This window comes from Papaver somniferum, chromosome 4 (genome assembly GCF_003573695.1).
Source record: "Papaver somniferum cultivar HN1 chromosome 4, ASM357369v1, whole genome shotgun sequence".
Lineage (NCBI taxonomy): Eukaryota > Viridiplantae > Streptophyta > Magnoliopsida > Ranunculales > Papaveraceae > Papaver > Papaver somniferum.
This window is the reverse complement of record NC_039361.1, coordinates 141,396,737-141,468,825: the sequence shown is the minus strand read 5'-3', so window position 1 is coordinate 141,468,825 and position 72,089 is coordinate 141,396,737. Positions and strand designations below refer to the sequence as shown.

The 72,089-nt window shown below is 36.9% G+C and overlaps 3 protein-coding genes across 4 annotated transcripts; 2 read left to right on the top strand and 1 right to left on the bottom strand.

Annotated features, from left to right (window-relative positions):
• Window positions 1-33,868: 33,868 nt before the first annotated feature.
• Window positions 33,869-38,811, top strand: LOC113271397 (E3 ubiquitin-protein ligase ORTHRUS 2-like). Its single transcript, XM_026521250.1, has 9 exons — window positions 33,869-34,564; window positions 34,831-35,363; window positions 35,834-35,959; window positions 36,195-36,294; window positions 36,403-36,464; window positions 36,569-36,671; window positions 37,234-37,378; window positions 37,521-37,738; window positions 37,911-38,811. Exons 1-9 carry the CDS (start codon window positions 34,097-34,099, stop codon window positions 38,544-38,546), a joined length of 2,391 nt encoding a protein of 796 aa, XP_026377035.1. The 5' UTR covers window positions 33,869-34,096; the 3' UTR covers window positions 38,547-38,811.
• On the top strand, window positions 38,810-42,354 carry LOC113271396 (pentatricopeptide repeat-containing protein At4g39952, mitochondrial-like). 2 transcript variants are annotated; one of them, XM_026521249.1, is made up of 2 exons: window positions 38,810-41,611; window positions 41,755-42,354. In XM_026521249.1, exon 1 carries the CDS (start codon window positions 38,811-38,813, stop codon window positions 41,205-41,207), a length of 2,397 nt encoding a protein of 798 aa, XP_026377034.1. In that variant the 5' UTR covers window position 38,810; the 3' UTR covers window positions 41,208-41,611; window positions 41,755-42,354. The 2 variants fall into 2 exon arrangements, with proteins under 2 accessions (XP_026377034.1, XP_026377033.1); XM_026521248.1 differs by having other exon boundaries at window positions 41,745-41,835.
• Window positions 42,355-43,610: 1,256 nt separating this feature from the next.
• On the bottom strand, window positions 43,611-45,541 carry LOC113271395. Its single transcript, XM_026521247.1, has 5 exons — window positions 45,249-45,541; window positions 44,725-45,088; window positions 44,477-44,547; window positions 44,237-44,335; window positions 43,611-44,126 (listed from the first exon to the last, which is right to left on the bottom strand). The coding sequence occupies exons 1-5, from the start codon at window positions 45,477-45,479 to the stop codon at window positions 44,016-44,018; spliced, it is 876 nt and encodes a 291-aa protein (XP_026377032.1). The 5' UTR covers window positions 45,480-45,541; the 3' UTR covers window positions 43,611-44,015.
• Window positions 45,542-72,089: the final 26,548 nt, after the last annotated feature.

The window sequence follows — 72,089 nt, the reverse complement described above, 5'->3', positions numbered from 1 at the left end:
TGAAAATATTAAATCTGATTGTTTATTTTTGATATTAGTTAGTAGTAGTATTTTCACACTCCTCGTGGGAACGACCTGTACTTGCCATTGTTCTGCTAGTTAGACGATGTGCAATTGCAGTAATTTATTGTAGGTTTTTAAGCCTACCAAGTTTTTGGCGTCGCTGCCGGGGAGTGGTTGCAAAATACTCTCTAGTTGATATCATTGTATATAGTTTATTTTTAGTTTTTGTACATAATTTATTTATTTTTTCTTTTAGATTTTCCTTAATTTCTTTTTACGCAGTCTGTTTGATTTTTTTTAGGTACCTTAGTCCGAAGTGCTGCGGGCGAAAAGCAAGTATGTACTGGGCAAGCTTTTGCAAGAGCCACTTGGAAGATCCATCAGAGGTTTGATTAGCTCATTTTGGGTTTGGTTTTGATGATGATAGTGTTATTTGTGAAGTCAATGCCTTGTTAGACTCCGCACCGTTGCTAGACACTAATAAATGGAACCCCAAATTAGAACCTCTAGTTTTGTCCGAGTCTCGACTAGTTCCATCAGTCGAGAAAGATTCGACCTTGAACCTTAAGCCATTAAGTTCTGAATTTTTTCGTCTTGATGATATTAATAATGAAATTTTTTTAGATGATAATGGGTCTATGAGTCGTGATATTATTGCTCCATTGAGCTCTTGTTCCGCGGAAATTATTTCAGCTGATTTAGAGCGTGTTCCGCCAATAAAAACTGTCAAACAATCTGAATTTGTTGCATATGGGAATGATTTACTTATCCCATCGATGCATTATCTGAATTCACTTACAGTTTTCGATTGAGAATGAATTTACATACCGTTTTAGAGGTTTATAGTGTTCACGGGGACATATCTTCAGCTGACCGGATTAGTTGGGATGATCCTCAACTTTTTAGACTCTATATATATAATTGGATGTCTACTTTGGGGTACCAATCTCACCTTGTTTGAGACTACATGCTATTGGCAAGTAGGGAAACAAATACATTTCGCTTCATGGGAGTCAACCCATCAGATTTTTTGCCTCTACTCTATCTCTTATTTTTATTGTTTATATTTGTATTTCCCATCTTAATTTCTACGTTGGATGACTCAATTACATTGAGGACAATGTAATGTTTAAGTGCGGGGGAGTGGGTAATTATCCATATTTTTGCAGGTTTTCACTTTTCTTAGAATTAAAAAAAAAAACAATTGCATAATATTTTTGTTTTGCTCGAGGACTAGCAAAATATAAGTGTGGGGGTGTTGATAAGCATGTATATGCTACATTTTATACCCATATTTATATTAGCTATGATACAATATTTTAGTTACTAATACTATTTTAGTGCTTTCGTACAAAGTACAAGTGAATTCAATCATCCAGCGAATAAACAACAAAATGTGAGACTTTAATGGTGTTTGCGACAAAAATGAAAAATGTGGTTGGCCTGGTACTTCCATATATCAGCAACCACAATGATGAAATGTGGTTGGCCTGGGTATTCCCATGTATCAGCAACCACAATGATCAATTATGCCGGCCTGGTATTTCTATATATCAGCAGCACTTATTATGCTGGCCTGGTATTTCCATGTATCAGCTGCCGGGTTGGCCTGGTATTTCCATGTATCAACAACCACTATTATGAAATGGGGTTGGCCTGGTATTTCCATATATCAGCAACCACAATGATGAAATGAGGTTGGCCTGGTATTTCCATATATCAGCAATTACAATGAAAAAAATGACAAAATGTAGCTGGCCTGGTATCTCCATATATATCAGCAGCATAAAATTGTTTCATAGGCAAGGCACAAATGCAGCAAATGAATTGAAATCAAAGTGGGGTTGGCACATGCAAACTGAAAATGAGAGTATTTTATCTTTCTTACTTTATTATAAATATATTCCACCGGGAAAGATAATTTATTTTTCATGTGAAGAATTAATTGAGGAATATTTACACGTGAGATTATTTTGGAAATAAAGTAACTCTTTCTTCAATTGGGAGATTTTGGAAATAAAGAGAGATTATTATTTCATTGGAAGAACGAGGTGGCAATACTATTTGGGGAAAGATACTGATGACGACATCAACTTGCATGCAAGATATTTTCATAGAATAATTTATTTTGATTCTTTGATTAATGAAATAAAAGAAAGGGAAGGTTATAAGAAGGGGTGTCAACTATTTGAGAGGAGAGCTGCGGCTGCAGAGCCGGAAGGAAGAGAATAGTGTTTGGAGTTTTCCATTCTGTTTTCATTATCAATCATCTTCTTCAATATTTTTATACGGCTTTTAAGAAAGCCATGTCGTGTTAATAGTTTTGTAACTAGGGTTTTTACGGTTGAAGCTACTCGGGTATTAGGCTATTTTCTAAATTGGATTGAATTATGAAGCAATAGACCATTATGATTTGAATTGATTAATTTTTGAATATTGTTTATTTGATTGATTGAAAAATGAGTTGTTGCCGGTTCTAGAAACCTATGCGCGTGATTGATAATCTTACAAATATGTTTGGTCTCATTGTTTGATAGTCCATGCTTCGTTAAAAACTTTGATGGGTTATGCTTAGAATAGTCAAATAATATATGTGAATTAATATTTAGTTTCGTATAATTTTATCGCTGATGCAATTTGATGGTGTATGCGTGGATTTATTCTTTTGATGCACTATGCTTAGGGTATACTAGTGACATTTACAATTGTATGCTTATAATAGGTGATGTCAATAGAACAAAAGATAAACAAATGCTCATAATTATGTTTGATTTTAGTAATTAAATAGAAGTAGTGGTGGATTCCATAAAACCCTTGTTACCAATTCTCATATTCTTGGTTACGTCTTCATTATTGTGTTTTCTTAGTTCCGTAATTTCTGAAAATATTAAATCTGATTGTTTATTTTTGATATTAGTTAGTAGTAGTATTTTCACATTCCTTGTGGGAACGACCTGTACTTGCCATTGTTCTGCTAGTTAGACGTTGTGCACTTGCAGTAATTTATTGTAGGTTTTTAAGCCTACCAATAGTTTCCCTATGGTTACGGCTGAGATATTGTTCACTGAAAATACCAGATAGTGTAACGGGGATTTGGGGTAGTGAAGAAGGTTTATATTTTGGCCTGGAGTGTGCGGGAAGGGTATTCGATCGAGGAAGGTTGTTAGTAATTGATTATGAATTGGTCCATATGGTTGCAAGTGGTTATGCAGTGGATGCAGCCACGGTTTTTGTGAATACTCCTCGAAGCTGTCACGAATATTGTAACCAATACCTTATTGAGATTGCAAAGTTGATGATTATGGCGATACTGAGATGTGATGTATTCAAAATGCCTGAGGGTGTGATGGTGAATTTGGGCAGTGGAGAAGATGTTATTCTGTTGGAACACAGACAGGGATTATTTGAGGCTGCAGAAGTAATGTACTCTGAGTTGCTGAGGGTTAATGAGATCAAGGATGAACATAGAGATTTACTGCACATTCTGGTAACCATGCTTCATTGGGTAATTCTCACAGATACGAAAATATATGTTTATCTCTTGTGGTCAGAATATAAATTGTTTTCTTTTTGTATATGGAGTATGGGAAATGACAGGGGGTATATGTAGATTGTCATTGAATTACAACCTAGAGTACCTAGTTCTATGGTTTGTGGTAATAATCCTTGGGGTTCAGGCTGGAAGGAATCCACTGTAAGAGTGGTGGGAATCAAAGAGGCACCTACTGAAGCTAATTGTGGTGGAAACTGTGTGCATATGTGGTTGGAAGAATTGCTTACAGAAGTTGTGGGTATTCTTTATCAGGTGGAAGATGCAGCTGAGTTGTATTCCTTCATCGTGACCCAAACATTCGTTCTTCTGAAAGTTATGACGGATAATTGTGTAGAAGATTTTATTATAACTTTGCATTTTGAAGAGTGGTCACCTGATGATGGAGTAGTTCTCTATGTTGGATTGATACAGGTTATTCGTAACTATACTACACCACGTCTAGTATAGTTATGCTCAAGATTCTCATATCTCCAGGATTATTATGTTCAAGACTGAATGGGTCATCGCAGTTCTTATCACTACATTACATGGCTTTCGAATTAACCTGCTGCACATCAAAAGCTACATACTTCTTAGAAGGTTTTGGCTGGTGGTATTCATCACAGTAGCTACCTTTCTACAAGCCAGTACAAGTCGCCACTCTCGTACAGCTGGACTAATGGAAGAAATGAATATATCTACCTCACACAATGGCCTGGTGGAAAACTTCTTTGTTAAGATTTTTTCTGCTAATTCTAATAAAGAATGTGCGATGAAGGTGTATTATCCTCTGGTTTTTTACCAGGAGACAATTCAGTCAGCAAGCCTCTGTGGAATTTTTCGAGTATTTGATTTTGTATACACAGGTTTAGGAGTGACTTTGGAAAATATATCTCCATTGGCACAGAACCACTCTTTTGCTACAAAAGGTTACAAGCAGCTGAAGACTAACAAGGAAGGAGTTTTCTTCCCAAGAAAAGAGTTGCAGGTGACAGTTTTTGTGTTAGTGGAAACGGCAGGTTTACAACTACAGCTCCACGTGCAAGTTTGTTGCGTAGAAGTTAACATGAAGATGCACGTTCACACCTCAACTGATAGTGGAGAAAAGCCTCTTATGCTGAAATGTACTCGTACAGTGATTTGCAATCCCATTTTGAAATTGTTATTCGTAGATGCAAGTGGTGTCATTACTAGTATCTACCCACCCTTCAGTTGTGAAGATACAAGGCCTTTTCACTACTGGGAAATGATTCTAGGCTCAAGTTCATTGACTAATTCTGAAGGGGACTTGGATCAAGTTGATTGCTACAGTGGCACGAAGGAATTCAGCTTGTTAGGAGTCTTATTGTCGAAGTTAGGAAATTGTATTCATGTATTTTACTGTGTTGGAGAAGGAGCTGCAACAACTTTGTTTCGGGGTCGAGCTCATTTCATATCCTTGAGGACAAGGATGATTTGAAGGGGTGGGAATTTGTCATGTCCCGGTTATGGGATGTCCACTTGTTAAGGGATGTCGGTATGCTAATTAGTAGCCGTAGTATTAGTAGCGAGCGTGTGAGCGGCATGTGCCAGTTCAATAGTTCCATTTCTCTTATAAACATTGTACTCATGTAATTGAAGGTTATCGAATATAGAATTGTGTTGTTGTGTTCTTCTTTCTCTTTTGGGGTTTTACCCTTCAATCTTACAGTGTAGATCCTGTAGATTGAGCCTGATCACTCATCTGTAGGGTAGATCACTACACTGTCACAAAGACTGAAGAAAATAATACCTAAATTGATATCTGAAAATCAAGGTGCTTTCATCATAGACAAGCAAATCTTAGATATAATTCTGATAGCGGGAGAACTCATCGATGCAAGGCTAAAAAGCGGAAAACCAGGAATACTATGTAAACTTAACATTCAAAAAGCATTTGATAATGTCAGTTGGCATACAATAATTCATGTATTAAGGTCATCTGGATTTGGAGACAAATGGATCAATTTGATGGATTTGTGTATCAACTCAGCTCAAGATTCAGTTATTAAATGGTTCTTCTACAGAAAATTTCAAACCACAAAAGGGGATGAGACAAGGAGATTCGCTCACTCATTTTCTATTCATACTGTTAGCAGAAATTTTTATAAAGCTAATGAATAAAGCAGTTGAACTCAACATGATTACAGGATTCTCCATCAACAATGTTTTGGATGTATCTCATCTACGATATGCTGACGACACATTACTTTTTCTAGATGCAAGAGAGGAAGAAGCAAAAAATTTACTTATTATACTTCAAATATTTGAAGCAATGACAGGGCTGAAGGTGAATTTAACAAAGAGATCAATTCTCAGTGTTGGTGCAGATGATAAAATGCGAGAGATCGCTGATATCCTCAACTGCAACATATAACAACTGCCTCTCAAGTACTTAGGGCTTCCAGTGGGTGCTACAAGCAGAAACTCCTCCATTTGGGATGTAGTTGTGGAAAAATTTCAAAAAAAGTTAGCTCCATGGGAGAGAAGAATTTTCATAAAAGCTGGGAGAGTGTTGCTTATCAAAATAACTTTGTCTAGTCTACCAATATATTTCCTCTCTATCTTTCCAATGCCAGTTAAGATTGAGCAAAAGCTGAACTAAATAATGAGAGATTTTTTGTGGGGGTTTACAGCAGACAAGAGGAAAATTGTTTGGGTTGGATGGGACAAAGCTAGTAAACCTAAGAAATTGGGAGGCTTGGGAATTAGAAGTCTAAAACTCACAAACAAGGCAATTTTAGCAAAATGGACATGGAGATATGCTCATGAGAAGAAACATATGTGGAAGAAAGTGGTGCATAACAAGATGAATGGAGAAGAAAACAATGTTTGGGTCAAGGATTCTCAGTTACCTATGGGAAGAGGAATCTGGAAAGGAATTCAAAAGCAAAAATATATCATTGAAGAGATAACAAAGACAAAGATTGAGAATGGGAAACCCTTAAAGTTCTGGTGGGATAAGTGGATAATGGATATAAATCTCAAAGACAGATTTCCAAAAATTTATAAACTCTCTATTAACAAAAATACGACAATTAGGGATATGGTGTCAAATGGGTCTTGGAATATCCAGCTTAGAAGAAATATGAATAATGCATAGATCTTAGACGTTACAAAGTTATTACAACTGTTGGGGACACCACCAAGTTTTACAGAAGAAGAAGATGCAATCCAGTGCAATGGTTCCAATGGTTTCACAACAAAATTTTGTTATGACTGGCTCATAGAAAGAAGTGACGCACCTTCTTCTCAGGTTCCATTCTTTTGTATCTGGATCAATAATGTGCCTCCCAAAGTGCAATTTTTTCTCTGGACAGCAGCTCAGAATGCCATTCCAACAACAAACAACTTAATAAGAAGAGGTTGCACCATAAACAACTCAACATGTTCTTGTGCTCCCAAGTGGATGAATTTGTCAGCCATCTTCCATTGCACTGTATATTTTCTCATCAAATCTGGAACTACTTCTTAAATGGATACAATGTGAGATGGACACATGGAAGGGATATAAGCTCTCAACTGCAAGCATGGAAGTTCAGAAGGGGAAGAAACAAATGACGGAAAATATGGCCTTTACTGGTGTTTGCTATCTGTTGGGAGACATGGAACGAAAGAAACATGATAACAATGGCTGGAAAATCTCCTAAACCACCTAGAACTGTGATTAATGAAGTTAAATCTAAAATATATAAATGGGGGGCTGCAGAAAATTGGTTTCGATTCACCCCTTTCAGGGACTTAGTAACGCACTGGAAATTCATAATTTACTGCAGATAATACTGGTCATTCATGTAAATTGGTCCTTGTAACAACTTTCCTCTATTAATACAAGTTTAACCTTTCCACTCAAAAATAAATAAATTAATATCTGAATCTCATCCGCCACATTCCTCTTCCTATTTCACGCTAATTCATGATTATTTATAGCTTGTGGATTGTGCTCCGGGTCAAATGACCAATAAGTTTCAAAATTCAATTAAGAAATGTATTGTTAATAATGATAACACTACAAGCGATGACACAAAAGTCACAACTTTCCTCATCTTTCATAGGTATTATCTGAAACAAGCTAACAAGTTTGGGATTTATTCGCTTCTGAAATAACTTACAATAAGATCAACACCTTGGTAACTTGGTATTGAGATATTTATCATAGGTGAAGCGGCTTAAGCTTAAGATTGTAGCTTTGGTAATGAATCTGATCATGTGTGTCTTTTATGGGAATTAGGAGTCTCCATATAATCTTATGGAAATACCTCATCTCATAAAGTTTTTAAATCCTTCTCCTCATTCTCGCGAGTATTATTTTGTTTTTAGTTGTACTTTATGTCGATGTTATTATTATGGACATCAATAGTTTATTTAACCTTTTCTTTTTGTTCCCTATTTCAAGACCAAATGATTAGCAGTACCACATGCTACCATTGATAGATTGTACCAGTTATGAAAATATTTAGGTCACACTGGAGATGATAATCTTCACCTTTTGAAAAGTATGACCAGGTCTGCTCATGTCAAAGATCCTAAACATAATAAGTGTAACTTAAAATATAATGGTTTTTTTTAGCTTATATAGTTCATGCTACCAAACCATGATCACCAATACAAATGGAGGACTTCCTGCAAATTAAAATCTCAATCATGAAACTTTTGTGTCCTAGTTGCGGCGAGAGTTGTCCACCAAAACCTAGGTTTCCTTTGGTGGAACTGTATCAGGTTACGACTTTAAAAAACTTTATTAATTAAGAGATTCATGAAGCCAGGCCAGACTATCTTTTACCTGATAGTTTTTTTTATCTGGATCTTGTTCTTATTGATTGTTGTAGTTTCCCAACATAAATGATGAAAAGGATAAATAGAAATCACAAAATATTTTTCATCTAAGACTTTGTGATTTCACAAGATAAAGATCTAAAACACTTAGGTTTTTATTTGTTTATAAATGTTCTTATGAGGTAGAATCGATTATTAGGCATCTATATAACTTTTAAAGAGAGTTAGTTTTCCTAGTTATTGTGTTTGCTTGATATCTTGTTTTCCCCGAAGATCTCTCATAAACATATAGATTTACATTACCTTGATTGAACATCTTTTTGAAGGAAATCGAATAAGCTTTCTGTTAGAGGCGGAATAGTCAAATGTCTTCACTTAGGGTTGAAGCAGAATCCTAGGACAATAAAGAACGTCAGCTAATCAATTTTTAGGGTCTTGAGAGATCCAAGAGATGTAAGAAGCACGATCGAAGGTGAATTAGATCGCTTCGGTCTCAATCGCTTTCCAGTCTGAAGTTTGATACATTGTAGGCTAGTGTCTTTAGTGGCTTAATACAATGTGGTGTTCAAGTTCTGGAGTAGGTCCCGAGGTTTTTCTGCACATTGTAGTTTTCCTCTTGAACAAATTTTCTGGTGTTTTGTATTATTTCTTTCCCGCGTAATATTTATCTTTAAAATGGAAATATCATGGGTAGTGCATTAAATAACCTAGAAAGTTTTTAAGCCTAAAAAATTGTGTTAAACACATGATTTATTCTTAAAAATTCCTATCTTGAAATACATATTACAAGACTTGCTATTGTTGTAATTTGGTTCACATACAGTTCATGTACGTACTAGGTCATTACTAGGATATTGGTTTGTGAGATCATCCTAGTACACTTATTAACAACTTTACTAAGATATGTTGATCTATATGACTGATTGTAATAAATTTGTCCATACAGGTTTCTGAACGAAAAAGTTGGTGGTGTACTTTGTACGGTCTCTTTTATCTAACTTCCGAACTTGCGATCACCAATACTCGGTGATGTAGAGAGCATTGTTGCAAATGTTATGTGCACAAAAAAAGTATGTATTAATAAGTACTGTCGCTCATCAATATACTAATTATATTATTTTCTTGAATATTACAACCTATCAAACTCTAATAGAAGACTAACTCGAAATAATAAGCTTACTGCAATGTGTGCACAAAATTTCATGTAGGGGACCAAAACCTACATTTTTTTCTATAAACACTGAGAAATTTTAAGAAAGACAGATTGTAAACTGATAATCAAGCAGTGTCGTATACAAAAAACCAAGAAAAAATACAAAAGGAACTAAGAAACTAATTAAATGAATAATATCAACAGAACAAATGATAAGTGCATATTTCACATATATTTAGTGTCAATTACATGCTAGTAATTGCTTATATTCTTGTATATTACGCTTATTTTTTTGTAATTTTTTTTCATTAGGTGAATCGTCCAAAAGAAGTGAATTGGTACTTAATTGTGCAATAAAAGAAGTTAGCTATAAGAAGAGAAGTGTCAAAGACCAAATGTACCTCTTTGAAGTCTATGAGTTTTTGTTATCATCTTGAAGAGGATGAAAAGACGAATCTAACGGCGAAAGAATGGATTTAATCCGACGTCATATGAAGAATCTACAAGCAGTTAAAGTGAGTTGAAGTTGTCGGAGTAGAGAAGCATAAAATTTATAAAGGCACTCGGTATTTTACTCAGGGTAGCCATTGTTTGAAAAATAAAAACCGAGTTAGGATTATCTATCATGGAACCTCATCTTCTTTAACACATTAAGATCCGATTGTTTTGAGTTACGCTGATGGTTATGGATTTATGGGATTGAGGAGATGAACTAAAGTGAAGTTAGGCGTTTAACCGTAATCTATTGAATATCTTGAGGAAAACAAGGACGTTGTGAGCAGTATGGATAGTCTAAGCTCGAGTTTACAAAGCAAAACAAGGAGTTGTAATCATTGGTTGGTTACGATGATAGAGCCTGGCCGAGTAAAATTAACAGGGAAAGAGAGTTATGCCGAGTCTGTAGAGGAGTTGGAGTTTACAAGTAAGAGTACCTAAGGTGGTGTTTTCCAACCGTATTGATTCTCAGGGAAGGAAGTTAGGTTCCAGTATACAGTTCAACTTACGGATGGAAGACTCAGTCGTATATAATCACAGGGAGGCTTACGGTGGGGTTTCCATCTGTAGGAAACTACAGGAAAAGTTACGGTGGTATTTTAAAAAATGTCCGGGAGAAAAATAATTTGCCTTGGAAGAAATATAAAGAATGCACTGTCAGTTCCAGGAAACTGACAGACAAACTAGAGACTTTTAAGATTTGGGACGTGACCTGCTTTTGGAGTTTGCGAGTTTTGGCAATTGTTTTGGACCAGGATTCAGCGCACGGGCGCATCAACATTTGGGCACTATATAATAGACTCTTCTAATATTTTTGGAGATATCTTTTAATCTTTTATCAATCATTTGGAGAGAAAAACTGAAGAGAATACAATCTAGGGTTTTGGAGCGTTCTTCATCACCGTAACTATTCTTTTACTTTAATCATATGTATCTCATGGGTTTCGCTAATCCCACGAGTATCTAAAATTCTGAGTGATTAAGGATGAATTCTAAGTTCTAGACATGATTTGAGTTATTATATAAATTTATTTTGAAGTTCTTCACATGATTATTGATTGTTTATACTAACTAGATATTTATGATTGATTGATAGATTGTTTAGGTGGCCAACTGAATTAATTTTTTGATTCAATCAAATGATAGTATTGAGTTATGAGATAAGTAATAGTCGAATAACTCCTACAAAAGTAGAGAACACAAGACCTTGCAGAGAGATTATGTGTAGCTAAGGGTCTAAATACTAGGATCAATCTATAATTCAAAAAAGATAAAGCATTCGAACAAATTACACCGTCAGTGAGCTACCAATAGGTGGTTTAGACGAATATAATCTGGTATTGGAGAGCTTCTGTACTCAGTGATGTAAGGAATTTAGGTGATAGCACTGAGCTAGTTGTTATTCCATGGTTGGAAATAATTTGTGATTAGTTGTATTAATGGATGAATATAATAACTTGATGACGGTTTAGTAACGAAAAAGGATTCCCTGATCATATTTCTCTATATTGCTTTCAATTACTTTTCATTGTTTTATTATTTATTTAGATTTAAAATCTAAAACATAACCCACATTGTGACATTTTGACAACCAAATCTCACTGTTCTTCGTGGGAACGAAATTGGCTTCTATTATATTATTTATTAATTGAGTGGATTGAAAATTACTAATTTGATTGCACCTACGACATGCATCAACAAACAAATGATTTTTTTTAGTTAAGCACACATTTCAACACTTACGCATGAAGGAATGTATTTTATAAGAAATCTCCATTCCCATATCCCAACGCCAACATACCGCTTAATAAATCACACCAAAACAATAAACTGAAGAGAAAACAATGGACCAACTTTGGATTTTCACCTGCACAAAGAAAGTTGGACTAATCGTGGTTGAAAAGGAAACGGCGACATATGAAAACAAAGGGCCTACATAGTTCATACTTTCACTTTAATGCACAACGTTAACATAAACTGCGGGATAAATGTACCTCGATTTTACTAAATGAATATTCATGTGCTTAAGGGTAAAACCAAAAAATTCAATCTCTTAATGATTGAATTTTTTGGTTTTACCCTTAAGCACATGAATTATGGGAAATTTGTCGCAAAAATTATTTATTGTATTAACCAAGAAAAAAATACAATTAATCACATTAGTCACACTTACAAAAAAAAATCGATGTAAAGTACATGAAATAAGCCGCAAACAAACATGTGATCTTGTAAGAAAACGCAACAACATAAATCCATATTTTCATATGGACCCAAAAAATAAAAAAAAATGGAAAATAAAGGACAATGACCTAACAGTGAACAATGGTCTAACAAATCACAATCCGAAAACAATCAAGAATCTGACAAACCTGAAACTAAAATCATATAAACCCTATTTCGTAAACAACACAAAACTTACCAATTGAGTGAATGAATTCAACAAATTGGAGACACTAATTATTATTTTTTTAGTTTTTCTTTCAAAAACAGTAATGCAACAAGGATGAGAGTCTATTTTTACGAATTCAAGAAAAATAAAGATTGTAATTTGAGGAGATACAGATTTAACTCCTTTGCATAGAAACCGTATTTCAGTTTTTTCTGGATAAAAATTTTGACACTATAGTTAGCCATAAAACATCATAGCCATTTTTATTATTATCTTGACCACTTATTTGATGTTGGAAAAAAGGCAACAACATTTTAAAAAGAAAGGGCAATGAATGAGTACAGACTGTCTTCTACCTATGGAACCAGATGGTGGAGATCTTCTCCCGTTGGACTAAAGTGTCCTAGACATTATTTGTCTTTCCCCAAAAAACCATCTTGACCTCTCCTTGCCTCTCCCAAAAAGAAAATTGTGTTTTAGTTTATTGATAGAACAAATATCCGTATAATTTTGTCGTTCTGAATATATTAAGTGCAGAGGTTAACAAGATCTGATTGAAAATTTCTCATCGACTTTCATTTTCACATCGCGCTTCCTAAAATTCTCATATTTTAGTTCTGATGTTTTTTTATGTTATAATGCAAAAACATTTCAAACACATTTTTTACCAGATAAAAATATCTCTTTGATTGGTTAATATATGAACTACCAATTCCTCATTACTGTAAAAAAATATCCTTTCAATCGGCTACAATTCCTTACTTCAATAAAAATAACAGATCTCATGATATCATATTCAATATTTGGTAATTCGTCGAAGAAAAAAAAAACATTGAAATCAAGATATTGTAACTTGTACTAGTGAACAAGAAAAAATTCATTAAAATCTGGTACTTCCTTGATTATATATATAAGGATGATGCCGGTATTTATTTTCGGGACAATAACCGGGTAGGTGAACAGGTTGAGATTTCATACGTTATTCAAAATTTCCAAAGGTAAAAAGCTCACTGTGCAGGATATGGTGTCAGAACTATGAGCCAGGAATTTGCAGCTTGTAATGGCTTTGAATTAAATAGAAGTGTAGCAAGTGACTGTTAATTTTTTACTGTTAAAGATGATAGACATTGGAGGTATGAAACAAGGATAAATTTTCGGTTGCACTGCATATTCGTCTTTAAAAACATAAGCTTTTAATTCATTCACGTATAAAAAGCCTTGAAACCTAAGGTTCCACTGATCTCGTTTTTTGTTTGGACTTTATGATATAGTGGTGCTCCCACTTTGGATTATCTATACAAGGTAGGTTTTATCCACAAAGTTAATTGTTTGTTGTGTAGTGTTCATGAGGAAACTAATGTTAATTTGTTTTTACACTTCAAAGCAACTTTTGAGGCTTGGTTCTATTTCATGATTAATTTTGCAATCAGATGGGATTTTGCAAGTGATGTTAGAAGAACTTTGTGGGAACTGGGAATGGAACAACAAGAAGAGTAAGAAGAGTAAGAAGAGATCCAAATATTTATGGGGGTATTTTCCGTTTGCCATTTGGTGGAGTATGTGGAGGAAAAAAAACCGACTTTACAATAACGTTATTAGAAGCAATAAGCTGAGCATATTATTGTGCAAATCAAGTCATTGTTATTCGATTGGACTATGCACATATATATCAATTATCAAGGGAAAATCCTCTCTTTCTCACTCTTTTCTCCCTTAATCCCAGAAAAGAAAAGAAAAAAACTACCAATTTCATCGTTGAATCCCTTGATTTACCCAAATTTAATTTCATCGTCGGGAAAATCAAGGTTATTTCTCTTAGTTTATGTAAAAACCTAATAAAAAAACCCGTTGTTTCAACAATATTAGGGATTTTCATAGATATGATGGTGTCTTAATGCCATCCGGATTTCTTATATGATAGCTACATTGGCGATTTTCGGTGGTGCCTCTGCATTGTTATCAAGTACGTTATGAAAGACGATGATAATACCGATATTGATCGTGATGATGTCAACTTGGGCTTATTACTTCTCTACTATGGAAGCATATAACATATATGATGTTGATGATCAAGAATCATAAGATCAAGATTCTAAAGATCAGGAATCAAAATGGTTTAAAATCCTAACCACTAAAAAGATATCAATTTCGTTGATGGAACGAAGAATAATACAATTTCCTTTTTTTTAAGTTTTGAAATCTGCAATATTAGTACTACATTCTTTCCACTTGTTTCTGATGTAATTGATCATGTAACCAAAATTTCATATCAATGAATTTATCAGGCATTGGCTTTTTCCGTCAAAAAATAAAATAAAAAAAGAATCTGGACCGCGCATACTAATATTATTTTTCTTTTGGATACAAGATATTTATAACCGGATGTTGTAACGCATCCATGTAATTTTCTTTGGTTTCTATATCATAGCTTCATTGAAACTGAACCTTTTTAGCAAATTTTGCTCCGTCAATTTATGTTTTTGTAGTTGTTGTTCATTAGTTCGTTCCTTGGATGATTATTACCGAACCAGGCTTTGACAAAGAACCACATCTATTAATCACATGTTTATTATTACATCCTCACATGTTTGTAATTAAATTTAGTAGCACCAGATATTGGGTGGAGTTAGGACCATGTTTGTAAATTTATTTATTTATTTTAACAAAATTTTAACCTGGCTAAATTGGGGCATATGCCACTTAATTGGGGCCTATAGCTACATGACAAAATAGGGTCACTAACAAGTAATTTCTAGAAACCCCTTAACCACCGTTTATGTTAATACCTAATATACTCTTATTAAATTAGTGATGATTAATTAATTTAGTATTAGTTAAATTAATTAGTGTTTGAGTTTGATTATAGTGTTAGGATTAGAGTAGAAATTCATTTCCTCTTTTAAGGTTTGGAGGGAAAGAAGAAGTAGAGGGAAAAAAGAAAAAAACTAGGGTTTGTGATTTTGTTAGCAAAAATGAAATTTTATAGTGATGATAAAGACTCTAGTAGTGATGATGAAGTGGGTGCATCAGATTATCATGATTTCTATCCTACCGAATTGGATAATTTGTTGAATGAAGAAGATAATGTCAACCAAATAATGCTTGAGGATATTATTCAAGCACAAAAACAATGTCGTCGGGAAGAAGAAGGTGATAATGCTCTTAATAAACAGGTATGAGTTGTAACGATCTACAAACATGTTTATTTTCAAAACTTTAACCCAGAATCGGTTTATTCGATAACACGATATAAACCGATTCTGGGTAAAACCACCAAATTGGGTACGACAATCGGTATTTGTTCATAACCACATAAACCGATTGTAGTATGATTTTTGCCATGATGGGTACGTGACGAAATCGGTTTTTGTTGATGATGTGCATAATCCGATTTCTTCACTTGAATAATCACGTAGAATACACGAAGTTGATAATCGGTTTATTTTCGTGTATATGTAATCCGATTTTGGAGAAAAAAAGTTTCAGGAGAAATGTGAACAAAAATCGGATTACATGATACGAGACGTGGACCGATTGTGAACTTTGAAATATTTCGACAATTCGTTAATCGGTCTTTATAGTTGCACATATAAACGGATTCCTAATAATCGGTTTAATCGAATGTAAAGTATAAACCGATTTTGAATCATCAACTTGTTGATATTTGTTATAGATTGTTGTGGCGTTTGGAGAAGATCAACCCAAACCCGTATCTCTGCTGGGTCGTGATACCTCTGCTCACTATTTCACCGATTTGGAATGGGAAGATAAAAACGATGCAAAGCAATGGTTTATAGACAAGGGAAGAGAGATCAAATGCGCGTTAGTTTTAGGTCGTCATTCAAGTGAAGATCGTTTGGAACTTGTTTGTGAGAGAGGTGGAAAGCAAGAAAGCCATTGGGCAAAGTACCGAATGTATGTGAAAAAGACGACAAGGGAATACATTACTAAATCAAAGAAGTATGGTTGCGCGTTTAAGATTATCGTTAATAGACCCAAGAGACCCGATTGTAGTAAGGTATACAAGCTCTCTAAAGTGCTGAATGGTTGTCATAATCATGATGATCCGAAATCTCTTGTTGGACACGTGGCCGTTTGTGGGTTGAAACCACATCAATTGGAAACGGTGAGGTCGATGAAAGCGTGTAAACCAAGTGACATCCTTAGGAAGATTAAGGAGGATGATAAGAATAACTTGTCCACTTTGAGGCAAATTTACACGATAAGAGCAGCCTTTATGAGGAGGGAATGGGATGGTGGAGCGGTTATGGAAAAATCTAAGTGGTTAGCCGATCAACACGGATACACAATGAGGAAGCAAGTATTGGAAGGCAAAGTGACTCGTATTTTCTTGGCGCATCCGGAGATGATCAAGTTGGCACAATGCTTCTATCAAGTTTTGTTAATAGATTGTACATACAAGACCAACAAGTACAACATGTCGTTGTTAAACATTGCTTGTCATACTTCCGACAAGCAAACTTTCACGGTAGCATGGGAGTTTATGGATCGAGAGAATGATGTGAGTTTTACTTGGATGCTAGAGACCTTGAAGGACATATATCGTGCCGATCAAACTCATAGGATCATAGTAACGGATAAGGACCAAGCACTGATGAATGCCATTGAAGTGGTTTTTCCGGATGCTAAGCTTTTTCTTCGCACATGGAACATACAATGCAATATTAGAAGTAATTGTAGAGGTCATATCCAAAAGCAAAGCCACAAAAAGGTACCGCTCCTGAAAAGGCCGAAGATGAGCGTCTTCAAAAACTAACTCCGAAACAAAGAGAGGAGGACACGAAGAAAAGGAAATCGGAGTATGAAGCGAATGGGTTACTATGGAAGGCTTTTCAACATCATTGGGATTTAATGGTACACTCAATGTCCGTGTCCTAGTTCGAATCCTACTTAGATGGGTTTCATGAGGTCACCAAGGAGTGGCTAAAAAAATACGATTCCAACATGAGGCGATGAGAGGAATTGATCGTGCCAGATCAATTTGAAGGTCTACATTTGTTAGAATGAGTATTTTCCTTATGTTAAAAACTTGATCTATCAGATGCTTATATTTTGTCGCTTTCTTATATTGTATTTTGCAAACTTGAACCAAGCTTAATGAATGAAAGTGATTTGTCTTTTTGGGTACGTTGGACTCATGAAATTTGTTACATAATCGGTCTTCTAATACGTTTATTAAGTCCGATTGTGTATTTAGTTTGCTGCAGCTTTTCTAGATTCGGATAATACTGCAACTTTTATAAACCGATTCTGACTTCTAAAGGGAATCGGTTTACTAAGGAACTATTATAAACCGATTCTGAACAAAACTTGTCTGAGATTATTTCAGAATCGGTCCTTATGTACGACAATATAATCCGATTTTGGGAAGAAAAAGTTACTGAAAAACATAACTAAATAATCGGATTACATATGGTCTAACATAATCCGATTGTGGACCATTTCCACTTTTCATTAACTCTTAACATTGAAACTAGCACAATTCTATTTCTTAGTATGAGCTTCAACTATCAATGCCGCTTCGAAATGATAAAACTGCTCTCCTCTCCAAGATTTATATGCATCTTGTGCAGCGAACCTGTCCCCTCTGTACCTATCAAAAAACTCATTGTACTTGATGCATATTTTCCTAATATGATTCGTCCTTGAACGAATGTGGGATGGTTCATAATTATAACGTGGTTTCTTGCATGTCTGTTTAACAAAAGGACTCCAACCAACTTCAATCCAAAATATAGTATGATCTTTAGGATCTTCAGGAAGATCCTTGAGAATGTAACAGTTTCTAATCCATTTGGTCTCTTCATCAATATCCTTCATTATTTCCCTTAGTTGGAATTGCTCTTGACTTCGTTTCTTTGCCTTGAGTTTCTCTTCATATTTTTTGCAGCCGATGACGATGATATGGTTTCTTTTGTAGTTATTTGTTTGCTTAACACTTCATCCATTACATTAACATATTTGTTTGTAGTTGTTTGTTCACTTCTTTTGCGTGTCTCTTCTTCCATTGCCGCAATTGAAAAAAATGAAAAAATTAACAATGGAGAAATATTTCTTTGGATTAGGTAGTGTATGAAAGAGAATAGGCTATCCTCTTTATATACACAAAGTACCAACGCCTATAATTTCAAATTCAAAAAATAGCCGTTAACAGTCACAATAGGACTATACGTATGCACTAATAATCTGATTCTTGATTTGTCTACAAATCCGAAAATCCACCCAGAATCGGTTTATACATGCATTAACTTAAACCGATCGATGTTGATGTTCATCCAGAATCGGGTTATGTTGGTACATAATAAAAATCGATTGCTACCACAATCAGACTAGTATAATGCACACATAAACCGATTCTGGGTGGATTTTCGGAAAATTTGATGAGTGAATTACAAATATTTAGAGGTAAATCATTATAGAGTACCTCTTAGAAGGAATGGATTAAAGGGATTTAACTCAATCACTTGAATTATTTGTTTTGAAATTTTTTTCCAAAACCCAAAATGAAATTAGATTTCAATTGTTGTTTTGGATTGATTAGGATTTAGTTTTGATGGAAATTGAAAATGAGTTTTGATTAATGATTTTTGTATTTGTTAATAAAGTGATTATGATTTTGTATTTGAATTTGTGTTAGAATAGTTAATTTTTCTTTAAGGGTTAATTTAGTATTTTACCATCTTTTAGACACCCCATATGCTTCTCTTTAGGTTGGTTGACGATACAGGAGTATCGTAGCAGAAGTTGAGCCATAATAAGGCAAGAACAGAGACGTGAAAATTATCTTCACGGAGCTGTATCAACGGCTAGATAGTTTGATGTGCATATTATATGCACAGAACTTAAGTAGTGTGAAGATTATATTTACACAAGCAAATAACATAAGCAGAGAGACAGCTAAAGCTGCCAGATGAGGCTAATCATTATCCTAGGTTTAATTGAGCCATATTACGGCTAGAGAGTATCTAGAAGATACTAGAATAAGTGTAAGTTTGTTAACTTAGCCTAAAAGTTTGAGGTTTCCTACTTTATATAGGATTCCTAGTTTAGATGAGTTCTAAAACTCATAGCTTTGGAGGTTTCCAATTTTAAAAAGGATTCCTAGTTTAGATGAGTTCTAAAAACTCATAGCTTTATTTACCTTTTCCAGCAAGTTTACACTCCTATAAAAGGAGGATATTGATAGGCTAGAGAGGTAGAGAAAAACGAGAGAGAGTACGACCATTATTATGGTTTATAATAGAGTTTTTCTTTCAAAGCAGTGGAAGAAGAAGAAGTTAGCAACAACAATCGTGTTATTTACTTTATGTTATTATTTTTTCCTTTGTGTTCTCTTAATCACTTCTACAAAGCAGTACTGACTCTAGGTACCCTTGATCGAATACGTATCAAGTGGTATCAGAGCCACGTTCTGACTTCTAGGGTTAGTTTTGGTGCATGGTCTTGACACGTGAACAATATACGCGATCAGGGGAAGCAACTGTTGTTCTACCAGACACAAGAAAACCTAAAGGAAGTATTAAAACCAATATGTGAAGTGTAGATGATAAGAATACTAAACTAACAGATGAGAACAAGTATGCTAAACTTGAATGTAAGGTACAAGATTTAGCAGATACCCTTGCTGCGTTTATAAAAACAAGTGTTGTCAAGTCAAAACCTAAACGTAGAAAAGAAAGTACAAAGGGAGAAAAAGGAGGATTAAAGGAAGATGATGAAGAAAGCTCATCTGAAGAAGAAGAAGATAATGATATAATAAATAAAAATCCATATGGAGGATTGAAAATTGAATTCAAGCTCGAGATATCTGACTATGATGGAGTCATGGATCTAAAAAACTTGATGGATTGCTAGATAAGTTGAAAACATACTTCACAGTACACCAACTTGTCGAGTCACAAAAAATCAGTTTTGCAAGTCTGAAGTTGTCAAACCATGCCTCAACATGGTGGAAAGCTTATAAGAAGAGGTACATTACATAAAACATGACTTGCTAACAATTTAAGACTATTATGAGGAAACACTTTTACCCTGTGGGCTATCTGGATGAAAGATGGTATAAGTGGCAGCATCTTCGACAACGATATCAACAAAGGGTTAAAGACTACACTACAGAATTCTACAACCAAGCTCTGACTTTAGATGTAGATATGACCAGTGATGAGACTTTTCGAAAGTACAATGGTGGACTGCTTGACTATATACGAAGGGAGTTGAAACTTTTCAATGTACAAGACATTGAAAATGCTATAAATAAAGTTGTGGCCATTGAACAAAAGGTTAAAGGTTCTGCAGGATCAGACAACAATAAACTTTAAAAATGCGAGGGTACCCAAATATACCTCAATCTAAAACTTTTCCTACCTATAAGTCCTTTCTCCGAAAGCAATTATCTATGGACTGAGTCGAGACAATACAAATAACCGGTTCACACTTCGTGTGATCGTCTATAGATACGAGATCGAGACAATCCAACAATGAAGTATGTTTACTTTATACAAAGGTTCGGACTGAACCAAACACAATAGGATTGCTTATCAAGTAAATAGGAATTAACGTTTGTGTAATTTACTTTAATTATAATAAAACAATTATAATGCGGAAAATAAAAGTAAATGACACATCAAGATTTTGTTGATGAAGAAAACTGCAAATGCAGAAAAACCCCGGGACCTAGTCCAGAATTGAATACTCTCAAGATTAAGCCGCTACACAAAATTACACTAACTTCGTATAGTTGGGACCAAGTAACTAACCCTATAGTTCACCTAGTTCTGCCTGTATTCCCACGCCTTCCACTTATAAACAAGTCACGTACTTGGATAAATCCCTTTGGTTCGTATTCCAAACAGTAAAGGAACAAGAAATCTGTTTGGTATCAACTCTATTCAACCAAGTGATATGAGTCGGACAAAGGCTCTTCCGTTTATCTCAACATAAACTCCTTCGTCAGGTCTAGATCTATCTTATGTTCAATCACCCAAAGTTAATCGATTAAGATTAAGCTAACAACATCTTTAATCCGAAGAACCGTGTTGATGCCGATCTACTCAATTAATCAATCCAATCTACCACAAGGATAAACCGATTATTAATTGGATCCTATTTTACCGAAACAAGTATTGTGCACACCAAAGATTGTAAAACCCAAGTCAGATCTTCAATATCTTCTTTGTATTCAAATCTTCAATAAAAACCTGCACACAATCACTTGAATCTCTTGTGATCAATCACGCACAGAACAGAGTCTGTTAACAATGGATTATCACAAGATCGTCTTTAGAACTAACAACAGTCTAAATATCCCTGTCGAAACTCTGAACTAGTTTGAGTGAATCTTATATCAGAAGAGAAGATTATCAAGAATAAAGAAATTAGGTGCAATCAGATTTCAACCACCGTTAGTCAATCAAATCAATCGAAAACAAAGATAAACCGCAATTATCTAGTTTCCCACCAACGGGTCGCGCTAGAGCTTCTCAATCCCAAAGAAGACTTTAAACTGAGCGGACGTAAGAGATTTCACCTAATTAGATTACTCTCCTCTCCGATAGGCGACTACACCAGTAACAACAACAAAAGAGTAAATCTGTTTTTACGAAGGATTAGTTTGCTAGAAAGGAAAACTTTGTGTATTTATAGACAAGGAAGTTTGGACACTAAGGAATTTCCAAAACCGAAAATATTCTCAAGATATTCATTAAAGCACAAATTCGGTTTTCATAATTCCTGGAAATACTCTGTCCAAAAATAACGATCGAAATCTCTCGAAAAATCTAATTAGTAAATGCACATTACTAATTCTGTAATTTCCCTACAAAATGAAATTAATAACCTTAATTAAAAGATTCTTAACTTACTTATGTTTCGATCCTGGGATTCTCTTCCCTTATCCGTTAAGGAATATCTTTGAACAATTATAAAAAGAAACATTCACAGCACGTGTTCAAAGTTTGTCGACATCTTTACTTTGTAAGTTCTCTTTCACACTTACAACCTTGAAACCGATGTGCCACACTTACAAACAAGTTTAGAATTGGTCCATCTGACTTTCAAGAACTATGTGATTGATCAAACCAATCATTCAATCACAATCATGGGTTTAACGGTTCTACCAAAACAAGTTTCTGTTCTACCTCCATGTGAGTACTACGCATAGTCACACTAGCTTCCCAAAGTTTCGGTTGACTAGGTACTAGGATCGGTTCCCCACATATATATGGTATCTAACTTATATGGGTTGCACATGTCCATAGGATCGGTTCCCCTTTCTGCTATAAACCTTGTTGCACCCCATACAAGGATTGGTTCCCTTTCCCTTACTAGGATTTTTTCCCTTTCCCTTACAAGGATCGGTTCCCTTTCCCTTACTAGGATCGGTTCCCTTTCCCCAAGGTTAGACATAATCCGATAATACCACAGGTGATTACTTAAGATTGGTTTTACTAATAAAAGCTATACCAATACATAAGTCGGAACTTTGTGAATAGTTCTACCAAGAACACAACAAGTTGTGAGCGGTTATACTCTATCACACATATTGGTTGTTCATAAAGATATGCGATTAATAACAAAACCAATAACTCCTGACAGTTTCCTTTTTGGTTCACAAAAATTTTTATGAACTTACTTCCTTAGAACACATGTAAACATTGTTCCCTAGGATAAAATCCTCACCTCATACCCATACATAATCACAATAGCATTCAAATGATTATGGCGATGTTTTATCTACAAATGTTAATGGTTAAGCAATAAACCTCGTATTGTATTCCTTAATACTATGTCTATCTAGAGTTCATATATGCTTCGCAGTTATGTTTTCAATATGCACGACTTGAAAGATATGTTAGGGAATGAAACCGTTCAAGTCAAATATCACTAACCTCAAGTGGAAGGATGATTATTGTCGTTGTAGCTCCTTGCTTCTTCACATCTTCAAGACTTCGCAATACTTGTAATGTCTCATATCCTAATATTTTCAAGCTAACCTATACGAAGTTTAACTCTAGTACATAATCAAGTGACTCTTAACATGAGTTTTGATTCACTAAAATATGACAATCAAACTTGACATACCAACGCTTGGTGGGTTCAACCGAGCAATGCTCTAACAATCTCCCCCTTTGTCAATTTGAGTGACAAAATTCTTACATCATATTGATAAAAAAATTACAAGAATTCATTACACTCCGCTTGATTCCCTATTCAACAGCACAGTAAAACTGCTTACATTCAATCCTTGAAAATTCCGCTGTTGACATTATAATAACAAAAAAATACTCCCTATAAGGAAGATAGGTAGATATTCAATCCGTACGTCTTTGTTATACCAATCTATATGACATGTTACTCCCCCTTAGTCTGTGCTTTCACTCTTTCGTTAGATAAAACATTCAAGTACCAATGTTCTTTTCCTTAGCGATGCCAATCAATATAAAATCAATACCAGCACTACCTGTTTACTCCATATATTTCTCCCCCTTTTTGTCAAAAAAATGACAAAGAAACGAAAAAATAAAGGACAACACGAAAAGAATCTTACAAATCTCAGAATAGACTTTTAAACCTGTAGAGTTAGGCACGAGGGTTCCACACATCATGTTCTGATAACCAATATCAAAACCGAAACTACAAGTAGTCTTATTTTGATATGTTACCAAGGAAACAATTGTCCGAAACAATTTTTCCCATTTAGTTTAGCAAACCAAAAACAACTAATCACATTAGTCCCTTTGCTAAACCGATTGTTCAAAAACAACCGCTTAATTTGATAAGACCAAAATAAAGATAAACTCCATTTTTCTCATCAGGTTCTAATTATCCATAAACTTATACCTTTCAATTTTAAGCAAGCCAAACACTAGGTTAGTTAACTAGCATTTCCTTGTTTAGGCAATCGATTAGACTTGAATAATCGAAACCTCACTTTGGTAAGATAAACTAAGATCAGAATTAACTTAGTTTCTTATCTGGAATCGAATTGGACTAAACAACTCATCCCGTACACAAATTATTTCGTTAAGCCATAAATAATTCATATAAACCAAAATAAATCAACTTGCATAATTATTCACCTCAACCGGAAGCAATTGAAACAACATAGGCATTAAAAGCACCGCAATTGCACCGTAATTTTGTAAGCCTAAACAATTGATACCGTACAAAAGCAAGATAACAATAGTTTTTCTTAACCGGAACCAATTGAATCACACACACATCAATTGTACCAAAATTTTGTAAGCCCAAGCGATTGATACCACACAATAAAGAAAGATAACAATAGTTTTTCTTAACAGGAACCAATTGAAACACACGTCCACACACACATCATGGAATAAATATCAATTGAACCTAAATTTTGTTAAGCAAAAGCAACAAATATATATAATATAAACTTAGGTTTTTCTTAAACAGAAAAACAATTAACTAACAAGATTGTTACCTCAAATTTCGCATCCGCTTCTCCAATATGATAGCATCTTCGTCCAGGGAGAATTGATATCGAAATATCACCACGTTGTCATTCTTATGCATAAACAAAAGAATAACAACACACCTCAACCTTTACCAGAGAAAGGTTTAAAACCGGTTTTAAAAATTGCAAGCAAAAGTTGAAAACCGTCGAAACACATATGCTTTTATGCTAAACCAAAACCGATTCAACATATTGTGACTTTTCCACATACTGTTTCTATTAGAACCCCTCATGATCCTTTGATAAAGCCTACCTACTAGGGCTAGAACTTAATCCGAGAAACTTAAGTTGGAAGGTTTATTAAAAACATCCGAAAATTCCAAATAACTCCAATTTGGAGAAACATGTTTAAACATGAACATTTTTCAGACTGCCATGGATTCGCAGCAACCCATATATTATCACACAGTTTTTCTGATAAACTACTACACAAGGTACATGTGCTCCTGTTTTATTGTGCCTTTCCCATCAAAGATATGAGCACGAAAAGATAACAAAGCACAACATATGATACAACTAAGTTGCATCGGAGTAAGGTTTCTCCAGCGTATAGTGAATATCAGAGACAAAGTTCATGTTTCTTTTAGGGAATTTCTGCCCAAAATATTTTCTCCTAAGACGATGATCTTTTCTAACTCTAGAGATATCATCATGTGGAGAAATTGTACTAATGTGATTATCAGAGATATCTAGATCTCTCTTAATTCTTTCAGTGAGATTTTCATAAGATTTTTTTATTCTAAGGACTTCCTTATTATTCACATCAGTGTGATCATCTGAAACAACTATCAGAAATTCCTGATTGTTTCTTTTTGCAAAGATTCGCTCTTTCCCTTCCTTCTGAACTCGTTCCTCACCAAAACCAGAACCATTTCGATATGGGTGCGGAGGAACCTTTTTCCAGAAGCGATTATCAACTCTTTCCTCTGAATCCTTTGAGTTGATCTTATTGGGATATAGTATAATTTGTCTTTCTACTGAGGAATAATCTTTCCGTTTTTTAAGACAAGAAACTTCTTTCAAAAATTTTACCACCGTACGTTGAAGAAGTATAAGTTTCCTGTCAAGTGACTGAAAATTGTATTCCTTATAATCATCACGGAATCGGTTCAAAGTTTTCTTTGGACAAGATTTCGTTTGATCATCAGTAGATCTAGAAGTTGGTTTCTCATCCTCTTCTAACTTGATGTAGTTAGGCAAACTACCATCATCTTGATCTGTTTCAGATGTGATTAACCTGGTTTTGTCACAATCTGTAAAAGTCGAGCAAGGAATTTTAGTTTCCTCATCAGAAGAAATCACAACAACATCATTAGTCAGAATCATAGGACGTGTATCTTTATCTATAAGAGATTTACCAAGAGCTTCTGGTTTGACAGCGAGATCCATTTTCTCTTTGGTTAGACAATTCAGTTGAATGTCTTTTTCTCTGATCTCCTGCTTAAGAAGATTCGACTATGTCTTTAAAATAAATACTTTAGAAGACAGAGATTGTATAGGCTTTAGGAGTTTTACCAACTCTTTATCAGCATCTTCTTTTTCCTCAGAAAAAGACATAGATGTTTTCGTTACTCCTGGATCATGAGACAACGAAGTATTAACATCTTCAACTTTTGAGCATACAAACTCTTGCATATTGTTAACTGAATCGGACATAGATTCAATTCTTATATGTTGGATCGCACCAAACGCAGATTGTTAGATCTTTTCGTGTTTGCCTGCTCTGATACCAATTGAAAATGCGAGGGTACCCAAATATACCTCAAGCTAAAACTTTTCCTACCTATAAGTCCTTTCTCCGAAAATGATTGTCTATGGACTGAGTCGAGACAATACAACTAATCGGTTCACACTCCGTGTGATCTTCTATGGATACGAGATCCAGACAATACAACAACAAAATATGTTTACTTGATACAAAGGTTCAGACTTAACCAAACACAATAGGATTGCTTATCAAGTAAATCGGAATTAACGTTTGTGTAATTTACTTTAATTATAATAAAACAGTTATAATGCGGAAAATAAAAGTAAATGACACAACAATATTCTGTTGACGAGGAAAACTGCAAATGCAGAAAACCCTCGGGACCTAGTCCAGAATTGAATACTCTCAGGATGAAGCCGCTACACAAAATTACACTAACTTCGTATAGTTGAGACCAAGTAACTAACCCTATAGTTCACCTAGTTCCGTCTGTATTCCCACGCCTCCAACTTAAAAATAAGTCACGTACTTGGATTAATCCCTTTGTTCGTATTCCAAACAGCAAAGGAACAAGAAATCTGTTTGGTATCAACTCTATTCAACCAAGTGATACGAGTCGGACAAAGGTTCTTCCATTTATCTTAACATAAACTCCTTCGTCAGGTCTAGATCTATCTTATGTTCAATCACCCCAAGGTAATCGATTAAGATTACGCCAACAACACCTTTAATCCGAAGAACCCTGTTGATGCCGATCTACTCAATTAATCAATCCAATCTACCACAAGGATAAACCGATTATTAATTGGATCATTTTTTTACCGAAACAAGTATTGTGCACACCAAACATTGTAAAACCCAAGTCATATATTCAATATCTTCTTTGTCTTCAAATCTTCTTAAATCTTCAATAAAAACCTGCACACAATCACTTGAATATCTTGTGATCCATCACGCACATAACGGAGTCTGTTAACAATGGATTATCACAAGATCGTCTTTAGAACTAATAACAGTCTAAAGATCCATGTAGAAACTCTGAACTAGTTTGAGTGAATCTTATATCATAAGAGAAGATTCTCAAGAATAAACAAACTAGGTGTAATCAGATTTCAACTATCGTTAGTCAATCAAATCAATCGAAAACAAAGATAAACCGCAATTATCTAGTTTCCCACCAACGGGTCGCGCTAGAGCTTCTCAATCCCAAAGAATACTTTAAACTGAGCGGCCGTAAGAGATTTCACCTAATTAGATTACTCTCCTCTCCGATAGGCGGCTACACCAGTAACAACAACAAAAGAGTAAATATGTTGTTACGAAGGATTAGTTTGCTAGAAAGGAAAACTTCGTGTATTTATAGACAAGGAAGTTTGGACACCAAGGAATTTCCAAAACCGAAAATATTCTCAAGATATTCATTAAAGAACAAATTCGGTTTCCATAATTCCTGAAAATACTCTGTCCAAAAATAACGACTGAAATCTTTCGGAAAATCTAATTAGTAAATGCACATTACTAATTCTGTAATTTCCCTACAAAATGAAATTAATAACCTTAATTAAAAGATTTTTAACTTATTTATGTTTCGATCCTGGGATTCTCTTCCCTTATCCGTTAAGGAATATCTTTGAACAATTATAAAAACAAACATTCACAACACGTGTTCAAAGTTTGTCGACATCTTTACTTTGTAAGTTCTCTTTCACACTTACAACCTTGAAACCGATTTGCCACACTTACAAACAAGTTTAGAATTGGTTCATCTATCTTTCAAGAACTATGTGATTGATCAAACCAATAATTCAATCACAATCATGGGTTTAACGGTTCTACCAAAACAAGTTTCGGTTCTACCTCCATGTGAGTACTACGCATAGTCACACTAGCTTCCCAAAGATTCGGTTGACTAGGTACTAGGATTGGTTCCCCACATATATGGTATCTAACTTATATGTGTTGCACATGTCCATGGGATCGTTTCCCCTTTCTGCTATAAACCTTGTTGCACCCTCGTATAAGGATCAATTCCCCTTGATGTACTGCACCCCTTACAAGGATCGGTTCCCTTTCCCTTACTAGGATCGGTTCCTTTCCCCAAGGTCAGACGTAATCCGATCATACCACATGTGATTACTTAAGATTGGTTCTACTAATAAAAGTTATACCAATACATAAGTCAGGACTTTGTGAATTGTTCTACCAAGAACACAACAAGTTGTGAGCGGTTATATTCTATCACACATATTGGTTGTTTATAAGATATGCAACGAATAACAAAACCAATAACTCCTGGAAATTTCCTTTTCGGTTCACAAACAAGTTTATGAACTTACTTCCTTAGAACACATGTTAACATTGTTCCCTAGGATGAAATCCTTACCTCATACCCATACATAATCACAATTGCATTCAAATGATTATGGCGATGTCTTATCTACAAAGTTTAATGGTCAAGCAATAAATCTCGTATTGTATTCCTTAATACTATGTATATTTAGAGTTCATATATGCTTCACAGTTATGTTTTCAATATGCACGACTTGAAAGATACGTTAGGGAATGAAACAGTTCAAGTCAAATATCACTAACCTCAAGTGGAAGGATCATTGTTGTCGTTGTAACTCCTTGCTTCTTCACATCTTCAAGACTTCGCAATACTTGTAATGTCTCATATCCTAATACTTTCAAGCTAACCTATACGAAGTTTAACTCTAGTACATAATCAAGCGACTCTTAACATGAGTTTTGATTCACTAAAATATGACAACTAAAATTGACGTACCAACGCTTGGTGGGTTCAACCAAGCAATGCTCTAACAGACTTGTTATGAGAGGGGAAGATATGACTCAAAGAAGGGTTGAGACGAATAAGAACAAGTCTTTATTAGCTGAACATGAAGAAAAGGTGTGTGAGCATTGCAGGGAGAAAGGTCACATAAAAGACACTTGTTGGACTCTTTATCCTCATCTCAAACCAAAGAAATTGCATGAGGCTGAAGGACAAAGAAGTTTTAAGAAGAACATTATGATTAAAGAAGTTGTGGATACTGAAACAATATATGAAATAGATCAGCCAGACCCAAAGCTTTTGTTGATGACCAAGCTAACAGACACAGAACAACTGAATCTACATGAAGAATTATTCCATGTTAAGATTCAAGTAAAACAAAGCATCGTCGAGGCTATCATCGATTCTGGCAGCCAAAAGAACTTAATTTCAGAAAAGCAGGTGGAACAAATGGGATTATCAACAACTCCACATCCAAAACCTTACCCATTGGGATGGATACAGAAGGATACTGAACTTCAGGTATCAATGCAGTGTCGATTCAAATTTGCTATCACTGACAAGTTGATTGATGAGATTGTCTGTGATGCTGTGCCGTGGGATGTAACACAAGTTATTTTTGGAAATCAATATTTATGGGAACGTGACGCTGTTCTCTATCATAGACAGCATGTATACTTGTTCAAGAAAAATGGAAAAGATTTTCGGATTCAGGCTAGTGAAACCCATTTACCATGAAACTGGTTACCACTAACCAAGTCAAGAGATTGATCAACGCTTGTGGGAAGTTCTCTATATTAACCAGGCCCGTGATCAAATAGGAAAAGAAAGTGGTATTACATAGTGCACTTTCCACCAGGCAACAAAGTGAATCAAGTTCTCTAAAGAATAAGTGTGTGGATCTGTTCCAAGAAGAAGTCATTATACCACCCAAGAGAGGTGTTGAGCATGGAGATGCAATATTCTACACCAAACTTGATCTCGAATCTGGTTATAACCAAGTGCGAATTAAAGAAGAAGACACTAAAGCTCAAAGATTTATTGAGGAGATAAGTAAAGTATATGTATTAGTAGAAGACTTGTGGATAGAACGAGAATAAGTTCTTGAAGAAAATTGTACTATTGAAACAAAGGTGATGCCTACCAAAAGAGGAGACTGTGTAATATTTCGTGTGGGACGTACAAGACAAGTGCCAAGTAAAGCAAGGTGGTTCAACAAGGAACATGGGGAGGTTGAGTTTCCCCATATTCATTCAAAGCTTACACCGGAGTTCCAGCTTCCTAAAATGGGGAGCCATGATATAGGAGTATCATAGCAGAAGTTGAGCCATATTAAGGCTATAAGAGAGACGTGAAGATTATCTTCACAGAGTTGTATCAACGTCTAGATAGTTGGATGTGCGGATTATATGCACATAACTTAAGTAGTGTGAAGATTATATTCACACAAGAAAATAACATAAGCAGAGGGACAGCTAAAGCTGCCAGATGAGGCTAATCATTAGCCTATGTTTAATTAAGCCATATTACGTCTAGAGAGTATCTAGAAGATACTAGAAGAGGTGTAAGTTTGTTAACTTAGCCTAGAAGTTAGAGGTTTCCTACTTTAGATAGGATTCCTAGTTTAGATGAGTTCTAAAACTCATAGCTTTGGAGGTTTCCAACTTTAAAAAGGATTCCTAGTTTAGATGAGTTCTAAAAACTCATAACTTTATTTTCCTTTTCCAGCAAGTTTACACTCCTATAAAAGGAGGAGATTGATAGGTTATATAGGTAGAGAAAAACGAGAGAGAAGGCCATTATTATGGTTTGTAATAGAGTTTTTCTTTCAAAGCAGTAGAAGAAGAAGAAGTTAGCAACAAAAATCGTGTTATTTACTTTCTGTTATTTTTTCTTCTTCTTTGTGTTCTCTTAATCACTTCTACAAATCAGTACTGACTCTAGGTATCAGTTGAAGTAATTCGTACCTTGATCGATTACGTATCAGTTGAAGTAATTCGTAGGCCACAATTAAATGGCATAGGCCCCAATTTATCCAGGAATTTTAACCCTTTCCTTCAGAGGAAAAAAAACAAAAAAAAACTATCAGGGGTTAGTCCTCGAGTGATTTGTGGGGAGTTGAGTGTATTTTGAATCTTGGAGATTTTGAGAGAGTGTGGGGAGTTTGAGAGAGTTTGGTGTTTTTGAGTTCAGGGAGTTTGGGGGAGTGTAGGTAGTTTGAGAGAGTTTACTAGAGGGGGTTTGGGAGAGTTTGGAGGAGTTTGATAGAGTTCATTCCTAACTCATTCTCTTTTAAGAAACAACGAATCCTCATTTGCAAATAAAAATGATCTTTAATCAAAAGAAAAAAAATCAATAAAAATGATCATATCTCTGTATCAATAGTATGTTATTGTTGTGCAACGAGATATATTTTTTATTTTCATTTTAACGGTCCCCATACAATTCTAACTCCCTTTGTTCACACAAATAAAAATGCAGTAGTATAAAGTAAGAAAACATACCTATAAAAAATCAATCCTTACTGAAGGAATGCTTTGGAGGATCTACTTTCAAGTCCAGAAACCTATCAAACCATTATCAAAAACAAACCAAATTATAAAAACACAAAACAACAAAACCCAGAATCTATAATGATTCAAATCAATACATAAAAAAGTACTAAAATAGGGAGTAAGCTATACATTCTATCCATTACTACACCATTGCAGACAAGTCCGGCGCAGTTTCATTGTGTTTTTAAAAAGAAAAGCACATCCTAACTTAATTCACTTTTTCGAGAACAATGGATGGTTTTCATGCACCCTAATAGTTAATTTTAGATAAACTTTTATCAGTTCTACATTCTATCCTTTCAGTAGCTACCTAAAGCTGGATGTTATCAAGTTGATCATCCTAAAACAGACCATTTTCTAATGGTAACGTTAAAACAAGTCCTAATGTAATTCTGTTTCGAGTTTTAATTCAAACCATACTGATCCAGTAAAGTGGAGTACTATAAATCCTAACAATGAGAAAATAAATAACAAAGACCCCACATACTCATGCAGTCTATTAGTTTCAGGAAGTAAACCGTTACATCTTGACGTTAGCATCTGTTAAACAAGAAGCTGAAATCTGATGTCATGAGCTGCCTAGCTTTTCAATAGTCAGATATAACTATATATGATTAGTAACCTCAGCCAACAAGGCTCACTGTTTTTTTTTTCACAGTAGCTATATATGATAGTCACCAATTACCAGCAGATATGACCTACTTATAAGAAGATAAAGTTTAGCTATAAGAGATAATGCATATGATGAGACTGCTCAGATAATACTGTTTAGGGGGTGTAATCTTGCTATACAGTGCAAATTCTGGCCATTGACTGGTTAGATAAATACTGCATATTCTCAAGCTGCCTTTAACACTCATTAGTTACAAAAATTGTTGTTCGGCGATAAAAATCGTCAGAAAACTCAAAGCACAATGACATTGCTAATCTAGACAATAGCCTAAAGAGGTAGTTCAGAGTTGGGAGATAATTAGTTCAGAGTTGGATAAGCATAAAAGGCATGTGAGATGTGACCTCTAGTTCTGTAGTTCTTAAACCATAACTCTGGTAATCTACTAGCCTGCTACAAAAGGTTAGACCATAAATAAACAAGTAATCTGCTAGCCTGAAATCAGTACTGACTTGATTACTAACACAAATAGAGATGAATATCGGAAAAAAAAAGAAGAGGTAAACAGAACATTATGAAACCCTAAACAGAGGAAAATCTGAAGAAAATAAAAACGAAAGAAAATAATCAAAACAGGGTTTTTACTTTTAAATCTGATATCAAAACAATCAAAATAGTAACAATCAAACAAAACAATCGGAGATTAGAGAAGAAAAAATAGATGAAAAAAGCATACCTGACGCTGAAGAGTTTCCTCCTCCTATATTTTTCTCTAACCAAACTCCCTCCCAAATCTTTATTCTTATGAGAGATTTGTGCACAGGCAAAAATGCACTATTAAATCTCCAGAACTCCCCAAAACAATCAACTCCCTAACATTCTAGGGTTTTACCACTAACAAGGAGTTCAAGAGTTTTTTTCAAACTCCCCCACGACTAACAGGTGTTTTGTAGGGAGTTTGGGAGACTCTTCTAAACTCTCTCACGACTAACGGGGATTTTGAAAGACTCCTTACAACTCCCCCACGACTAACGGGTAAAACACAACTACACTCAACTCCCCACAAATCACACGAGGACTAACCCTTGTATATGATGTAATTTACTCATCATGAAATATCTTTGGTTTCTATATCACTTTACTGATGCTAAACTTTTTAAATAAATTTTACTCGGTCATTTTTCTTGTTTTGTTTGTCTGTTCGTTCGTCGGATGATTATTACTGAACCAGGCTTTGACGAACAACCATATCTACTGATCCCATGTTTATTTTTGCATCCAAAGATAAAAACAAAATTTCTACTCAAAATGCCTCAAAACAAAAAAATAACATTCAATTTTTCTCAAAATCCAAAAAAGAAAACATGTACTTCCCGAAAAAAGAAGAGGGAAATTTTCAAAGCCAAATCTCAAAAGTTTGATTTTAATAAATTCCCCCGCCTCTTCTTCTCCCCAAAACAAATACCCTCTCTCTCTCTTTCTCTCTCAGAACCCCTCTTTACTCTCTCTTAAAAAACCCTCTTTAGTCTTTCCCTCTCCCCCAATCTCTGCTTATCCTTCACCCCAAATGGCGCACAATAGCCAACTCCCCTGTGACGGAGATGGTATTTGTATGAAATGTAAACAGAAACCTTCAGGTGAAGAAGAAACCCTTGCTTGCAAAACTTGCATAACACCATGGCATGTTAACTGCTTAACATCTCCACCTCAAACCCTGACTTCTACTCTTCAATGGGAATGCCCAGATTGCGATGCCGAAAACCACAAGCTCCCATTTTCATCCCCGGCGGCTCCACCTGTTGAAAGCGGTAACCTAATTGCTGCGATTCGTGAGATCGAATCTAATCAATTGCTAACTGATCAGGAAAAGGCGAAGAAACGGCAAGAGCTTTTGAGTAGAGGAGGTAAATCTGGTTCAGATCTCGATGGCGCCGATAAGAACAATAAGAAAAAGGACGGGGATAATGATGTTCTTGATCTTTTCGATGACTTTAATTGTTCCTTCTGTATGCAGTTACCGGAGAGGCCTGTCACTGTAAGTCCTCTCGATCTTATCGATTTGGTCTTAATTTGTCGTAGTAGTGGTTCTGATTTGAGATTTTTATTGTTGTTGTTGCATCTATTGTGCTTTGTTATTTGATAAGTATGGACATTTGTTGAACGGATGCGGTGTAGTTCAGAATGGGAACTAGATTTGATTGATAAAATGAATTATGTTGCATTCTTATGATGTTTTTCTCGGGTTTAATTAGGTGATTTTATTGTTTTAGTGACTGTTTAAGGGTGTTTTTCTTGTTTCAGACACCATGTGGGCACAATTTTTGCTTAAAATGCTTTCAAAAATGGATTGGTCAAGGAAAGCGCACTTGTGCAAAGTGTCGCAATCCTATTCCTCCCAAGATGGCAAGTGAACCTCGTATCAATTCTGCTGTTGTTATAGCCATTCGAATGGCGAGGATGTCAAGATCATCTAATGTAGTTGGTCCACTGAAAGTTCAGCATTTTGTGCACAACCAGAACAAACCTGATAAGGCATACACGACTGAACGAGCAAAGAAAACTGGAAAGGCTAATGCCTGCAGCGGGAAGATATTTGTTACGACTGCACCAGATCATTTTGGGCCTATACTTGCTGAGAATGATCCAGATAGAAAGCAGGGTGTGTTAGTTGGGGAATCTTGGGAGGATAGAATGGAATGTAGACAGTGGGGTGCCCACCTTCCTCATGTTGCAGGGATCGCTGGACAATCAGGGCACGGTGCTCAGTCAGTGGCACTTTCAGGAGGCTACAAAGACGACGAAGATCATGGAGAGTGGTTCCTCTACACTGGAAGGTTCTGTATTTGAACTCACTCGTAGTATCTAGACTGTTGACATTACCAGTTGTCTTGGCTAAGTGTTTGAGCTCAGCCCACCAATTTTGTTTGCTTCATATACTTCCTTCTAAAATCTAGTGACTTAGGTAGGTTCTAGTTTCGTATTTTCATTTATCACAATCGGTTAAGGTTTCTACCTAGGTATGAATCTCAAGCATCCATGTCGACTCCTCTGATTATCATTTTTTTGCTATAAGAACTTTTTGTCTTTCTTATGAACACTGTTAGCTGGTTTTGACGGTTCATGTACTGGCTTTATGAAGATTTGGTGTAAGTGGAGCAAGCAATTTTCAAGCTTCTTCTTAGCCATGAAAATAGATTCTTTTTCTTCCTCTTTTTTGTTATACATTCAGATGACCAGGTTCTGATTTTATGCCATGTGATTTTGATGCATTCTTTCTTTTCTTTGTTGATGTTCGTGGTGACAGTGGGGGTAGAGATTTAAGTGGAAATAAACGAACAAATAAGGACCAGTCCTTTGACCAGAAGTTTGAGAAAATGAATGAGGCACTTCGACTTAGTTGCAAGAAAGGTTATCCAGTTCGAGTGGTGAGGTAAGCGATGGTAGACATTCTTTGTTTTTAATAGTTATTATCTGTTGCGTGAATCATCTTCAACTACTTGAAAGTCCCCATTTGCGTGTTTTTTTCCTGTTATTAAAAATCACTAGCTGCCATTCAGGATTGCTCCTAGTTGTCAAAATAGTTATGTTGATGTCTTATCAATTTGCTGAGGCAACTGTTGTTTATGCTACATTTGCTTAACCTTTGTTTACTTTATGACTTGTAGATCCCACAAAGAGAAGCGTTCTTCCTATGCTCCTGAAACTGGGGTTCGGTATGATGGAGTTTACAGGATAGAGAAGTGTTGGCGCAAAACTGGAATCCAGGTTTGTTAGCTACTTTCTGTTGGTTACTAAACATTCCAAAATCCATGTATGTCAATTGAGTTGTGTGTCTTGGTTTGTAAGGTCTTCTGATGATGTTTTCTGTCTCAGGGTTTTAAGGTTTGTAGATACTTATTTGTGCGATGTGATAACGAACCTGCACCATGGACAAGGTATGAGCTTTCACATTTTAACCAGTTCTGTGATTCCATTTTTCTAATAAAACCTCCTCTCAAAAAGATCATTCTTTTACTTGTCTGCTACAATTTTATTGCAGCGATGAGCATGGTGACCGCCCTAGACCTTTACCTGTCATTAAAGAATTAAAGCAGGCAACTGACATCACAGAAAGAAAGGAACAACCATCTTGGGATTATGATGTGAGCAAATTCTTATCTTCCTTTTATTCTTTTTGTCTTGTAGATGGTAACTGACTTTCATTAACAATAGGATAGGATCTTCATTGATAAAGGCCCTGTTCTTGTTATGCTACATCAAGTCCAATAGTTCTTATGGGGATACCAGGACCTGCATTTCAAGTCGTTATCTGTAGTGTGGTGATAATTGAGAGTTTGGTTACTTTTCTGTGTTTTAGCATTTTGGTGTTCTAAATTCTGCTCAGATAGTGAACATACTAGTTTGTAGTAGGCTTTCTTGCCTTCCACCCACTTTTTTCCCCGACGCCGCCGTGGCTTCTTCTTGTTTCAAGATAGAACTTTAACCAACCCTGTTTCTTTCTATTAATGTTTTTTTGTGGATCAAAAGGAAAATAATAAATGATATTTGTGGTACTCAGGACATTGGGTACAATACATTAGTCAAGAGGACAGTTGTTTTGACTCTTTTATTATGTATTTTATGTTCTTTTTACCATCTGAGCTCTTAGATTCTTTTGGCTATGTTGAACTGTACATTACTTAACTTAGTTTTCATGTTTGTCAGGAGGAAGAAGGTTGCTGGAAGTGGAAAAGAAGTCCTCCATTAAGCAGAAAACCTATGGACAGTGAAAATCCAGAGGATAGAAAGAGGGCAAGGAGAGCCATAAAGCAAGCAAAAAACTTGACTGTAAGAGAGAAACTCCTCAAAGGTGTGTAGTCCTATGTCTTTCTTTCAAGTTCCATCATATGCTTTCTGATTCAGGGTGGTGCCCAGGAGAAACATCAGATATTCGAACCGAAATAATTGTGTAAAAACTTCAGTTCAATATGTTTCTTTGGCTAATGATGCAGAGTTCAGCTGTTTGATTTGTCGGAAGGTGATGACTCTTCCGCTTACAACCCCTTGTGCTCACAACTTTTGCAAGCCGTGTTTGGAAGGTGCCTTTTCTGGCCAGGAATTCGTGAAGCAAAGAACTTGTCAGGGGAGACGGACGCTCCGAGCACAAAAAACTGTCATGAAGTGTCCCTCTTGTCCGAATGACATCTCTGATTTTGTTCAAAACCCTCAGGTACAGTGCATATCTCGATTGTGGTTTCCATAAGATATAGGGTAAATCCTGACACTATCTGCATACTGCAAGCTCAATTTTTGGTGCTGGGCCCTGTAAAACTCTTTTTCATGTATACTTTGTGAATACAAATGTGTTTACTTGTCTGCTGAACCTTTTTTTACATTGTCAGGTTAATAGAGAGTTGATGGATGTGATTGAATCTCTTCAGTCTAAGCCAGATGAGAATATTGATGAGACGGAGGAGAATCCAGAGATAAGTGAAGAGAGTGCCTCAGAAGAGATGGCTGAGGATGTGCTAGAAGACGCTGAAACCGTAAGCGAAGATTCTGAAGTAGCAGAAGATGAAAAAGAAATTGAGGAAAGTGCAGTTGATATCAAGCTTGAGCAAAGCAAGAAACGAACCAAAGTAAATGATTCTGGTGACAAACCTGATGGGGTAAATGAGAATGCAAAAGGTGTAAAAAAAGCTGCAACTACTAAAAGTGAAACAGAAACCTTTCACACTCCGGTTGTTAAGAAGCATGAGCAAAAGAAACAAAACAAAGTTACTGATACAGGTGATAAAAATGATGAGGTGAATGACAATGCAAAAGATGGTACAATGAATTTAGGAACTCGTACACGTGGAACGAAAAGCTTGCAGACTCCTACAAGTGAGACTAACGCAAAGCGGGCATCCAAGAGAAGGAAAACCATGGATCATGTCTGTACAGAAAGCGGAGTGAGAACCAGGAGCATGAGGTCAAAGGAGCCAGTGAGTAATGGAAATGAAGGCGGAGTTAAAACCAGGAGCATGAGATCTTAATAGTTGCTATGTGATAGAACATCAAGCTTTTCTTTTGAAAAATAATTCACCATCAAGCTCTTTTTGTGTTCAACTAGATGGCTTGCATCCTTTGTTTTTTTTGGCTATGATCCGTCTGGAAAAACCTTTTGCATTGTTTTGTGAATCTGCTCAATTCGATTCTGCCAATTAGTTGCATTTTGTTATATGGAATATAAGTTGTAATAATCTATGAAAAACAGTTCTTGTTATTAAGTTCTCTGACTTGTTTATGTCACTTAAAATATGTTAATATCACTGGGTATCGGTCTCACACTCACAGCTATGAATCGCCTTCACAAGAGGCTCTCACTCTCAATTCCACCACTGTATTTCCATTCATCAGCACCACCACCACCACCACCACCTTCTCATCAAACCAACCACCTTACCAATCTCATTGATCACTTCTTATCAAGCTTTAGTATAGATATCAAAACACTTGTTAAGTATCATTCATTTATAATCACAAGTGGTAATCCCAATAACATCTTCATAACCTCAAAACTAATCTCTCTTTACTCATCTTTAAACAAACCAAATGTATCAAGTCAAGTTTTCAATTCTTTTAACGGATATAAAGACACATTCTTATGGAACTCAATTATTAAGTCTCATTTCTCCAATGGAGATTACATAAACACACTTGAGCATTTTTCAAAAATGCATTCTTCATCAATTCTTCCTAACCCTTTTACAATCCCAATGATAGTTACGGCTTCTGCCGAGCTTTCAGATATTGAGTTTGGTCGAATTATTCACTGTTATGGTTTGAAGTTTGGGCTTTTAAGAGGTTATGTTGCAAATGGATCTTCTTTTGTTTACATGTATTGCAAGTGTAATGAGTTGAGGGATGCGGACAACATGTTTGATGAAATGACTGTCAGGGATGTTGTTTCTTGGACAGCTCTTATTAATGGGTATGTTCACAATGATAAATTTGAGAAAGGGTTGGAGTGTTTTAGAGAAATGCATAAAGTTGGCGTAGGAGACGGTGAGAAGCCAAACGTCAGGACTATTGATGGTGGGCTGAAAGCTTGTGGGAATTTGGGTTATGTGTTAAGTGGTAGATGTTTACATGGCTATATGGTTAAAACAGGAAATGGGTATTCTCAATTTGTGAAGTCGTCCTTGTTGTCAATGTATTCCAAGTGTGGAACTACTGAAGATGCAACTATTTCTTTCCTTGAATTGGATGATAAAGATCTTATTTCAATGACAACAATTATTGGTGTTTATGCAAGAAAAGGTCGCATACGTGAATGCTTAGATTTATTTTGGGCAATGCAGAAATCAGAAATTGATCCTGATGAAATCATTATTAGTTGCATTCTTTCAGGTCTTGGGAACTCTAAGAAGGTTAGTGAAGGCAAGGCTTTTCATGGCATGATCATTAGGAGAGGTTTTAAGTTAAGTAAAATGGTTATTAGTTCTCTCATTTCTATGTACAGCAAGTTTGGCTGTTTAAATATAGCAGAAAATCTCTTTGATAGACTGTTTGAACGGGATGTAGACTCTTGGAACCATATGATATCAGGGTACAGTAAGTTAGGGTTGGAAACAAAGTGCTTTGAGCTTTTCAGGGAAATGCAACAATTAAGAGTGGAAGCTAATAAGGACAGTCTAGTTTTAGTTCTGTCGTCATGTTCTGGATCGCCATTGATAGGACGCTCTGTTCACTGCTATGCAATTAAAAATGGGGAAGATGCAAACATTTCAGTTGCAAATTCAATTGTGGGAATGTATGGGAGATGTAAAAATCTAACAGCCGCGAATAGACTGTTCCATAGGGTGCAGAAAGACGTCGTCACGTGGAACACATTGATTACTGCTTATACTCATGGTGGACATTCAAATGAGGCTATATCGCTGTTCGAACAGATGATTTCAGCTGACGTCAAACCTAATTCAGTGACGTTGAAAACCGTTCTGTCAGCTTGCTCTCATCAAGCAGCATTAGAGCATGGCAAAAGAGTCCATAGTTACATCAAAGAAATGGGTTTGGAGTTTGATTTATCTCTTGTTACTTCTCTAGTTGATATGTATGTTAAATGCGGGGAACTTCAGTTATCAAGAAAAATATTTGATTCCATGCCTAAAAGAGATGTTATTTCATGGAATGTGATGATCTCAGGGTATGGAATAAATGGAGATGCAAATGCTGCAGTGGAGCTGTTCCAACAGATGGAAGATTCGGGTGTTAGACCTAATGGACTGAGCTTCCTCGCAGTCCTGTTGGCATGTACTCATGCAGGTCTTGTCGAAGCAGGAAAGGATATATTCAGTAGGATGGAACTTTATGCAATTCAGCCAACTCTGAAACACTATGCTTGTATGGTTGATCTTCTTGGCCGAGCAGGGTATCTACAAGAGGCTGAAAATTTAGTTCTGTCAATGCCAATTGTTCCTGATGGGGGTGTATGGGGATCTCTTCTTGCTTGTTGTAGAACTCATAACGATGTTGAGATGGCCGAACGGGTAGCGAAGCGGGCTATAGAATTAGATCCCAAGAACGACGGATATTATATTTTGATGGCTAATATGTTAAATTCCATGGGAATGTGGGAAAAAGCAGAGAAAGTGAGAGAAGATATGAATAAGAAAGGAGTTAGAAAGAAAGCTGGTTGGAGTGCTAGGGAATAGTGGTGAAAATTCAGGCAAGAAGAGCCATAAAGCAACCGCAGAACTTGACTGTAAGAAAGAAGCGTTTCGAAGGTTTGCAGTCCTAAATATGCTTTTCTAACAAGGGCTGTTGTACAGGACAAACAGATACTCTAAATGATATAAATTTGTAAAAATTACGTCATGCCAACGTCGTTATTGAGGCAGAGTTCAGCTGTCTGATCTGTCGGAAAGTGATGCTCTCCCGCTTACAACTCCTTTATGCCCACAACTGCTGAGAGCCATGTTTGGAAGGTGCCTTTTCTGGTCATATTATTTTTGCAAGAGAGTTTGTCAGTGGTAACGGCCTCTCCTAGCACAGTAAACTGTCATGAAGTGACCCCTCTACGACGTCTGACACCTCTGATTTTGTTCAGAACTCATAGGTATGATGCGTCTCTCTATGTTAGTTCCTTGAGAGAATAGCATATAGCCCTTATACTGATTTCCTTAGTAAGTATCATTGTTTGCAAGAAGCAAAATCCGGCTGACCAGTGGATTCAATGTTTGACTCTCCAGCTGTTACTAGATTGTTGTTTCAGGCTGGAAGATTTGAAGCGTTTTAAGTAAGGTCGTCCACCATCCTATAGCAGTGCAACATAGCCCAGCCATCAACATCTCTCTCACCCTGCCGCTACTACTCATGGTTAACTACGGGAAGGTCTCTTAGCAACACCCATACATCAAAAAGTGGACCTGGCAGTTCATCTGGATGTTTAGATACAATGAAGCTGGACTTGGCCATTAATGGCCTAACTTGTGCTGGGTTGGTGGTTGTGCTTGTGCTAATTGCCATAATTGCCTCCTACTCCGTTTGGAGCCTTAGCCATCTGACCTGTTTGGTGGTTAAACTTCAAGTGATTTGTGGTATTCTGCTGCATCATCTTAAAGTGCTCTGCCTCAAGATGTCGTTTGCGTCATCTGGTATATATGTTCATTTGAGATGGTTGCTGTAACCTTAACTTTAAAATCATAATCCCTGCAACATTATGTGGTAAAATATACACGAACTTACTATTCCTTATCTTTGATAATAGCAGTGTACTGTAATGAGGATGACTGTTATTACAGTTGATACAAACAGATTGGTCAGTGTGTGCAACACACGTGAGTCTGTAAGAGAGTCATGAATATCATGTGATGTACCTGTTCAATCAAAATTTTGATTTAAATCGTCTTTAATACAATGTAGACATTCAGTTCTATTGAATGTTAACAATATAAGCATATATATAAGCTATTACAAGTAGGCATTCACACAGGAAGTCAAAATTATTCCCCAATCAATACTTCATAGTTCATGCATACCTTGATGAAATAGGGATTCATAAAATCAACCAACTTTGCACAAGATAAAAATACTTCGAAAGTATACAAACCAAAAAAAAAGAAAGAAAAGAAATCCAGCTAGAACTTTTAAACTCTGTATAAGAAAGGTGGAAACACAATAGCCACCAGAGCCAAAATAGTCTCTTCAATAACTTGCCTGACTCGTCTGAAGCTCAACCAGGGGTTCATATGTTTACGCCAAAAGACTTGTTAACAGTCAAGGGACTAGTTTAAGAACAACTTTTGCCAACAAGACAGAGTTCATGCTCTAACGAAAGTTCTTCTTAAGGCTTTCTTTTGAAGACTCAAGAAGGTAGACATTTTTAGACTCGAACTTCACATATTCTACTTCTTGTATGGCATCCAGACTAACATTAACCGTCACTGATTTAGCAAGAACACTTTTAGGGAAGTTCTGGATCTTTGTGTGCATGTCGGGGGAAAAAAAAGAAGAGTTTGCCTCTGTGCTTTAAAGTGATCAAACACTTATCTTCAAACCCCAAATATACCAATCGAGCTGCTTCATCTAACGTCAAGCACCGAATATTGTAAAGATTCATTTTCACCTTTGCCAGCATATCCTTCAACATTTCAGGAGTGGAAACCACAGTAGCTGACACCCCTTTTTGCCATCCCTCCAACAATGCTGCATGGACACGGATGCAGGACATGGTTATGCAGAGGTGTGCTCGTGCAAAGGCCCATGTGCTTTAAAATGTACTTTTGAAATTTGCGTGTCCTGTGTCTGACATTGTTTGTCGCAGTAACGTAGCAGAATTGTATAAATTTGGATCACAGATCCAATAAATTCATAAAAACAGCAAAACTAGGACAAAGATAAGAATATTGTAAATCATCAAATAATGATGATATTGTAGAATGTCTATCTCGATCCCACTAGGACAAAGATAAGAAAATCAACTACTAAGTTTTACTAGTAGAGAGGTAAACAGAGTCAGTTAGATCAGGTAGTGATCCCTTCCACCAAAGATCCAAAAATTAAAAACAATTGGAGACTTGCCTTTTCATAAATAAAAAAATTGGAGGACAATTATATGCTTTATAGCCGTGACTATATTCACTGGCACTGCAGGTATATGCAACCAAGGATTCTTTAGTGAGTTTTATGTGACTAACGACCAATAAAACATCAAGGAGAGATTACATGACAGCACAACATAGGATGGAGTCTTAACTTTTTCTTATCTCTGACAAGGCAAAAGCTGCAAGCACCCATCTTACGCAGAAAGAAGTATCGAAGATAGACAAATGCATTCCAACGGGTCTTCTATTCTGAGGTTTTATTTAGACCAAAAATATACATCGTTGGCTCAGGAATGCCAGAGAACAGTATATATATATGACTAGTGGACCTAGTTCGGTACAATTTTTTCAGCACCGCTGCTTAAGATAACGGTGCCAGTGCCCTACAGTTCTACATATATACTTACTAGTTATTGTCTAGTCAATGTCTTGCATCAAATCTGCTTGTCCAAGTTTCTCAAGCAAATCCTTCTTTTCCTTCTCCGGGAGGGCGTTAAATATGAACACAGATTTATCACCAATATCATCCTTGAATGAAATACAAAACAAGATTGGTTATGAAAAGTATGAATTGGGATAACAGTGAAACAAACTTAAAGAAATGCAAGCAATGCCAAATAACAATTGAAATCAAATACCTTGATGGGTTGGGTGAACTTTCTTGCTGCAAAAATGCTGAATAGAACCATCCAGATACCCAGTAGGCTGAGTTTCAATCCATCATCCATTAAACCTGTCTGTATTTTGCGGAAAGGTTAGCATAATATTTTTCCGAAGTTTTGTACAAACTACACTATGGATGATACAACTATGAACTGTATAACAACAGAAGATTCAATTGTTCAAAGTATAACAATAGCTTGTTCTGGAAGAGTTACCAGGTGCCCAAGAAGTACCGACGGAATAATAAATGTCAGAATGCCTGCTTCTAACTTTCCATAACAAAGCCCTGTTTCCATGACATGAATACATGATAATAAAGAGAAATAAGAACCACTTGAAAACATTCTAGTACTGGTACTATGAAGTGAACTTGACCCAATAAGTCGAATATGTAGGAATATATGATTGAACCAACCATACATCTTGACGCACTTCCGTTCAACAATCATGGTTAACGTCTTACCTTCCTTGAAGACGAGTCCTGTCAAAGCAGCAAAGAGAGGCCCTATAAACCAAACAGCTATGGAGTGATCAGCAACATATTGTGGCAAGCTCTCACCAACAGGTTGTGCAAGCCTTAAAGAGGCTGCTACTGAACCAAGAACTCCAATAGCCCATAACGCTTGAAGAGTACGTTTAATCTCAGTGACGTAAATATGAATCAAGAACAACGACAACCCTAACCCTCCAGCTCCAAGTGCATAGAATACATCAAGATTTTGTTTCAATGCATTGGTTAAGAAAAAATCATCAGGTAAAAATGCAGTTGAACCACCAATTACAAATGTTGCAGCAGCTGTCACTAACCCTGACCTATATAATATCACCTGCAGTATCCATATATAAACAACAACATTCAATATAAAATCTATCAGGAATCACAACCAAAGCTATAGTTTTTGAAGAGAATTTATGTAGAAATCGAAATACTAAATTCACATACAATAAGAAAAAATTGCATAAATTAGTCGAGTCGAATAAACGAACCTCGCGAACATCCGTAGAATCGACAGACCATGGCCCGTAAATCCCTTTATAGACAGTTGAATCCAACGAGTTTTGAGCTTGGCATCTAATCCTTGATGTCTTGGAGGATTGAAATGAAACCCTAGAAAGAAATGTAGTAGAATGAGTGTTTGATGTGATACTACTACTACTGATAATAAGTGGGAGTGAATTAGATTTTAAGGACATGGGAAGCAGAAGTGAAATTGCCATTCAGTTATCAGCAACAATATTATGTCTGAAGATTTTCTTCTAATCACTCCCTCCCTGTTCTGTTCTTGTTGGTTGGGGATTTCCAATCCTGGAAAAGGGCGGGACCCGATAAGAACTAACTTGACACGTGGACTCACATGTCACTCTACTTTTGTTCACTTGCTTTTTTCTGTAGGTGAACAAAGATACGAATATCAGATACAATTGAAATCCTCGTGTGGCGTGTCGTGACTACATATCGGAGTTTTGATTGTCCACTATTGCAAAAGTCTGGTGGTTTTTTAGCCTGAATGAAACCTCAACTTCCATTATGGGCTGTCTTAGTTTATTATTTCTTAGTAGACTGGATTCACACAACTAATCCATTCGTTTTTTTTTTCTTCTTTTTTTTAGAAATTACGGTTTAGTCCAGAAAATCCAGGACCGGTTAATGTGTAGTCCACCTCCAGAACAAAATTATCCGTTGGTCCAAAAAAGAATTTTTATTCTCTAGTCCAGCCACGTGCAGTTGAAACAAAACGTAATTTCTAATATACCAAACATACCCTTTTGCAACTGTATATCACGAACAAATCAAATTCAAACTCAGTTTCTTTCCTCTTTTTTTCATCTCAGATCCAGTCACTCGCTTCTCTGCTGCCGCGTTTTGTGTTTCTCGCTTCTGGCACTGTCTTTCAATTAGGTTCATCTCAGCTTCGAATTAGGTTCATCTCAGCTTCGAACAAGGTATTTACTTTTTAATCTTCTTCCTCTGTTGCTGTTCTTGAAATCTTGATGAACAATTAGGTTTATTCTGATCCGATTTCTATCAGAATAATTGTCTATGATATACATTGTTATCTTTCTATTATGATTTCAGTTTTATGTTGATTTACATTGTTCAATTCATTTTCCGTTCGATATTTTACGTATTTTTTGTGATTTTTGTGTGTTTCAATTAGGTATCTCAGATTCGAATTAGGTTTATCTCAGATTCGAACAAGGTATGTTACTGTAATCACCTTTTTCTCTGCTGCTGTTTTGTTTAGTTTCTTTGTAATCTGATTTTTGTATTTTTTGATATAGGTTTGTTTCATTAGACATACTGTGTAGTAATTTTGTTTCCTCTTTTGGTATAGCTGCAGTTCATTAGCATGCTTTTTGTTGATATGATCATGAGATCTCAAGATATATGGAACATATTTATTCATAGGCACGGTACATATTGATATGTAGTAAAGTGTATGTTATTTATCCTACATTTTTACATACCAATACATACTGCATATAACATGCTCTCAGTGTATGTTATTTATCCTACAGTAGATGCTAATACATATCAAAATGTATAACGTATATCCATTCAGAGACTCGGTACATGTCAATACGTAATGCATAAAACATGTCAATACATATCGAAATGATACAACACATATCCATACAGAGACTCTTTTTTAAACTCAGTACATATCAATACGCACATCAATATGTATATTACCAATAGTTAATTTTTGGATCATTTCTTACAGGGTTAACATGTCTGACGTTGCTCCCGATTCAGATTTGCAATGTTTATATGCGTGGCATATCGACTGTTACTAACGATACAGAAGATATAAGACTGCCGGGAATGATACTATGTGTGTCGTGGATAAACCACACTTTTCTGCGACTGACTTGGGTCGTCCAATGTTCTTCAGCTTCGTCTTCTTCCTCCTCCTGCTGCAACTTTCTCTGCAGCGTGATTTCTTCGTAACAGAGCCTCCTAAAAACTACGTAAAGGCCCCCAAAAAACCCCCGAATCTCCTGCTCGACCTCCCTATTTATATAAACAGGGCCAACAATATCTTCGTGAAATCTCTGGTTTCTCTTTTTATTTTCTAACTCAGAAAGCTACGGTATTTTCCTTGTTTATCTCTTCTATTACGTGGATTCTGTAGTAGTCAAACACTTTCCAAATCTTGCAGAATAAATCTAACGACAATCTCTCCTTTATCTTGCACGTTACTTTCTTCTAAACCACCATAAAATCCGAGACTATCCCTCGTTCCCTGTTTAACTGAAATCGCCAAATATAACGAGATTTCTTTCTTCTGTTTATGTGAACTAATACTTTACCAACCTTGATTCGGTGTGGTAAGTCCATATAGTCAAGCCCAATGAGAATCTGCGAAGAAAAATAACCCAAACCCGATTCAGGAGTGTACGCATATGAACATATCTTTTGAACGTGACATTTCCCGCCAAATTTCATTTCTCACGTAAAGAAAGTGGAGTTCCCCTAACAGAAATGGGGTGTAAATAGCAAATGGATACCCCTTAGCAAATGAGGTGCCCCTTTGCCAAACTGAGAGTCCGAATAGTAATTTTCTCCCACGAGCGCAAATACCGCTTTTTGAGCCAATTTTCCCAGAAAAACTTATTTCTCCAAAAACACCTACAAAAACATAAAATAATCAAATAAGTATAAAATGGAGCACTAACAATACACATAATTGAGATCAAAATAGACACATAAATGCGTCTATCAAATACCCCCAAACTTATTATTTGCTAGTCCTCGAGCAAAACTGAAATAAATAAAATCCTAACTTACTGTCGCAGGCATCGTCAATTGCATTTAGCGTATGCAATAAGCCTTTAAACCCCTAGGTGTCCCTAGTGGCGGAGTGTTGTCTCCGGAGGGCTTACCATAGGTATACCCACAAAACCTTTATACTCCAGACCCTAGCTATCTACATAAAACCTTGGAAGGCACTAAAGAATCTCCTTGGTTGGCATACTTATTGACTACAGGAGGAAGTACCCTGATGCGAAATTCCAATTGATGTACACGAGTTCGCACTCAAGCATACTAAAATTCATATGAAGTGACAGAGCTCTACTCAGATAGTCTCACTATGGACATCAATATCCGGAGTCAAAACTAATCACATGGATAGATCAAGAAGATGGATATAGAAAAACATAGATGGTTTTGATGTTTACTAGGTGAACGGTGTTTCTCATATCTGTCTGAAGGCCTCCACCAAAATGAACCTATCCCAATGGATTGAGATACCGATCTGACTAATATCAACACACTTGGCATATACAAGGGTACTAGTGGTCGGTAATCCTAACTCTAGGTCAACACAACTGACATATACAAGGGTTCAGGTGGTCGAATTTATTGAATTTATTCCAGTTGGTCTGATGGTCTGGTCTCTTTTTTTTTTTTTTTTTTTTTTTTTTTTTTTTTTTTTTTTGTATCTCAATCACTCTAATTCACCCTAGCATTGGTAACAACTTGAATCGTGAGACCCACCTAATCACTTAGAGAAACATAGTTTAAAAACAAAACAAAATAAAAACAGAAGTGAAAAAGACTCAACGAGATATGGTGAAACTCTCATGTTATTTCTAACACCTGAGCTCTATGGTTTTATGAATAGACTCTTTAGATGTTGCCATCTAGTCAGATTGGTTCCTCAACTCCTACAACCAAAATGCTTCCATCCACTTAGATTGGTTAGTGCCATCCTTAATATGGATAAATTTCTAGGCTCTGGAGTTTAATTGTGCAACTAAAAAGTTTCTCCTATACCCCCAAACTTAAATCTAACATTGCCTCAATGTTCTAAAGATCAAATTAAAAACATGAACAAGGAGAAACTGTTACCATTTGAAGCAAAAGAGATAAGGAAAGATATTACCGTGTTGCATGAGAATGGGTTACCTCCCAAGAAGTGCTAAGTTTAACGTCTTCAGCCAGACTAAGAAAGGATTAGTCACCTCATAGAATCATAAAGTAATAGCCGAAATATCTGTGGGTCATCAAAACCAAATAGAGCTATCACAAGTAAAAGGAATCTGCAACATGCCAAGAAAATGAACAAATAAAGCACACCCTTGTCTAGTTTCCTATTTAAGACAACTACATCTAGCTGCGGTTCAGGTTCTATAACTGGGTCCAAATAAAATATTTTCATGGGTTGCGTTTCCTCATAGGTTAGATCCAAATGTTCAGGTTCTAGAGTCTGGAAAAACTCAAATAAAAACTTAGAAGCACATAATAATAACCTGAATAATTGAGGATCCTCTAAATCAATCATATTTGACTTACACAGCTGACCACAATGAGAGTGGTTATCTTCCTCAAACAAGTATGTCGACCCTAATCTCCTAAAGTAATTAGGTTTAGTCTCAAAACCTAATATTCGACACATTTGAAAATCAAATATTCCCACATTTGGAAGAAAAATATTTGGTGGGAAAACAAAGTCAATCTGGGTATTATAGCCTGGGTAAACCACATCAACCAGAGGATGGGTTTCTAATAACTGAAATTTCTTGTGGACATCACTAGGTTCAGGAAAACGTGTATGAAGATAATCTTGTAAAATGGTTGAGGCACATATGTCAAGTCCCAAGTGAGGGACCTTTCTAAGAGTTAAATCACATGGAGAATGATAATCACCCCCAAACTTAGAGTTTTCAGTGTCTCTAGAAAGACTAGTCACAACTTCCCTAATTTCAAGGTCATCTAATTCATGAAAATGGTCAATTGATTCTTCTAAGTCGGGTACATCCTCACTCATCTCGACGAGTTCATTTTCTTTTTCTAAGTCTATTTTTTCTAAATCGCTAGACTCAAAATATACTCGTTCCTCTAAACCATTATTAGCTTCGTAATCAAAAGGAAAAACTACATCGTCTAAAACGGGGGTATCTCTAGTCAAATCCTCGTCCTTTTGAATAGGTGAATAATTATTAAAATTATTTGGATTTGAACTAGAAATAATATTATTATTAAGCTCAGATGGAGTAGAAAATTCCTGATCACTATGCCTATTTATTTCAAATTCTTCATCAACACTATCCTCATCATAATCATTATAATAACATGAAAATGGTTGAACCTCATCTAAACAATGAGTAGTGTTACCAATTATATCCTCGTCATCTTGATTATGCAAATAACTATCCTCATTTTCAAGGGTATTATTGGAGACACTGTATTGAAAATTAAGATTATTTCGAGCAATTCTTTCGTTCGTCTCAGCTATCAGCTTGAGGGATTACTCTATAGAAAGTTTTCTTTCGTCATAAACTAAGTTATTCATCTCAGCTATCCTACGTGTCGACTCTTCTAATTTCCTGAGAGACTCTTCTAAAGGAGAAATATAAGAATTTTGCTCATATGACCGGTGCAGATGTGGATAGTAATTGGGATCACCATGGTATGGACCATAATCTTCAAAAGGCTGATGTTCCCAACCACTATTCACACTATGGTCAAAGTAGTAACGTCCATTTTGAAACTCAGTCGGATATTCGTTGTATTGGCTATTGTAATACCAGTTCGACATTCTACTGCAGGGTGTGAGTTGTCACACAAAATAAAACCCACTGACAGGGGATTCGTGGGTGGATAGAGTCTTACCTCCCGTACCAGATGGGCGATGAACCGTTGAAGTCGACTCAGGCCACCGACTCCAATGTCAGTATACGAACCCGAGGGGCCGAGCTCGTAACTGTCGTCCTTCCCTGCAAACAGTTTATATTTAATTTTTAACCCTTCATTAGGGTTTCAAAATAATAATAATGTCCAGTCCCAAAATAAAGTCCAAAAATAAAAATGTCCAAAAAGGAAAAGAAAAATTACAAAAATAAAATCTTATTTACAGTTTCTAAAAATAAACAAAATAACTATATACAAAATCTTTTTCTTCACTCCTTTCGGATTCCTCTTTTCTTTCCTTCTTTGGCGATGCTTTCCTTTTATAGCACTTTTTCTTTCCTTGTAGATTCGCTCCAAATCTGAAAAGAATCGAAAAATACCGAAACGCGTAAAAAAAGAACAAAAAATAATAAAAATAAAAGTAAACCTAAAACAAATCTAAATACAAATCCGCGTCGCCGGCGCCAAAAATTGATGTAGTTTTTAAAGTGATAAGTAGAAGTTCGTTCAAAGACTTGTAAAGATTTGATTTCAGACTTAATTTTGGTTTCACTTAATATTACGAGAGACTGGGACTCAAGATTCCACCAATAAATCCATTCATGCGATTCATATAGTTATTCTAGACAATTATAGCTCAAATATAATATCGACTCTGTTTCTTTGCCAAGGTAGATTTTTGAAAAGCAACGACTATAAATCTAAAGCATGGGATATCAAAAGACTTAACCTAAGTATAACCCATCAATTGAAATCACAACCGTTCAATAAAAACCATAAAAAAATTAATAATCCATGCAAAAAGTCATGAAAGAATTAAATATAATTATCACACGTATGAAATATGGCTTCCTCCGTCATCCTAGTGTTGGGGTTTAGCTCATGATGTCGTACAAACTCTCAAAAGATAGAAACATGGCTCAAAGAGTGTTTAAAGATGGAAGTACAAGGAAAATCACCAAAACAGATTAATTGCAACGTTTATATGCGTGGAAGATCGACTGTTACTAACGATACAGTGTCTTGTGGATAAACCACACTTTTCTGCGACTGACTTGGGTCGTCCAATGTTCTTCAGCTTCGTCTTCTTCCTCCTGCTGCTGCAACTTTCTCTGCAGCGTGATTTCTTCGTACCAGAGCCTCCTCTAAACTACGTAAAGGCCCCTAAAAACCCCCCGACTCTCCTGCTCGACCTCCCTATTTATACAAACAGGTCCAACAATATCTTCGTGAAATCTCTGGTTTCTCTTTTTATTTTCTTACTCAGAAAGCTACGGTATTTTCCTTGTTTATCTCTTCTATTACGTGGATTCTATAGTAGTCAAACACTTTCCAAATCTTGCAGAATAAATCTAACGACAATCTCTCCTTTATATTGCACGTTACTTCCTTCTAAACCACCAGAAAATCCGAGACTATCCCTCGTTCCCTGTTTAACTAAAATCGCCAAATATAACGAGATTTCTTTCTTCTGTTTATGTGAACTAATACTTTACCAACCTTGATTCGGTGTGGTAAGTCCATATAGTCAACCTTTATGAGAATCTGTGACGAAAAATAGCCCAAATCCGATTCAGGAGTGTACGCAGATGAGCATATCTTTTGAACGTGACATTTCCCGCCAAATTTCATTTCTCACGTAAAGAAGGTGGAGTCCCCCTAACAGAAATGGGGTGAAAATAGCAAATGGATACCCCTTAGCAAATGAGGTTCCCCTTAGCCAAACTGAGAGTCCGAATAGTAATTTTTTCCCACGGGCGCAAATACCGCTTTTTGAGCCAATTTTCCCAGAAAAACTTATTTCTCCAAAAACACCTACAAAAACATAAAGTAATCAAATAAGTATAAAATGGAGCACTAACAATACACATAATTGAGATCAAAATAGACACATAAATGCGTCTATCAGTGGCCGTTGATTTCGCACGCCTTCGTTTTGGCAGCCGTGAAGGGAAGGCCGACATGGCATGGCTTAGGCGCGGCAAGGTGGCTGGCACGACATGCCATTGGCACATGTGGCATGGTCGGCATGTCTTGGCATGTTTTAGGCGCGACCAAACTAGGGTTTTGGTGTTGGGCCAAAGGTTACCATGCGTCGGTTGGTGACCTTGGACGACTGAGATTTGCATCTAAGATGGAAGGGTGGTCGTTGATTGTCGCACGCCTTCGTTTTGGCAGCCGTGAAGGGAAGGCCGGCATGGCATGGCTTAGGCGCGGCAAGGTGGCTGGCGCGGCATGCCATTGACACATGTGGCGTGGTCGGCATGCCTTGGCATGTTTTAGGCGCGGCCAAACTAGGGTTTTGGCGTTGGTCCAAAGGTTACCATGCGTTGGTTGGTGACCTTGGACGACTCAGATTTGCATCTAAGATGGAAGGGTGGTCGTTGATTGTCGCACGCTTTCGTTTTGGAAGCCGTGAAGGGAAGGCCGGCATGGCATGGCTTAGGCGCGGCAAGGTGGCTGGCGCGGCATGCCATTGGCACATGTGGCATGGTCGGCATGCCTTGGCATGTTTTAGGCGCGATCAAACTAGGGTTTTGGCGTTGGGCCAAAGGTTACCATGCGTTGGTTGGTGACCTTGGACGGCTGAGATTTGCATCTAAGATGGAAGGGTGGTCGTTGATTGTCGCACGCCTTCGTTTTAGAAGCCATGAAGGGAAGGCCGGCATGGCATGGCATGGCATGGCTTAGGCGCGACAAGTTGGCTGGCGCGGCATGCCATTGACACATGTGGTGTGGCTGGCATGGTTGTCATGCCTTGGCGCAGAGACGTGGCTGGCATGGCTTGCCATTGGCACGATGGTGCGGCTGGCATGGTTGGCATGCCTTGGCGCGGAGACGTGGCTGGAAAGGTTTTCCATTGGCACGGTGATGCCGCTAGCATGGTTGGCATGCCTTGGCGCGGAGACGTGGCTGGCGTGGTTTTCCATTGGCACGGTAGCATGAGAATTAGGGTTTGGCATAGATGATGTCGGTCAATGTTAAGGGTTCTGCCGTGGAACATGACACATAAAAAAAAGGTACCCTGGTAATTCTTACGTAGGCATGCTGACTGGTCTAATAAATGCGCTAATGGTCATAGTGACATCATGTCAGATGTAAGGTTTTACGATTTTAACCCTAAGCTAAAAACCACCATCAACACCTACGAAGGAAGAAGAAGAGATGCGAGAGTAAAAAAACGAGCCGAAGAACAATTCCATCTCCGGGAAGTATTCAAGCAAGTCGGGGAAGAGACCTAATGGGTTAAAAATTATTACATCGTCAAAGATCTCCCCGAAGAACATCAATATGAGAGTATATTTTGGACTCAAGTTGGTTGGAGTCCTTTCGCTAATTACAACAAGAAACTACGCTATGACTATCTACAGTCCCACATTCGTGATAGGACGATTCACGTTATGAGATTGTGCACCAAGTACAACGAGTTTCTCGCGAGGAACAAAGGGGATAGGCGTGCGGCGCAGGATGCATATACCAAATGGAGAGGAGAGCAGTTTTATCACATCGAAGCCGCAATGGTAGTTCACTCTCGCACCAGGAAAAGGAATAACATGTAATGAGTTGAAAAGAATTTATTTAGATCAACTGTAATGTAGCATAACAATTTATTCCTATGCTACTATTTCCAAGTTTCAATGAAATGGATTTTCTATTTATTTTAAGTAAGGGTCGTTAGCCTTTGTATAGGTAGTATAATGACGACTCAAACTTTGTTTTCAACATATTCTATGAATTACTTAACGACTCTATTCATATCCTAACGACCCCAGTGTGGATTTCAAAAAATCCGACCGTTGGGATTTTCTTCTATATAATACCACCTTCTTCTCTTGAGAAAATATCCAAAAACCATCCATTTTCTACCAAATTACGTAAACTTTCATTGGAAATGGCGGAATGGTAACCGTATGAATATTTATATCTTGTTAAATCGTTTGCTAATACGTTCCATGAAAGTACGAATGAAATCTATTCAATATTTTGGAAGAGAGTTAAAGAGTTCTTTTACGGGGGTACCTGGAATCCGAATAACCGCAAATGGAGAGACTTGGCATTTCGATTCAACTACATAAAAAGTGCAATGCGAGAGTATGTTAAAGTTAGAAATATGGTGTATCAACATCATCCACAAGCTCCTCTTAGAGAAAAAGTGAGTAATCCGATAATACTTATACTTATGGCATCGTTAAAAGTTCACGTACTAACATTTAAGAATTCACTGAATTTCAGCTGGAACGTTTCAATGGGTTATGGAGAATCCGTAATGGGAAAACTAAGTTCATTCACCAAAAATAAAATATGACGTTGTACCGACGTGCAAGGAGGTTTATCGACGAACACTTGATGTGTCAGATTCTAGATTACCCATACTAACCCTCTGTTGTCGTTCAAATTTATCGAAGAACACTTTATATATCAAATTCTAACTTGTCTGCAATGTAACATTGATGTAATGTTATTTCCTTAATGAAATCAATGTCCATTTTTGTGCCAACTTATAAGTTTGTAAAAGGGATCGACAATATAAAAAAGCTAAGGTGGACGACCCTTGAGATACCTTTGACGACTCTTGAAATATGCCTGACGACCCTTTAAAAAAATTCATTGACGAGCCTTAAAAAATTTTAGACAGGGGAGCTAGATAGGTATACTCAAGAGTCATTAATTTAATAAACATGTCGTCAACAAAGGAATCGTTAATGGTTCATATAAAACTTAACGACCCTTCAATTAAATCAAACAAAGAGGTGGTTTGGAAAACGAGTGAGTTGTTGGTCTCCAAAAAAATGTGTTGACGACTCTAACACTCATTTTATTTCAAGAGGTTTGGAGTCGTTGATCTGCAAAAAAAAAGTATTGACGACTCTAACACTCATTTTTGGAGTCGTTGGACAAAAAATGTTGACGACTCTAACAATAAGTTGACATATTTTCTAGCTTTTCAATGTGATGGTCCTCATCATTTTAACAATCATATAAGCAAAGCAACTTCTAAATATAATGCTAAATTGTTAGGAAAGCCAAATAACACAAAATAGTTTTAACAAACAAACCATCCCAACGAAAGATACTGATAGTACCAACTACATAAAATAGTTGTATCTAAGAAAGACGTAAGTTCAAGTCAACAATACCAAAAGACATAAGTTCTAGATGTATTTAAACTTTAAAACATCTCCTCACCCACTACCACCACCACGACCTCGACCTCCGCCTCGACCTCTCTGACTTCCCTGACTTGATGATGTCCGATTTTTCTTTGAAGGACCATGTCCAGGACTGCCCCTTGGAGAACCGCCTTCTTCTCCACTAGCTTTATCATCACCATCTTCGTTTCCTTCACCCTTTTCAGCACGTTCTTGTCTTAGTTGGCTAGCTGTTCTCCTTGTCCCCTTACGTTGCTTTGCCAGACCAGCAAACATTTTCTTCGCTTGTGGATTTTTAATATGTTGGCAGTACTCATCGTACATATGACTTTGCTTAGGTTCTATGACTTCTCCTTTGTCGGCTTTGCAACAAAATGACTTCATAAAAATTTTCATCCATTCCCTCTATTTGTATTCTATACCGATTAAGATTAACATAATTTAAACCGTATGTAAATGATTAACACAATTCGAAAAAGAAGTACTTACCACAAGCTTAAGAACGGAAGAGTCATCTATAGTGTCAGCTGTAGAAGAAGAGGAAGATGCTTTGTTGCTGCTCCTACCCGTAGTCTGATCAATCCTTATCACCCGACCATGGGAGAAGCCTTCATACCATGGCATCTAATCATCGCTTGCCTCATGACCTTCATTAACACAATCCCACCAAGAGATGTCTACCCTACTAGTACACAAATGCATATTATTCCAATGCTCAGTCTTAGGCTCAGGTTCGTAAACAACATCCAACGCTTTTCCGTCCGCCTTGCGTTTCTTAAATTTATGTTTGAACGGTGGTACATAATCCTCATCGGGTGAATCTTTAATATACCCAAGCTGACGCATTACTCTATTCGGATTGTACATTGAATATCCATAAGGATAAAACAGAGGGCCATGGTAATATGCGAGATCTTGGATTCCTCCTACTCTATCTTCCTTGTACAGATCAAAGTTTACCTCTTTGGCTGTCATGTTTTCCAATTTTTGGCGCATGGATAACAACTTCAACTTCTACATTTCCTCCTTATCCTGACTTCCGGTGTACTTGTATCGGGTTCCTCTTGGTTTAATGTTGTTCCATGTTGGCTGCAATTGGATGTCTTCATCGCCTTTGATCAATGAGGGGAACTACTCGTAAATCCACACCTGAAACAACATCAAAACAATAAAAAAAAAAGTTAAATCTAAAAATATAGAACAACAAATGTTACAAACAAAGAACAAATTTGATAACTCAAATTACCTGAAGTAAAGCCAAATTCCCGTTCATTTGAGAAGTTCGTTCCCGGGATGCCTTTCCTAGCTGAGCGTTCAAATGTGCTACTATGGCAGTCCCCCACGAATACTTACTCACCTCTTCCAAGGGATCCAAAATTTGAAGAAGTTTGACGCTAACTCTATTTCGTTTGCTATCGGGAAATATTATCGAAGCAAGGACATACAACAAGTATGTGGCTGCCGTCACATGAACTTCCAAATCAGAGAGTAGTTCATTGTCTCCGTCTTTCTCAAGTGACCCCGCATACATCTCTCTAATGGTTATAAGTTTAAACTCATTCTTTGGGTATTTCTTTCCCTTCACAAAAAGGCCAAACGTCGTCTTTTCATCCCATTCAAAAACTTCTGCGTCAATTCATATATTCGCTTCCAATCTAGGTTTTTCTTGAACTTGTCACCCGTGGATTTTCCCTCAACCTGAAATCCTAGAATCTGTTATGCGTCTTCGGGAATCAATGCCATCTCTCCAAAAGGGAATTGGAATATATCGACTTCGCCATAAAACCTCTCACAAAAACATGATACTGCGGCCTTGTCATACGCAATCACAGAGTTCTTAACGGCAGCATACAAACCTGAGTTTTCAACAATGTCTCTCACTCTTGCACATTCACCTTTTAGGGGCCATTTTTCATCTTTGCATAAGAATATTGGTGTCTAAAAAGATGTGTGGCATTCTTATGATCCTACGAAAGACAAACAAATAGAATTAAAACATAAGAAATTAAATATCAACAAATCATATGAAAAACAAAGTTGAGAATGTTACAACTGTATCGTTGATGGTACGGGCCCACGAGCTATCATATCCAAATAGAACTTTGCAGCCGTCTTTAGGTTCACCTCTGCCTTTCCATTGCTAAGAAGAGTAAGATGCAAACGTTTGGGTGGAATGTGTCGCGCGCTGGGTACATTTGGAAATTTATCCTTCGGCTATGGCTGTGGTTGCGCCGCATCCTCCTCCTCCTCATCATCATCCTCATCATCATCATCACCACTACTACCATCATTTCTTTCCTTATCATTTACATCATTGCCATCATCCTCATCCCCCTCTTCATCACCGCTAGCACCATCATTTCCATCCTCATCATCATCATCATCATTACCTTAATCCTCCTCTTCCTCAATCTCTGCCTCCTCATTTCCAAGATTACCACCATTCCCACCATCACCACCATTACCATCATCACCATCATCATCATCATCATCATCATCATAAGCAACATACTCACCTTCTAAAGGAATTTCTCCATATTCTGCGACTTCTTCTTCTTCGTTTCCAGTTGTAGATATAACAGGAGAGGATGAAGAAGACAATTCAGACGAATCATCACATGGGTATCTGGGTTCGCGGATAAGTAAGGCTACCTCACTCGGTGTTTTTCCTCGTAATAGACCGACATTTAGGTATTTTCCGTTGCGGGGAGGTATGGATGGAGGAGTTACCATGGTAAGCTTATATTTTTTATTCTTGCTACTATAGGCCAAAGACAACAAAATATCAAAGGGTCGTCAGAAAAAAATCTTAAAATAAAAGACCCTTAGAAATACAAACGACTACATGTACTTTGTTAACGATTCTCAATTTATGCTTGACGATTCAAGCGTTATTCCTTAACGACCCTTCCAATTTTTTTGACAGAGTACATATGTTTGTTACAGACTCGTTAACTTCCTAATTTAATCGTCAAACGAGAATCGTTAACCATTACAATTTATGTGGACGACTCTTTCATTATTTGGGACAGAGATGTGGTTTGACATATCATAGAGTCGTTGATGAATAAAAGTGGTCGTCTAAAGAATCTAGCACACAACCACACTAGAGTCGTTTTCACCTATTACTAATGGTTAACGATTTTTGGAAAAGTGAACATGCATATCAAAAATCGTTAAGAAAAAGAAAATGGTTAACGATTCTAACCTAAAAAAATATTAGCTGCACCAGGGATCGTTTTCTCCGCCACCCTAATGGTTGACGATTTGTCAAAATTCCAACATGCACAAGAAAAATCGTTAAGCAAACAACCATCGTGATTAACGACTCGATTTCTGAGAATCCAATTTTTCCAATTCAAACCCTAATTTTTCAGTAGAACTTCAAATTAAAATCAAACCCAAGTTAGAGTTGGGGGTTTTAGTGGACATACCTTCCGATTGGAGCCATTTTCTTCTCCGGCTGATTTGATTTATTGCTTAGTCTCGAATGCGCCTTCGCTGCATTAAAGGAATCGACGAGATTAGGTATTTGATTTGCCTTTCTAGCGGTCTGCTTTGTACGAGCCATGTTTGTAAAAGAAATTAATCGTCGATTAAAATTAATCGACGATTACACGATGAATCGGTTGAAGAAAAAAAAATTCTCCTCCTAATGGAGAAAATGGACGACCAGAGAGAGGGGAGGGAGGAGAAGAAGAAGAATTTTGTTTGAAAAGAAAATGGGGGCCTCTCTCAACTAGTAATAGGATTTTAGGGTTAGTTATTAGAGAAGGGTAAAATAGTTATTTCACCATCATTTTGGAAACCCGTATATTTTTTTGGTGTGGGTATAAATTATGTCCTGGCCTCCAATTATTTTCCATGCCCCCATTAAGCGGTGTTGTTTAAGCCTACAGATGATATGTGCCATTCTTTAACTGGAAATGCTTAACTTATCAAGCCAGTGACAGATGCAGCTCGGCCCACTTTGCCCGGCACATATTCAGATGCTAAAAGAGTTGCGGCCCTGCCATTGATATTTCCCTCCCGAAAACCCCTTTCGTCTAGCTGAAGTTGCTGAACCCACATCCATCTACCACTTTACAAATAGGTTGCAGCAAGGTTTAGAAACGATTACTAGGCTAGCGCTGGCCTATGACTAGTCAGGACTGTGGAATTTAAACTGTCGTCCCTTTACAAATAGTACTAGTTGTCTTAATAGATATCAGATATCCTTCGGGGCTCCAGGGAAGCCTACATTTCCAAACATGAAACAAAATTCATTTTCAAATGATATTTTCACCGTCACTCCATGGTATTCAGTGAGAACTGAAAACCACGTACAAACAGCCCCAAAACTGAAAATGAATTCACTTTTTTCTTTCTCATTTAGATTTAGTCCCTCTCAAACGACCATAAATGGAGAGAGAGCCGGTTGTGAAGGACATAAGCATTATGAGTGTAAAACCAAGACAGGTTTTGTTTTCTCATCCCAAAACATTGCAAGTATACCTTCTTCCATGAGGGTTTCTGTCTAACTCTACAAATATGGCAATTGGGAATCATGCATTCATCACCAAACACCAATCAGAAAAATTTGTCATAACTCACAAGAAAAGTCAGGGTTAGACATAAATGTTCTTAAACAGCTATGGTGTCCAATGTTAGCAGAAAAGTATTGTAACTTGTTTTCTTTCTTTAACTAAAGTCCTTCATTGGTGTGCCAATAACGTTGAAAGAGTTGGATTATTTATTTATTTTAGGATGTCATGTTGTTAAAAATGAGTGATGCTTCGCCTACCGCATTTTATCTCGGGAGGAAATCCTGGCAGGCAGAGAAGTTATTCTATCATTGGGATGGTAAACACGTAAAAGGGGCCTTACTGTTGTATCTTGCGGGATTTTGCTCTGCCATTGGGATGGTAAACATCTAGCATTTAGGGTCATCATCACATTGCGTAGCCAAAAACAAAAAAAAAATCTCCATAGTAAAATACTGTTATAACGATAATTTTGAATAGTTTGTGAACAAAGATCAAGTGTGTGTGATTGAAAGGAGGACCAAAAGAATTATGGAGAAAGAGATGTTTTTTGTTATAATGTTTGGCAATCAAGTATGAAAAAACAAAAGAAAATTAGATGGTGACATTGATCTTATCAAGGCTTAGAGTTCGTTTGATCCAATTTTATGTGGAGCTCTCTTATAGGTTTATCCAAATTTTGCTACTAAATTTTGTGGTTATGCTGTTCTAATCTATCTACATATCTTCGATGTGGAGAATGGGACAGGTGAATATCAACAATTTTGGTGTGACCATGTCGGGCACAAGAAGAACTTTGTAATTGCAATTTTGTTGGAATTTGTCAAGTATTTATGACCACTTAGCCAGCGAGCTCTAGTATTTTTTAGCACCCCTAAGCTCGTATACCTTAGGGGTATGATCTTAATCGTGCATACCAAAATTGCAAGAATAAATTGACCATGCATTGAGACTGCGACTTTAAAATTGTGGATATTGATTTGGGAATCATAATTCTGAATTTTAGAAATGGACTGATTTGATCCACGTGGTGGGTTGGGGGTCCATTTTTAATTAGGATTGAACCTTTGGAAGGAAGTAATGGTTGAACTAAAAAGAGGGGCATTTGAAAATTTAGAGGGTAAAGGGAGACGACAGCAAAAGGAATACTAGAAAGTTCAAACTTAGGGGTATCTTTTCTCATTGTTTTCAATGTTTTTGATTGAGATTTGATTCCTTTGATGAGATACCTACTACACTAACTTTATTTTCCAAATTCACACAACGGGAAACAATTGGTTTCCAGATAAAAAATTATTCTCATCCTGATTTAAAACCCGTGGTGCTATTCAGCTCCCTATTTTTCACCTTCCTACTTTGCTCCCTCCAATCTAAACTCTATATCTGGAAAATGATGAACCCCATCTTTACCTGAATGTGATTCAAATCCTAAATGTGTGGTGTAGATTGGAGGAAGCAGAGTAGAGAGGTGAAAAATAGGGAGGTGAATATCATTTCTGATTTAAAACCCTGAACAATAAAGCTAAGTTTTCTCCTTTTATGTATTTGACGGGAAGAGACACATGAATGGCGAATCCCATCTGCCCTCTACCCTCCCATCAAGCGGTAAGGTTGTTACTTGTTAGGGAGATTACTCTTTTTTTTTTCTTTTCTTACGGAATAGAAATATAAGACAAGTAAACTAGATGATTCTTAAAGTATATATACTATACAGTACCGTGGAATCCGAGTTACGATAAACAAAGAGGAAACAAGATATGTGGAAGATCAAGTCTAATACAGTAAAACTTCGATAAATTAATAGCGTTGGGACCAAAGAAAACTATCATTTTAGCGAAGTTCTTAATTTATCGAGTTAAAATTTAGTTCATCCAAACCTAATTGGGTCCATAGAATTTTATTATTTTAGCGAAGTAATTAATTTATCGAGGATTAATTTATCAAAATTCTACTGTAAATTACGAGCGACTATTATCTAATCATTTTCCAAGATATATTTTTTTTTAAAGTTTTATTAATCTGCTTGAAATCCAACCCAAATCGTTAGTTTCCTTGATGTTGAAGGATCTCTTTCTATCCTCTACCATAAGACCTGCCCTTCTACGATTATTCCGACCAACTTCATAGGGGAAGGATCTCCCCCACAAGTTCGCTCATACACAATACAAACTGATCAATTATATTATTAGTGAGTAAGATGATAACTGTTTTTTGTAAATAGAGAAATAAAATGTATTGTGTTAGAAATAACGATTATCATGACAAACACGATGATAAACAATCCTGTTAAAAGGGAGGCATGTTCCATTAGAGTGGAGGCAGTGAATAGGACAAAAAGGGTCATTACATGGTAATTCCAAGTGCCCCCTTATAAAAAAACTGAAAGTGACTAATTAACCCTTACATAGTTTAGTGTTGATAATTTAGTTTAGTTTTGATAATCAAATTTCACTTATATTTACTCTAAAACAAATCAATATCAGATTTTTAGAGTAAAAAAAAAAGTTTAGAGGAGAAGAAAAGAAAAACTTTTGTGATATTTGTGAAACCCTAGATTTTCATTCACTCAACCAAAATGAGTGATTCCAGTGGCAAATTTGAGATGGGTGAATCTCTATATGATAGTGTTGATGGTGGATTTTAGTTCAGGGCTAAAATTATAAAACCAGATTTAGTGTGCCGACATCCTGCAAAGGGTAAGGCCATTTGACAAACGATGAGCGCAGAAATCCTCTCGTTTTATTTATTTGAAGCAATCCAATAGATATACAAAATTCACTCAGAATGGTGCATGTAGCAACAATCCCAAATATTCTGTGTATTTATAGCATTATTAATTAATGATAGGTTGCCTTGTATTTCCTGTGTTTTTCTCAGTAGGACTCTCGTTATTGGTGCGGCATGACGACTGAGTGTTTACTCTCAGCAGAGTAACACGAATCTCCAAGTGTATAGTGAGGTATGCACGAAATACCCGCAGGCCATACCATTCTTTAACCAAGAGGACCCTGTGTCGGTGCGCTTATATTAGCCCGATCGAGCATGTTTAATTCCCTAAGGGAAATCTGGTCTGTCCATGTCAGTCTCAGAAACGATCACGGGCACGCAAGTTGGCCGCATAATTTAACTAGCCTAGACGAACCCTAACAGGAGCAGGAAATCACCGTGATGTTCACCGGCGGGCCCGCCTATGCCCTAGCCGGTCGAACACCACGCTATACCCTTAACGCATGTCAAACGTCGACCCCAAAGAGAGATGGAAACGTTGCTTAAGGGAAGGCTCAAACGAGCAAGACCGCTCAAAGCAGTCTTAAAATCATCATGATCGTCCAACTTCACCAGCCTGGTTGGACGAATTAGATCATCCCATGATTTATCAGTGAAGCGCTAATGCACACATTAGCGGGCCCACTCCTCACCCACCTGATCGGTTTTCTCACAACCTATCCCTAGAGAAATGAACGCTTGCTCGAAGTATGGATGAAGTGATGGTTAAAGGGTCGCGGAAATCCCACTAGCGTCTTAAATCGATCACAACCATCCAACTTCGCCAGCATGTTTGGATGGCTTAGAACACGCCTAGGACCATCAAGCAGAAACAAATAAGTTCACCGTCGGCCCAACATGGGTCTCGCATGGTCGGTCTTCCCAAAGGAGAAGCATAGCCTGCCAAACAGTTTGGCCAAAGTTGCGCACGCGTGACTGATCCCAAACCCTAATTAGGGTTTGTGACATTACATATATGTCGCAGTTTGATCATGACCATCCATCTTTGCCAGCTCGGATGGAGGGTATAGATATAGACTAATGAGGTCTGGAGAGCATCAACATGGTCACCGTGGGCCCGCCTGCGCATTTAACCGGTCGGCCAAGGTGGACCATGGCCAGGCGCCTCGAAACGCGCGCCCAAAAATGGCATGCCGTGGCCCCCTAAAATCCTTTGCGGTAAAGGATTTCTGTCGCAAATCGATCACGACCACTCACCTTTGCCAGACAAATTGAGTGGCCTAGATCGCACCTCCGCGAGACAGAGTGGCATGGACTTCTACAGCGGCAAGCCGTATACGCGCATGCCCGGTCGGTCCCACCAAAAACTTTGTCCATGCTTGATTTCTTTCAAGCTAAAGAGTGATGCTTGCACACCTCTTTAAAACCCTAAAATCCATCAACGGTCGCAAACATGTGCCGCAGATCATCTCGTCCGTCCAACTTTGCCAGCTTGGCCGGACAGCCTAGGCTAAGAGTTAAACAGCCAATGAGGCACTTTGGTGATCACCGTCCGTCACTCTACCACAGGGAGTAATCGGCCAAGGGATGGCCCGCACATGCGGCCTTCAAACAATCCCTTGAAGATGTTTGAACATGCTTCTATTTTAAGACGCTTAATCCGCAACTTACTTTATTAAGCTTTAAAACAGCGCTGCTTCTTACATATTGATCATATTCGATGCATTACATGCATAGAATATACACGATATTTTATGAATATCGATTTCTTAAATAACTTAGTTATTTAACCTAATAGTATCACGTGATATTTCCTGCGTGTCCCACAACTCGACCCACTTACTCGAGACATCAAACATGTCACAAACTGGGGATACTTAATGGGGTATTGGTCTGGCGGTTTACAGCGTCCAGCGTGCAACGCGCCCATACATAAGAACGTGTCAGGAGGCATGGACGGTTGAAATGATGAGGGAAGTGGGCTAAGACGTGATCGTGCAATCACCTACACGACCCACTACTCCATCACTAAACTTCCTCCACTTCCTACGAGATGAGGGTTTGCGCTCAATGACTTGTATAAATAGGTCCTTCGCCTATTTCCAAACAACACGAACAAACACAGAAAAACCAAGTGTTGTCATCAGTATCCAGAAAACACCAGAACTGATAGCTTTCATTGTGCAAGCCAGTTCATCATTCTGATACAAGTCATAAACAACCAACAACTTCATAATCTCAACACCTTCTTCGCTTCCCTCCCTAAGATCAACCCCATCTCCTTCACTTTGTGACTGAAGCACGTCTGGAACGGTCATTTCTTGTTTTAGGCCAGAATTGTATAAATTGATCTATCGAATCAAAAGCACTCCCGTGCAGTTCATTTGTTTAGGGTTTAGATTCATACGCACACATCCAAATTTACCATAACCAGCAGAAACAGTTTTCACCCACAAACAGATAGAGAAAACAAATACTACATACCTCTTGATGGAGATCCTGATATGGAGTATTTGTTAGATGGTAGAGATGTTTTCACCCAAAGTGAAGGTCAATCTCAACCAATTGAAGAAATTAAACAACAAACTGAAGAACCGGAGCCTGAAAATGACCAGGTATACTTCTAAATTAGTTCCCATTAGCTTTTTGTCGCTCAAAATTATCTAAAGTACGTAAAAAGATCGAAACTTTTAAAATTTCAGAAGAACTCACGGTTGGAATTGTGATCGTAACCAACCTAACTCTGTGTTACGGTTCGTAAATTATCGAATACCAACCGTAACTGGTTCAATTTGGGGAAAACCCAATCGTAATACCGGTTACGGTTGGTAAAAAAAATCGTTACGAACCGTAACCTAATTAAGGTTGCTTTTGTCGTTCAGTAGTTACGAACCGTAACTCATCATGTGCATGGCAGTATTTACTGCAGTATTTACGGTTGGTAATATGTAAATCGAGACCAACTGTAAATTACTCTGTATGTTTTCAGTTTTCTTTTGATGTATTTACGGTTTGTTAGAGATGACAATTACCAATCGTAGGTTTGTTACGGTTCACATCTGATTGTAGTTACAAACCGTAACTCTGTTACGGTTTGTGTGTCCTCTGTCGCTACCAACCGTACCTTTATATATGTTTTCGTTTTGTTGCCTCGTTTAGACTAATGTGGGTATATTTTTGTCCAGATCGTGGATGTGCCTCCCTTAATGGATGAAAAACCTTTAGCAAATGAAGTTCTCACCGATGATTCTAGCTTTCACTATTTAACCGATGAGACATGGAAGGAGAAAGAAGATGCAAAGAAGTGGGATAGAGAACGAGGCAAGTTTATTATGTGTATGAAAGTTTGTAATAGTACCACTAGTGAAAGTGCCTTTCAAATGGTTTGCGAGTGTAGTGGAAAACATAGAAGTCACGCAAAAAAAAGGTACCATGCACGAAGCAAATAGGAAGATGAAGAATACTACTTTCACTAAGAAGACCTGATGCCCCTTCAAGCTTCAATTTAAAAGGAACACGACAAAAAGGTGGTTTTGGGAGAAAGTTGTATGCGGTAGTCATAACCACCCTATATCGGATAGTTTTCTATCACACGTTTATGCTGGACGGCTTGCTGAAGAAGAAGAGAAGATCGTAGAGTCAATGACACAAATTCGTATGAATCCCATTGATATCATCGCTCACTTAAAGGAAAGAAACCCACAAAATGCTTCTACTTTGGCTAACATCTACAACACAATATGGAAATTTAAGAATAAGAAATGAGAACAAAGGACCGAAATGCAACAATTAAGGCATTTGGGGAAGGCGCATAAGTACTCGGTTTTCCACGATGAAGATGAGAAAGGACGAATAAGACATTTTTATTGGCTCATCCTGAGTTTGTAAAGTTGGCACGGTGCTCTCATAAAGTACTTCTAATGGATTGCACATACAAAACCAACAAGTTTGATATGCCGTTGTTGAACATTGTCGTGCAAACTTCTACCAATGCTACTTTTAGTGTTGGTTTTTGCTTCTTGAAAAATGAGCTCGAATAGAGATATGTGTGGGCACTAAAACAAGTGAAGTTATTCTACGTGGAGGGATATACTCCAAAGGTGATTATTACCGACAAAGAACAAGCTTTGTTGAATGCAATAAAGAGGGTTTTCTCGGAAGCTCATAACCTTCTTTGCACGTTCCACTTGTGGAATAGTATTGAAACTAAGTGCATGCCCATTGTCCGTCCAACCAAAAAAAACGAAATGGATAGAATAAAGAAACTACCATTACATCAACAAGAGGAATCCAAAGAGAAATATAAGAAGGATGACAAGTTGGCGGAACTAAAATGGGATAGTTTCAAAATGGAGTGGAGAGCCTTGACCTATTCTATCACCGTGGATGAATATGAGGATAGAGCTCGTATGTTAGTGGATCATTGGAAGAGAAGTTATCCAAGTGTTGTGAAGTATTTGTTGGATAATTGGTTGGATCCGCACAAAGAGAAGTTTGTAGCGGCGTTCACTAACCAAATATAGGCACTATGACAACCAAGCTACAAGTACGGCGGAGTCATCTCACAACCGGTTGAAGAAGAAACTTCATACTTGTAATGGTGGGTTAGTTACGTTATTCTAAGCCATGGATGCGTATTTCCGCCGTGATCACGATAGAGTTACGGAGTCTTTTGAAAAAAACCGAAGTAAAAAACACACCAAATGGTTAGAAAATTCGTGGATAAGGGGAATTACATATCAAGTTTCGCACCGCGCAATTGATAAGATAATGTATGAAGTACAACATTATGAATTGGGGGATTATGAAGAAGAGTATGTTTGTCCAAACATGACAAGTTTGGGACTCCCATGTCGGCATGTTATAGCCACATACCAAGACAAAGTGATCCTGATTCAAGATGTTGATCCCTTTTGGAAACAATTAACATTCCATGAAACAATTTTTGATCAAGAATTTGGAGGAACGTTTGCCGATACCGAGATTGGAAAATATCTAGCCGAGAAATATGCTACACTAAGCCGAGGCCAAAGGCAAATATGGTTGAGTAACTTGAGAGATTTTGTATATACACAATTTAGGTATGATATCAAGGAACCACCTAAGGGGAAGAGTATAGGGATGCCTTCTACCAAAAAAAAAGAGGTACATAGGAAATAAAAAAACAAGGGAATTGGCGGAAGAATCAAAGAAAAGAGATCCTTCGGGTTATGAATAGTTGAGAAAAGAATATGAAGCAGAGGATGAGATGGAAGAGGATGTTCAAGGTAGAAACAAACGGAAAAGAGGTCAAGCGGATAAAGGAGAACAAATCCGTCGAAATGTACGTGAAAAATGTATCGAGGTTCCTACTCAAGAAAGTGCAACAAGAAAAATTGATGTTAAAAGAAAAGGTCCGGTATTTCGCTCCAAAGAACAACAAAGAAGCAAAGTTATTGCTAAAGGAAATGGTTGCAAAGAAAGTGGAAAACGAGATGATGGAGTTAAAGGTAAAGGTTCCTATGTCGGTCCCGAGGTTTCCTCCCAAGATAGTTCACTAAAAAGACTTGTTCGTAAAGTTGGTGTTAAAAAATTAGCAAGGAACAATGGAAAGAGTCCGATGGTTGAAAAAATTCCGTCTAGTGGTGAGAAGGAGAAGAAGACGATTCGTATAAAAGGAGTGCCTAAACCACCACCTAGAGATGAGAATGGTCGATATATCCAGAACTATTACATTCTCTATAAATATTACCTTCTTTATTCCCCGACTTTATTCGTGATTATATCAAGGCCACGGATGATGTTCATGGTGATGGGAATTGTGGTTACCACGTCTTCGTGGATCAACTTGGACCATTTGAAGACGCGAAAGAGTGGGGCTATGACCAAGTTACTTACGTAATGCAAAAATACTTAATGGAACTACGTGGTCACCGAGACTTGTATAAGCCGATGATGAGAGTTGAAAGAGACGGAACTGATGAGGTGTTAAATGAGAGCTTCGCGGAAAAAGAAAGGCGGTTAATCAACAATATATGTTTGACAAGCGAATATTGGATGTGCATGCCTATATGTGGCCAACTACTAGCCAACACATTCAATTGCGTCATTCATTTAATCTCCAGAGACATGAGCCATACATTTGCACCAACAAGAATACTGTTTGACGAAGATTTGTCAACAACAAAAACAGTTGTCATGGGGCACGTGCAAGGAAATCATTGCATCGGCCTCCAATTTCAAGAAGGAAGCCCATTACCTCCATTGTGGAGGGAATTTGATTGTGACGGTGAACTCCCCAAGTATTGGTGCAATCGATTTGAGGAAAGGATTGAATTATGAAAGGCTATAATGTTGTCTAGGACATCCCAATTCATAGTTATGAGTGATGATTCAGATGCATAAATATTGTGAAGGTGGTGAAATACATTTTATATTTTGTATTTTCGTATTTTGACTAAATGTGATGTGATTAAAAGTGACAATATCTTATCTATTTGATTCACGTTATGAATGAAGTATTCTGTTCAATTTATATTGTTTTTAACAAAAAATCCAAGTATGTGGAGCCATTTTGAGTAGAATTCAAGGTTTTAGGGTTAATTACGGTTGGAAACAAGAACATACTTACCAACCGTAACGAGACTCAGAAACACATTTTAACTTTCATTGTTGTTTACGGTTGGTCACGATAATCTAGTTACCAACCATAACTACCTTTACAAATATTCTTTAACTGCCATTGTTATTTACGATTGGTAACGATAATATAATTACCAACCGTAACTTACACTGACAACAAGGACCATGCAGATATAAGTCATTTAAAACCACCAAACCATCTTCATTCCTAAACCGACATTACAACCATTAAACCATTACAAATGAAATTACAACTCATTAAACCATTACAAATATAAATGACATTACAACTCATTCATTCATGTGACTTAAAAGGATACTAATATCCAGGTCTACGAGTGCGATAGAAGTCTTTAAGGATGTTGAAATGGGGTAAGTATTGAAAATTCGACCTTTTCCATCGTCTCCATTCTTGAACAGAGCTGTCTAAAACTTCAGCGTCAGTTTCACCCCTTAATCGTATTTCACCCATAATACGAACTAATGTCATAATTCTTTAACGTTTTCCCGAATAGTTCCATATCGAACATACAACATAATTCCATCGCGGTTATAAGGGTTAACCGTTACAGAACAAAAGTTTTCAAAAAGAGTTCTCAAATAACTTGTACTCACAAAACCACATCGACGTCGTTCTTCTCCTATTTTTGGATAGCATAGAAAAAAGTTGCGGCAAATACATAAATCTTCTTCCAAAGTGAATTCAGGGTTTTGATCCATAATCTAGTTTAAGGTAAGATATGATTCATGTGGAGGTGTAACTTCTATTGAGGAGGATAAGCATATAAATATATATGTATAACAAAAAAAAAATTGTACTATGTAATGGATCTATTTTTTGAAAATGAGGTTGTTGAACGTTTCAACGGCTATATTTTCAAATCAAACAAGGACATGTCAGTGCAAACAATTATTTTTTTTGTTGCAAAAGTAAAGTTGCGGTTGGTAACCACAATTAGAAAACGAACTGTAACAATGAAGAATTTTGTTTCATCCATCACCTCACCTGCCCTTTCCTATAAGAGCGTTCCTCTAAACTTTGTCCTCAAATTCTTCAACAGTAGCTTTCTGATGATTTTTGGTTTATGTGCTTCAGCAGGGTCATAATTAGCAGCCAACTGAAACTCCACTCAGTTTCATCTTTCTCCCACCCAAGTGTTTCTTGAACAAGGATGTAAAGGTCAGTCCAAAACATGTTGTTGTCGAAACCTTCATACACAGATTGTCCTTCAACTTCAAGGTCAAGAATTTGCTTCACATCGTCCGGTGTTATTGTCATCTCTCCAAATGGAAGATGAACCGTATCGGTTTCAAGCCAATATCGTTTCCTGAAGGCAGAGACCACAACACTATCATACTCCGATTGGCAATAAAGAATTCCATGCCCTAATCCTGTATTAACCACTAGATTGCGAACCAAAGCACATTTTTCACTTACTGGCCAATGTTTAGCCCTTTGACGCTTGAACAATTTTATGCATCTTGCATGGTCCTAAAAAAACAAATATACAAAAATATAAGCATATTATGGTGAACTGAAATAAATAAACAAAATGTATCTAAATAAGTTATAAATTGAATGTTTTACGAAAAGTAACAAAAAACATACCCTTGTCTCACAGACTTTTGCGGTTACAGGAACCGGTATAACCAAATAAGATTAAAGACTTATCTGGAGCCTCGCCCCAAGGTATTTTATTCTTCTTCGGTGGAAACAACAACTCTTTGACTTTAGGAATATGCATCCCTTTTGGTGCAGGTTCCTTTTTTGGCTTCTTTTCTTTCACTCAAAGTGCAGCTACAACAACCTATTTTCCTTTGGCATTTTCGCCCTCTTCATCATCTTCTTCCTCTTCCCTGTCTTCATCATTTTCTTCCTCTTCATCATTTGCTTACTCATCCTCCTCTTCATCATTTGCTTCCTCTTCCTCCTCTTCTTCATCATCAGAATCTTTAGATTCTTCTTCATCTTCATCATAATTAGTTTCTTCCTCTACAATTTCATTTTCGTTGTCTTCACGGTTAGTTTCGACTCCGACCCCTTCTTGATCATTATGTTCCACTCCTTCTAACTCAACTCCAGATTCAGCCACAAGTCGTTCTCTCAACTTAATTTCAAACTTATTCTTCCTCTTCTCATTCTTGTGGATACCTCTGTTATCTACCC

What these genes read in the sequence shown, in the direction of transcription:
- LOC113271396 (XM_026521249.1), top strand. Translation starts at nt 38,811, where the DNA reads ATGTTAATATCACTGGGTATCGGTCTCACACTCACAGCTATGAATCGC.
- LOC113271395 (XM_026521247.1), bottom strand. Translation starts at nt 45,479, where the DNA reads ATGGCAATTTCACTTCTGCTTCCCATGTCCTTAAAATCTAATTCACTC. An exon ending in CGGTACTTCTTGGGCACCTG is followed by an intron (nt 44,336 to 44,476) that starts GTAACTCTTCCA and finishes CGCAAAATACAG; the next exon opens with ACAGGTTTAATGGATGATGG. An exon ending in AGTTCACCCAACCCATCAAG is followed by an intron (nt 44,127 to 44,236) that starts GTATTTGATTTC and finishes ATTTCATTCAAG; the next exon opens with GATGATATTGGTGATAAATC.
- LOC113271397 (XM_026521250.1), top strand. Translation starts at nt 34,097, where the DNA reads ATGGCGCACAATAGCCAACTCCCCTGTGACGGAGATGGTATTTGTATG. An exon ending in TGGTTCCTCTACACTGGAAG is followed by an intron (nt 35,364 to 35,833) that starts GTTCTGTATTTG and finishes TCGTGGTGACAG; the next exon opens with TGGGGGTAGAGATTTAAGTG. An exon ending in GAACCTGCACCATGGACAAG is followed by an intron (nt 36,465 to 36,568) that starts GTATGAGCTTTC and finishes ATTTTATTGCAG; the next exon opens with CGATGAGCATGGTGACCGCC.